The sequence below is a fragment of the Cynocephalus volans genome, chromosome 3 (genome assembly GCF_027409185.1).
Source record: "Cynocephalus volans isolate mCynVol1 chromosome 3, mCynVol1.pri, whole genome shotgun sequence".
Lineage (NCBI taxonomy): Eukaryota > Metazoa > Chordata > Mammalia > Dermoptera > Cynocephalidae > Cynocephalus > Cynocephalus volans.
In genome coordinates, this window is record NC_084462.1 from 67,611,120 (window position 1) to 67,672,343 (window position 61,224).

At 37.6% G+C, this 61,224-nt stretch overlaps 1 protein-coding gene across 2 annotated transcripts; it reads right to left on the minus strand.

The window, feature by feature from the left end:
* Window positions 1–6,628: 6,628 nt before the first annotated feature.
* On the minus strand, window positions 6,629–59,634 carry BBS4 (Bardet-Biedl syndrome 4). 2 transcript variants are annotated; one of them, XM_063089598.1, is made up of 15 exons: window positions 59,594–59,631; window positions 47,900–47,951; window positions 26,299–26,378; window positions 24,227–24,290; window positions 22,932–23,043; window positions 21,879–21,951; window positions 16,960–17,013; window positions 15,120–15,247; window positions 12,858–12,912; window positions 11,801–11,869; window positions 10,635–10,787; window positions 10,362–10,533; window positions 8,528–8,597; window positions 7,775–7,916; window positions 6,629–7,209 (listed from the first exon to the last, which is right to left on the minus strand). In XM_063089598.1, exons 1-15 carry the CDS (start codon window positions 59,615–59,617, stop codon window positions 6,982–6,984), a joined length of 1,476 nt encoding a protein of 491 aa, XP_062945668.1. In that variant the 5' UTR covers window positions 59,618–59,631; the 3' UTR covers window positions 6,629–6,981. The 2 variants fall into 2 exon arrangements, with proteins under 2 accessions (XP_062945668.1, XP_062945669.1); XM_063089599.1 differs by lacking the exons at window positions 26,299–26,378; window positions 47,900–47,951 and having other exon boundaries at window positions 59,594–59,634.
* Window positions 59,635–61,224: the final 1,590 nt, after the last annotated feature.

The following is a 61,224-nucleotide window of genomic DNA, read 5'->3' on the forward strand; positions in this document are numbered from 1 at the left end:
CTATTCTTTTATCAGATAAAATAGACTTTAAAGCAAATACCATAAAGGGGATAAAGAAGGCCACTATATAATGATAAAAGGATCTATCCATCAAGAAGACATAACAATCATAAATATAAACACACCCAATGTCAGAGCAGCCAGATTTGTAAAGCAAACACTATTATATATAAAGAATGAGAGAGACACTAACACCATAATAGTGGGGGACCTGAACATCCCACTCTCAACATTGAACAGATCATCTAGGCAAAAAGTCAATAGAGAAACACAAGATTTAAACACCACTTTAGACCAATTGGACTTGGCAGATATCTACAGAACATTCCATCCAACAACCTCAGAATATTCATTCTCATCAGCACATGGAACATTCTCCAGGATGGACCACATGTTAGGTCACAAAGCAAGTCTCATTCAAAAAAACTGGAATTATTCCATGTATTTTTTCCAATCACAATGGATTAAAATTAGAAATCAATAACAAATGAAACTCTGGAAACTATACAAACACATGGAAATTAAACAACATTCTACTTAATGACATATGGGTCCAAGAAGAAATTAAACAGGAAATCAAAAAATTTCTTGAAACTAATGAAAATAATGAGATATCATACCAAAACATACTGCAAAAGCAGTACTAAGGGGGAAATATATTGCATTGAATGCTTACTTCAGAAGAATGGGAAAATGGCAAATAACCTCACATTTCACCACAAAGATCTAGAAAAACAAGAACAATTCAAACCCAAAGTTAGTAGATGGAAAGAAATAAGAGCAGAACTAAATGAAATAGAAACCGAAACAATAATACAAAAGATCAATGAAACAAACAGTTGGTTTCTTGAAAAGATAAATAAAATTGACAAACCTTTAGCAAGGCTAACTAAGAAGAGAGAGGACCCAAATAACAAAAGCAATAAATGAAAAAGATATTACAACTGATACCTCAGAAATACAAGGAATCATTAGAGACTACTAATAAATAACTATATGCCAACAAATCTGAAAAAGTGGAGGAAATGGATAAATTTCTGAACACATACAAACTACCAAAACAGAGCCAAGAAGATACAGAAAATCTGAACAGACCAATAACAATAAAAGAGATTGAAGCTGTTATCAGAAGGCTCCCAACAAAGAAAAGCCCAGGACCAGATGGGTTCATTGCAGAGTTCTACCAAACCTTCAGAGAGGAACTGATACCAATTCTCTACAAACTATTCCAAAAGATTGAAACAGAGGCCATTCTCCCAAACTCATTCTATGAGGCAAACATCACCCTGATATCAAAACCAGACAAAGATACATCAACAATAGAAAACTACAGGCCAATATCCTTGATAAATATAGATGCAAAAATCCTAAATAAAATACTAGCTAACAGAATACAGCAAACACATACACAAAATTATACACCACGATCAAGTGGGATTCATCCCAGGGATGCAAGGTTGGTTCAACATATGCAAATCAATAAATGTGATGCACCACATATGGTTTTTGTCTCTGCTTTTATTGATCATCCCTACAGACACTGAAAAAGCATCTGACAAAATTCAACATTCATTCATGGTAAAGACTCTCTACAAGTTAGGTATAGATGGAAAGTATCTCAACACAATTAAAGCCATATATGATAAGCCCACTGCCCGTATCATCCTGAATGGGGAAAAGCTGAAATCTGTTCCCTTAAGAACAGGAACTAGACAGGATGGCCACTCTCACCACTCCTATTCAACATAGTGTTGGAAGTACTAGCCAGAGCAATCAGAGAAGAGAAGGAAATAAAGGGCATCCAGATTGGAAAAGATGAAGTCAAACTGTCCCTGTTTGCAGATGACATGATCCTATATATTGAACAGCCTAAAGCCTCTACAAAAAAACTCTTGGAATTGATAAATGATTTCAGCACAGGAGCAGGATACAAAATAAACACACAAAAATCAGCAGCATTTCTATTCTCCAATAGTGAACATGCAGAAAGAGAAATCAAGAAAGCCTGCCCATTTACAATAGCCACCAAAAAAACAAAATACTTAGGAATTGAGTTAACCAAGGAGGTGAAAAATCTCTATAATGAGAACTACAAACCACTGCTGAGAGAAATTAGAGAGGATACAAGAAGATGGAAAGATATCCCATGCTCTTGGATTGGAAGAATCAACATACTGAAAATGTCCATACTACCCAAAGTGATATACAAATTCAATGCAATCCCCATCAAAATTCCAATGACATCTTTCTCAGAAATGGAAAGAACTATCCAGACATTTATATGGAATAACAAAAGACCACGCATAGCCAAAGCAACGCTGAGCAAAAAAAATAAGCTGGAGGCATAACACTACCTGGCTTTAAACTATACTACAAAGCTATAATAACCAAAACAGTATGGTACTGGCATAAAAACAGACACACTGATCAATGGAATAGAATAGAGAATCCAGAAATCAAGCCACACACCTACAGCCATCTGATCTTTGACAAAGGCACCAAGCCCATACACTGGGGAAGAGACTGCCACTTCAGCAAATGGTGCTGGGAGAACCGGATATCAATATGCAGGAGAATGAAACTAGACCCATACCTTTCACCATACACTAAAGTCAACTCAAAATGGATTAAAGAATTAAATATACAGGGCCGAGCCCGTGGCGCACTCAGGAGAGTGCTGCACTGGGAGTGCGGTGACGCTCCCGCCGCGTGTTCGGATCCTATATAGGAATGGCCGGTGCATTCACTGGCTGAATGCCGGTCATGAAAAAAAGACCAAAAAAAAAAAAGAATTAAATATAAATCCTGAAACAATAAAACTTCTTAAAGAAAACATACGAGAAACACTTCAGGAAATAGGACTGGACACAGACTTCATGAATACGACCCCAAAAGCACGGGCAACCAAAGGAAAAATAAACAAATGGGATTATATCAAACTAAAGAGCTTCTGCACAGCAAAAGAAACAGTTAACAGAGTTAAAAGACAATCAATAGAGTGGGAGAAAATATTTGCAAAATATACATCTGACAAAGGATTAATATCCAGAATATACAAGGAACTCAAACAATTTTACAAGAAAAAAAACAAGCGACCCAATTAAGAAATGGGCAAAAGAGCTAAGTAGTAGGCATTTCTCTAAGGAAGATATACAAATGGCCAACAGACATATGAAAAAATGCTCAACATCACTCAGCATCCGGGAAATGCAAATCAAAACTACACTGAGATACCATCTCACCCCAGTTAGGATGGCTAAAATCCAAAAGATTCTGAACGATCAATGCTGGCGAGGTTGCGGAGAAAAAGGAACTCTCATACATTGTTGGTGGGACTGCAAAATGGTGCAGCCTCTATGGAAAATGGTATGGAGGTTCCTCAAACAATTGCAGATAGATCTACCATATGACCCAGCTATCCCACTGCTGGGAATATACCCAGAGGAATGGAAATCATCAAGTCAAAGTTACACCTGTTCAACGTTCATTGCAGCACTGTTTACAATAGCTAAGAGTTGGAACCAGCCCAAATGTCCATCATCAGATGAGTGGATATGGAAAATGTGGTATATCTACACAATCTGCTATAAAATAGAATGAAACATTGCCATTTGCAACAACATGGATGGACCTAGAGAGAATTATATTAAGTGAAACAAGTCAGGCACAGAAAGAGAAATATCACATGTTCTCACTTATTTGTGGGAGGTAAAAATAAATAAATAAATACACAAACTATGGCGGGGCGGGGAAGAAGACACAACAATTACAATTCTTTGAAGCTGATATGACAAGCGAACAGAAAGGTTGTTGGGAGGGAGGTTTTGGTAATGGGCCACAATAATCAACCACATCGTATATTGACAAAATAAAATTTTAAAAATAGAGAAAACCTTTTTTACCCTTCTCTCCCCAAATATTAATATTTTCTCAGATCAGAGTAATGAATTCAGTTTCGCCATCTGAAAGTCTCTCTTTACTTGGAAACTTTTTGAAATAAGAGTAGTCCAATCTCCACATCTTCAGTCTTCAAGCCCTTGGGTTTCTGTTGCTATTACTACCTTCACCAACGTTACATCACTGCTTGATGATTGATAATTAAGAGCAGGAGCTCTGCATCCAGACCTGGGTTCAAATTCTGATCCTGCAACTTACTTTAGAAAATTCATCTTGCCTCTTCCAACATTAGCTTCCTCCTTGTAAAATGGTGGTAACATTACCTCTCTGTTGGAAAGGTTCAATGAGGTTGACCATTCCCTTCCTGAACATTTTTCTTCCTTGGCCTTCTGTAATGTCACTCTCCTGGCTTTTCTCTTCTATCACTTGCTTCTCCTGACTTCTTTGTGGGCTCTTCTGCTTCTCCCTTTAAATATCTATTTTCTTTCTTTGGTTCCCTGTCTGGGTGTCTCCTTTCAAATCTATGGTTTCAGCTATCATCCAAATCCAAATTACTCATGAATCTTTTATCTTCTAACCAGATTTCACTCCTGAAGTTCTGTTATTCAGGTGTCTAATGGATAACATCATTTGGATGTCTCAAAGATAAACATGTCTAAAACTAGACACCACAATCAACCCTTGACCTTAGTCCAATATTCCTTTATCTGATTTGTATAACTCTCCCCAGTCATCTAATCCCAGAAATGGGTACCCATCCTACCATCTGTTCTTATCTGCCACATCCAATCAATCCCTAATATCTATTGACTTTAGCTCCTAAGTTTCTCTCACATCTCCTTCCTCCTACCCATTCATTTTAATTTATACCTTCATTATTTCTCACTGAAAAACAACCTATTCAGTTTCATTAACTAGACCGATTCAGTCTAGTACAGTAGAATCCACATTGATGTAAAAGTGAGTTTTCTCAATTGCTCAGGTTACAAATCCCAGTTCTGCCACATACCAGCTGTATAGGCAAGGAACTTATGATACCTTGCTTTTTATTTCTGAGATAGGAGAACTGAAGTGGCTTCTGCTCAGTTAGCTGCTGCTTCAATGTCAGTACAGACCCACTCATAAAGAACTCCAACCCAGTTTGGTATGGCAGTAGGTCAGGTTTCCACCTTCATATTAGGGTGATTAAAGGGCATCTCAAGTGCAAAATGGGGACTGGCCCTCCGTAAACAAACTGCTGGCCTACCAGCCATTAGGGCTGCTGCACAGGCTGTGCTGGTACCAAGTGGTAACTTGTCCTTGAGGTTTCTCCTCTAGTTTTAAACTAGGCTTGGAAACAGGTAAGGGAAGACTGCGATCAGATCGTAGGTTCTTTTAAAACATTTTTATGTTGATCTCTTATCTTTATACCTGAGTAACAACTTTCCCCAAAGGAATGATGATACGTAATCTTTATTCTAATAAGGACATTTAGATAATGTACTGATAGTATCTGATCAGTGGTTATCATTGATTGTCTTAAATAAAAACTCCTCAGCTAAGAAGCGCTTCCTTTTTTTCTTTTTTTAAAAAAAAATCTGTGGTGCTTATTATGAGCCCAGCCCTTGGCTTCTACTTATCATACTGACATGATCTGACTCTAGAGTCTGACCTCTCAAGAACAAAATACAGGGACTTGTTCTGGATCCCCTTTGGGATACTCACCAGACTGGGCCTCAACTTAGCTTTTTTTCATCATTTTTTTTCTTATACATTTTTTTTTTTTTTTTTTTTTTTTTTTTTTTTGTCTTTTTCGTGACTGGCACTCAGCCAGTGAGTGCACCGGCCATACTTATATAGGATCCAAACCCGCGGCGGGAGCGTCGCCGCGTTCCCAGCGCCGCACCCTCCCGAGTGCGCCACGGGCTCGGCCCACATTTTGACTATTAAAGTTGGATCATTAATCCGAGATTTTCATTTGCCTTGGAGACTGGTACACCCCACAGCCTGAGGATCACTGCAGCAGTTAAGCCAAGGCTTGGTCATCACAGAGCTACTGAGCAGAGAGAGGTCTGTATCCGTCTTTCCTTGTGCAAAGAAAGGGGTCAGTCAGCCAGGAGATAAAAGTCCTTTCAAAAGCAAACAGCATCATGTGCCTTGCTGATTGTTGGAGCTGCAAACATAGAACCTCAAGACTTGCTCCCAGTTCTAAAAAGGAACCATCTAGGCCACCTTTTCCCTATTTCCTGGCTGATGGGGCCAATGAAGGGCTGCATAGGCCTTAGACTCCTTTACAGGCTCCTTGTGATCCTCATAACACACCTGGCCTTCCGTGTTTTAATTCTGTGGTACCCACCCAGAGCACAGTACTGGCCTCCACTCTGCCTGAGTCACGTGACTTCTCCTACTCTGGGGCCATCCTGCTCCTGCTTTTCTCCTATTTGTTCTGATGCTTCAGTTGGACTTGCTTCCACAGCAGGCTCTGGTTCCAGAGGAAGAAATGGTGGCTTTTTGAGTTGGGATGTTCCTCCAGCACTTAGTAACAAAATAAATAGCCTGAATTCTCAGCTCGACAATTCCAGAAGAAATTGTCATTTTTGCTGTTAAATTTCAAGAGGATTCCAAAACACACACACAAAAACCCCAAAAACATTTCAAGAGGAAACATCATATTTTCTGAGATTAGGGGGACTGTGATGTATCCTTGCAGTTATGAAGGAAGACCATAACAAAAAATAAAGCAACAGTCAAGTTTGCCTTCAATGAATCAGTGAGAGAAATCTTTAATTACCTGCACCATGCCAACTTATGATAAAGCAGTGAAAATTAAAGCAAGACTACATGACAGCGTATATACTATAGTAACATATTTCTAAACATGAAAATTGTAAAGACCCAGTGTATTGACCATCAAACTAAACCTGACAGTAGCTGTTACCTGCTACAAAGCTTACCTTAAGGGAACAAGTGCCAGTTTGGCCACTCTGTGGCTTTTTTCCCCTTCTGGCCAACACTACATTGAACACTTTATAAGTTTGAAGAGTGCAAGCCTCACTCAAAGCTATAATCTCTTTGCTGGGACATGTGCTTGCACCTGCTAGGTCTTCATGGAGCTTTGGGTAGCCTCCTTTCTGAGGGGAGCTTTCTGTATGCAGCTGCTGAAGACATTGCCTGTCCTAGAGCTTGATTAGAGCCCAGAGGCTGCTGCAAACTGGCAGGTTTGGTGGTTGAAGTAGTCCAGTGCTTTGATTTGGGATCTATAACTGGTTTAGTCCAAATCAGTGCCTCCCCAACCTGGAGAGCAGCTCCCAACTTCTGAGCCATCTCCACCATCTTGTGCCCATGTAGGAAGAAAAAAAAAAAAAACCACAGTCATTATTGGCACAGACAAGCCAACCTACCTCCAAGGGGGTTTTGGCTTCCACCAAGGGGGTTTTAGCTAAAATAGTGCCTGCTGGTACTAGCATTTGAGGCAGGAGTATTTATCACAAGGAAATCGTTCTCAAACAGCAGAGAAAACAGATTGCCCTCAGTGAAAAGCAAGGGGGTTCATACATATCTCAAAACCCAACAATTCAAATTTGGTGCATTACTGGGCTAAACGCTGCCTTTTCTACATGAAGGGAAGTGTAAGGAAGGTACAAAGAGACACAGACCTCAACTCAGTTGAGTAGTATTGGCAATAACATATAACCCAGTAAGCCTGAATTTCCTTTTATTATTTTGTTCTAGGAGAGTTTTTCTCAGGCTGTCACTAATTGACGAGCACATCCTGGCAAGAACATGAAAGCCAAGAGAGCCATGAGCCTATAACACCTTGTATCTGGATTATTTGGGTTGGACCCAAAAGACTCCTGGCAACTTGCTTATGATTCCTGGGAGCTAACCGAAGATATACCTCAGAGTCAAATTCCAGAGAGCTATTGTCCTTGAGTAGGTTGACTTTCTTCTCCATCTCCTTATACTCAGCCAGGGCGCCCCTCTTCTCACCCTGGTTGTATAGCAGCACAGCGTAGTTCAGGTTTACTAAAGGGTTGCACCTATGGCAGACAGGGATTCTATGGAGCTGGAGCTTTGTAACAAATGGTCATTTAGAGATCCTTCTCATTACACAAAAACAAAAAACTGGTTAAGTAGAGATTTCTCCATTAGAACACATGTGCTATGTGGACCTGTGGAGGAGAATCAAAGAATTAATTGCCCAACCAGCAAAGCAGGTATTGGGACCAAGTCTGACATTCAGCCCTCCACAGATACCACCGAGCACAGAGTTAAAAAAGGGATCCCTACACTGCTGTCTAGCAGATGCCAGTGGAATAAATCCTGGAAGAGTCAAGTTTATCTTAAACTGAGCCCAGAGTCCCATTTATATTCGAGCTAGCCCACTGCCAGCTCTGATTTTCTCTAGCCTCCTGACTTAAACATTTTCTGGACTGGAAACATTTTCTCAGAAAGTGTCAATTCCTGTTGAGCCACTGTGTGCTTAGGAACCACATCCTTCCACACTTAGGTCTGCTGTGAACAAAGGACTTGGAGGAGTGGCTGGGCTCACAGGCAGCACTTATGCTATGGCACCACATCATGACTTTGGAGAGTCCAACCCGACATTCCCAGCACCATTCCCAACATCATTCCCGACAGAACAGCTTACTTATCCAGGCGGACTGCTTCTGTGTAGGCTCTCTTGGCATTCTCTATATCTTCCAGATTGGTCAGAGCCACTGCAACAAAGAAAGTGAGCACTGAAAGTGGCTGGTGCAGTCAGCTTAGAAAACAAAAGGAATATTTCAGGACCACTCCCAAGCTGAACTCCTGTTTCACCCTCTCAGCTAATGGCACCACTGTTTACCCAACATTCAGCTTAGGTACCTGGTGCCATCTTCAACAATCCCTTCTCCACAGGTAATCAGTTGCCAAATTCTGTGCACCCTATTTTTGCATTTTCTTTTCTGACATTGCCTCTGTTCAGGCCCAGGTCATTGCAGGCTTTCCATTTTTTTCCGAGTGGCAATGTCCCCACCTGCCATGATACAGCCAGGTATCTTGCTGACTTACAGACAAATCTGACCACGTCACTATTCACTGGTTCCTCAGCACCTATAACAGTGGTCTTTAAACTTTTATTTAGCAACAGAATACTCTCTCCTTCCCTTCCGGTCAGTATTTCCTGGAAACCTAATATTTAAAACAAATAAAAACAGATGCTCTGGAAGTTCTCTCACCCTACCTCCCCAACAGCCATGCACTTACTCCTACCAGGCATCTAAGAGGAGATCTAGGAAAGCACTTGGATAAACATGGCCTCTTGGATAAAGTCTGAAGTCCTCATACTATACTCATGGCCTTCCAAAATCTGACCCAGACTATTCTTTCCTTACTCATCTCCCATCACATTCTCTAACACTAGCTAAAAGGGACCCTGGTGAAGTTTCATGGCTGCATGCCTTGTTCATAGTGGCTTCTCAGCCATTCTGTGCTACTCAGTTCCAGCTTGTCCTTCAGGATTTAGTGTGAAGGCCACCTCTACTTTGTAAAATTAGAAATGTTGATTATGCCTTACATTATGACTGTTACATTTCTATGTCCCCAGTAGAACTGGGCTATCTTTGTATTCAGTCAACCCCCAAATAACCACCACTCGATTGCTTTTGCAACCTTTCTCTTATAAATAAGAACCACAAAGTGATGAAAAAAAAAAAAATCACCTGAAGATCACTGTTAACAGAGCACATGGAGACTGCTTTTGGGCTTACATCTAGTAGGTTTAGCATATGGAGAAAATATTCCCCAGAAAGATTATTCAGTCATCAATTTTAAATTATTTGACCTAACAGTTTTTAAAGTGTTTAACTTATTTTTGTGATCAATTTTAGTATTTGTATGGCATAAAATGAAGTTTCAGGAATGGGACCACATTCCATATAACATTATGCTCAGAGGAGATTAAGAGTTTCAACATAAGATAGCTTGAATTGGAACTACCACCCAGGAACCAATTATATTAAGGTAACAACAATATTAATAATAGAAGACCCATTCTATAACCACAACAAACCCAACAGTTAATATTCATTGAGTATTTAATCATGTAACCCTCACATCAATTCTAGGTACACATAGTAAGTAGTGGAGGCAGGAGCCCCCGTAAAGCCCAAGCTGTTAACATTCAATATCTGAAACTCACTATAAATAAAAATGAATTACCAAGCCAAGAGAAAAAAATTGGAAAAAGATAAACCAGGGATGATCTTGATTTAGCCTGTTGGTCTCTGAGTAAAATTCCTCCAGGCTAGAAGCAACCAGGCACTTTGTCATCTTTTTCTTTCATATTTCTTCTAGGACTGTAATCCAGATTCCAATAGGATCTCCAAGCGGAATGACTTCTATTTGACTTTTAGCCATAGAAGAATTAGAACCTTCTATGATTCTAATTCATCTTCCCTCATTATAGACTGCAGAGGGGGTTTTCTACATAAATGTCTTACCAGCCAAGAGCATGTAGAGCTCCCCCATCTTTGGCTGGAAGTTGATGGCTGCACTGAGAAAACGGAAAGCTGATGCATACTGCTGCATAGTCAAATGGACAAGACCCAAATTATATAGAATCTTCCAATCAAAGGGTGCCAAGTAGTTGGCTCTTTTCAGGCAGCTGATAGCCTGCAGGAGAGAAGGGGCACTCAATGAGAAAGAGGGGCAAGCTTAGCAGACCCAATAACTGCAGGTATGAATGCAAACAAGAAGCATGAAGGGATACTCACTGCCACATATTTCTTCTTGCCAAAGAAACACATTCCAATATTGTTCCAGAGTGGAGGGCTTTCTGGAACAGCACAAGCTACAACTCTGTATTTGTTGAGGGCAACATCAAAGTCCCCGTGGGTCTGCATAATACTGCCTACTGCCAGGATGGCCTGAAAGCGTGGCACATGGAACATTAGTAATTCAGTCATTCCCCAAAGGCTGAAGCCTTCCTGAGTGTAGATACTCAACAGGCCCATCAGCGTAGACAGGAGTGAAAAACTTCTTCCAAGGACATAATATATCCAAGCTATTGGAACAAATGCTACTGAGGAATGTCCCTGCAAACCATACTGTGGCTCTTTTTGGCATAGTACAAAAAAGAAAAGATAAAATGTCACTGGCTTTACTCAGATAATTTGTTTCCTGCTTCTAGCCAGGAAACCAGTATTTCATAATATAAGGGCCCTTTAAGTAAAAACTGCCTTTAATCTGTTCTCTGCAGCCCCTACTTGGTGCACCAAGTGCCTTAGACACTTCAAATATACCTGTCTTTGGCTACTAAAGGTACAGCTCTTTCTGCTACAGAACATAGGGTGAGTCAGCTTTAGGTTGCATCAGTCCAGCCCTTTGATTTCTCTAAGGAAAGGTGTCAAGGTTGGGGAGCTGACAGTCAGGCTAATGTGACTTCCTAATTCAGGACTGAGTTTGTGTCCTTTAATAAATAGACTATCTTGCCACATCTCCCTCAATTATATTCATCCACTTGATGATCTTCCTTCTCAAACCCAAGGTCACATCTGGACAAAAGTTGTAACCTCAAATTCATTAGGAATCTGGAAGTCATCTCACCAGAATTATTTTTGAAAAATATAATAATTCTGTGTTGGCTTTGCTAATTTCCTAAGTAACAAAGTTTAACAAGGACTACCATTTTGCTTTCTGCAGAGGCTACAGGCTTGTTATAACAGATGTGCTCTTTTAAAGCCCTAAGAAGCAGAGGACCAACAGTTTACAATGTTTTCAAATAAGAAGAGCTACCTTTTATTTGTTTTTTCTAAGAAAAAAGGTAATTTCTCAGGTATTCAAAATGAGGAACCTATCCCCTTGCTTTCCAGGGTAAGATCACCTCTAGAAGCAGTGGAAACATCTATGTAAAGGCTCTGGGGTTCACACCCTGCAATACCTTGTAGTTGGTAGGGTCATAAGTCAGTGCATTTCCAAGATGTTCAAATGCCTTCTGGTAAATGCCAAGCTTGGGAAAAAAAGCAAACCAGAGAGATTACATCAGCAGGGAGATGGCAGTTAAGATGTCTGGTCAACTACACCCTGAACAGGAGCACACTGACTTTTGTAAATTCCCTTGACAAAAAAAAAGAGCTACAGATACCAGATAAAGAAAACTAAAAATCCCGATATTTGTGGTTTTTTCCTATTTTGTTGATTTGTCTCCTGATAAGGTCAAAGTATCTCTTTGCCAGGAACCATCTCTGCCACAGTAGAGCTGTTCCACATTCATGCCTGTTGGCAGGAAATGGGCTACTTAGCCTCATCTCCCTTGGAACCAACTTCTCCAGCCAAAGCCCAGGGGTAAGCTCCTGGTTCCTTTTAAAGAAAAATGAAATAGACATTAAGACCACCACAGAGGGAGAGCTGGGGGCAGAATCAACTGAGCAAGGAACTTGGGAAATTGGAAGGGGGAATGGGTAGGGCCCTCAGGGATTCCTGAGTCCTGGGTCCTCAGGCTGATATAGAGAAGTGATGGAATTAAAACAACCCCATTTGCACTCTGGAATGTACAGGGGCGAAGAGACATTTTATCCTAGATAAAGTATGTGTTATCTTCTCTCTTTCCTATTTGGACCTTGGTTAGGAAAAGTGAGCAAGAGAAATGCCCTTTGCCCTAAAGCTCTAAGAAAGGCTAACTTGTATCACAGTTTCTCCCCCCACAACAAAATAACTGCTCCCAAGACCAGATAGTTATTTCTCATATATGCTCCTTCCTTGGTTGGATAAGAATTATAATTGCACTAGGCTAAAATAGAATTGCTTCCCATTTGAATGCAGAAAATTAAGTTATTCCTTTAGCAAAGAATATCAAATACAGAAAGTAAGTTTCATACGTGCTTCATATGACCTTTAGTAAAATGTGTTAAATATCAAAATACAGGAAAACGACCACCCACATAAACCCAAAAGCATTTCTAACATCAATGCATGAATGCATAAAGAGTTTTCATTACCTGTAAGTAGAGTAATCCTAAAGTTGTAAGAAGTTCTGTATTTTCTGGTGAGAACCTGCAACGTAAACATGTTCAGAGGGAAATAAGATGGGGATGAGAGAGCCTGAGACCAATGCATGGTAATCTGCCCTCATGCAACACTTGAGAGACTCCATTGAGCCTCTTTCTCACCACAGAAATTCCTGAAGGCAGTTTGGGAATTTCCTTCAAAAGCAGATCATCTCATTCCTGGCTATAGAGAGGACTGTTCAGCAAGAAAGAAATGGGACCTAGAATCCAGATGCCTTTTAGGGTCTTTTCTTAGGGCCAAAGTCTTAACCTATGGAATATTTTGTGTGACTGACTTGATTATACTGATAAAATTAAAGAACAATGCTTTATAAACCAAGTCAGTCTAGAATACACATACTCATAATTTAGCCAGTCCCCTCTTGTGGGATTTCTTTTTTTTCTGTTCTCACTATGCTCACGATGGCAGGGAACATACTTTTGGGGGGTAATTTAGGATCCCAAGGCCCCTAGTGCTGTGCTCTCCAAATTAAACAAAAAGCCATAATAAATAAACAAAAAAAGGAAGACATATACCAGCCCTAGGAAAGAATCAGCCAGTGGTCTTCAGGAGTAAACACTGGCTTAAGTAAAATATTATCTGCCATCCCACTGATATTGTCTTTGTCACAAAACCAAAGCAACAGAGTTGACATGATTTGACTACAGGATTATCAGGCAATTTCAACAGTTCAAATGCCAAAGGACAAGGAACAATGTCTTCTGCTTCTCAGGAATAAGGTGGGTACAGGTAACCTGTAGGGAGACGAGAACCAGAAGAGCCAAAGCCCCAGACAGGGGAGGCCTGGACTAGCCCAACACAACTTTCAATTGAACTGAGAATTTGCCTTTCACTTTGATTCTAGCAGCACTTACTCCCACACCACAATGTGACTATTCTTTTCAAAGCTGTGGGTCATGAACAATGGTCTCTACCTTCTCAGTGAGGTTCCAAATGCTCAGCTGTCTCCTTTTTCCTCCTGGGAAATTTAGTGACTTAAGACATTGACCAGTCACTGGAAGAATGTTCCCCTTAGGATTTATGTGTGCTAATCTCAAAGAGCCAACCTGTACAAGGCAGAGGTCAAGGCTCAGGGCTACCATCCAGCACCACAGAGGCACTTAATATACATTCATTGCTCCATCCTACTCACCCATGACTAAAGTCTCTTTTGCAGCTTAACAAACCAAGAGATTTTTCTGTCTTTTTAGACACAATACGTGGTTGAAGAAAATTCAAAAAGCAGTACTGAACCTAACTATAACCAGAAAATTTACTACCATGGTAAAAGACAGAGGTAATTAATTAATTAATTAAAATCTTAGTTCAGAATCTAATCATCAAGAATAATAGGCTTTGAGCCATAGACCAGACATTTTATTAAGTGACCAAACAAATGAGACATTTATTAAATCACTTTGCTACAGCTATCTCACTTAAAAGAAATAAGACAAAACCCCACACAGAAAAGACAAGATAGCATGTGTCCTTAGAGAGGCAATGTGGAACACCATCATGGGAAAGCCAGTCAGTTCCATTATCAAAAGGGGTTTGGATTACCCTAGTGATGTTTTAAAAAAGCAAGATATTGGTCTCATGCTAATAAGGCTAAATGCTTATTACTGAACCTGTCCCTACCTAATATCTCTAGAAGAGGACCTGTTATAAGGTATAAAACCAAAATGGAGACTCCAGCTGACCCTAAAATCTCTCTCCTTCCTCTTGAGCACATATCTGCCTACTTCCCTGGCTGCTAAGTATGGTCACATAACTAATTTCAAACCATGGAATGGGAGCAGGAAATGTGTGTACCACTTCTAGGTCATTTCAAACTTATTACTATGTGCTTATTCTGTACTTAGCCTCCTGTACCATCTCCTCCCACAACAGCCTAGAATGTGGATGTCACTTTACAGTAATTCGCTTCAATCATGCAGGTGAAGAAAACAACCTAAGGAGTGGTGAGTTAATAAGGAAGAGCCTGGATCCCTGCTTGACCTTGTAGAGCACAGTCACCCTGATAGGTGAGAAAGAAACAGTCTACCGTATTAAAGCAATTGGGAGTGCTTAACCTAAACTTTAGCCTAAACTTTACTCTAACTCATACAACTAGGAATCAGTCACACACACTCTCTCTTAGGCTTGGGATTTCATATATCCACTCAATTTTTTTTTTAGTTTTTCATTGCTTTAAAGGAAACAGACACACTTACTCCACTGCTTTCTTATAGATTTCGATGGCCTTGTCCAAGTCTCCCTCCAGCAAGTGGATCTTCCCCAGCATTATGTAAGTCAGATCATGCCTGTTAAGATGTAGGGCATTGTGCAACTGGTCTTGTGCCTAACGAGTTTGATGGAGTAAAGAAAACCAAATCATTATCACTGAAAGCACAATGGCTTTACATGGCTAACGCAAAAACAGAGCTCTTGCTATTCTAATGTATGAACATCACATTTCAGCAAACAGCCCCCACTCTCCAAAGAACAAAACATACCAAAACTGTCCTTCCTGACAGGAGTCACTGTTCTCTGCCTCTGGAGTCACTTGGGAGAGTTTATACAAGATGATTAACCTTTCTGAATGTTTTCTGCTCCTTGACATTAACATCTTTGACTCACACTTCATAAGTCAAAAGGGATATCATAGTACAGTGTAGAGTACTGTACCAAACTCAATTCCAGTTACACCACTGACCAGCTGCACAACCTTCCCCAGGCTGGCCTCGTTTTCCTCATCAATATGATGATACATGAATGAATGGATTGTCTTAATTTATTTACTCAAGTATTCATTGAGTGCCTATTTTTCTACGTGCTAAGTATACTAGGATTAACAAAAACTCCTTGCTCTGGAGGAATTTATATCCTGTAGATGAACAAAATGGCTGTTTAGTCATCCATTGATTCAACAAATGCTTATATAAATGCCAGGTATTGTATTTTCTTAGCCTGTTAGCTTTACAGTAAAATCTGAATATAATTCTCCTCCTCAGTACAGGTCCTACCAAAGAGCTGGCTCAGAATAATCCTGTGAATAGAAATGCACTGTTCAAAATATTCTTTGAAGAGGAAAAAATCTACCAACCACATATATATAGATCCATCCAGAAAACCCAAGGGGCCCACTAAATATATATATTTTATTTATTATCTATCTCACACGAGAAAAGTTGCTCGTACACCTCAATTGTTGATGTGCAGATTTTTTTTCACACCCATGGGGGACAGATTTGAGTCACATCAGTTTGCAAATTGACACAAACTAAAAATTGTCAAATGAGTATTAACTAATTCAGATTCTCAGTCCTGGTGGCATTGAAGAAAGGAAAATAAAAATTGATAACCACCAAGCGGGAGCTTTATGAAGGAAACTCTACCCAACCACACCATCATTAACTTTCAGAGCTCTCAATAATTCTATCTATTCCTCAATTAAGACATAATTGTTTTTTTCTTTATCTGTATACCAAGGTAAGCTCAAATTGTTTTCTCTGATATAAGACCCTTAGAGCCTATAGCTTAATTACAATGAAATATAAATTCTCATCATGGAAAATTACTGAAAATTTAAAACTGAAAACTGCAAATTATCAGAAATCAGATCCACTTAAAATTTTAAATTCATTTTCAATGACCTTAAAAATTAATATCAGCTGCTGTCAGAGCATAAGATAGCTCACATGGTCATGATTATACCTTTAAGACTTAAGGGTCCACTTTTTTATATTTATATTTTATTGAACATTTGTTTCTATACTGGACAATTAAACTGGGGGTAGAGAAAAAGAAGAGAGGAGAAAAGCAGTTAGATTGCCATTCCCTCATAATATTTCTAGACTTTTCCACTTTCTTGTTTAAAGCAGGAAAAAAAAAAAAAGATGAATAATGGCAAATAAGAATTAAAATGGGGATAAGTGTATAAGGCACTTTAAATTTTCACTTCCAAAAAACTTCTGCAAGCACTACGGATAATACAAAATGGCACCTGTGTAACAAAAAGTGCATCATCAGTGAAATCCTCGGTCGACCACCATCATCACTTCTGTAACTTACCTTGTTGAACTGCTTCAGATAAATGTAGCAAACTCCTAGGTTATGGCAGATCTCCTATACACAAAAGAAAAGACAACAGCTTAGGTGTGATTCCACAGTAAGTATTAGAGTGAAACAACAGTCATCTAGAGATTATTATTGCTCAGTAAAGTTTAAATTTTAACACATGCACTACAGTCAGTCTTTTTAGTAGAGTTCAAACTCAAATATATTTAATTGTACAAAATTAGTTCCTTAATATAAAAAATGACAGATTATAAGAGATAGGGGCTGGCCAATTAGCTACCTTGGGAGAGCTCACATGGTGCTGATAACACCACGGTCAAGGGTTCAGATCCCTGTACTGACCAGCTGCCAAAAAAAAAAGAGAGAGAGAGAGAGAGAGATAAAAGCAGAATAAACAGGTAATCTTCTTGGATCTATGTGGTACATTGGGGTACATAACCAGCCCATCTCCATATGCTTTGTGCCTTCTGAGAAGAGACTACCCACAGCTCCTGCTGAGAGGGCTGATAGCCACATAGTTCCACCTATAAGGCAATATAGATAGAGATGATAGATAGATAGACAGACAGATATGGATATCTTTATCTCTATATCTGGATACCTGAGTCAGTTAAGCGTCCTTTCCCTAGGTATCTGGAAGTAGAATGGAGTTAGCTAGTTGCAAGCACTAAATTCACTAGGTGACATGGACTTGGAGACTGACAGCGCCATCTGGAGGCCACAATGATGAAATATACATATTTGGAACCAGTCTGCAGAAGTCTAGAGCAGAGGTCAGAAAACTACATCGGCCCATGTACCAAATTCATTCCCTACTCTTTTTTGTAAATTAAGTTTTATTGGGACACAGTCATGACCACTTGTTTTCATATGGCTCTCTCACACTAGAAGTGCAGAGTTACATAGCTGCAACACAGTCTATATGAAGCTGCAAAGCTTAAAATATTTACTATCTGGCCCTTAGTAAAAAAAGTTTGCCAATCTCTGATCTAGAGAAAGAAAAGATGAAGCAGAAACGCAGAGTAGCTACCTTGGATGCTGACAGCTTTCCAGTTCTACTCCACTGCAAGATCAACCTGTATCTACTGACCTTAATTTTTATGGAATCTCTTGAATTTCTTTATAATAAATCTCCCTTTATTTAAGGTAGCTTTGGAGAAGGAGAAAGGGTAAGGAAACTGCTCTTGGGAAACAGAAAAAGGACCACCCTGTTAGTAGTGGGGATGTGTTCTTGTCGGAGGAAACATGGACCCCAGGGCTGAAAGACAACTGCTTTAATGTTTCCCAAGTCTTTTAAAATAATAACAAAACAGAAATCACTGATTGAGCATCTGCTATACATTAGGCTCTATGCCAGATGTTTTCATATATATTACTTTAATTTTCCAGCAAATCTGCAACATACATACAATTTCTCCAGTTTTACAGATAAGGAAGTTGAAGCTCAGAGAGGTTAAGTAGTTTGCCTAACTTAACACAGTTAGAAAGCATGAGTGCTGGGATCTTTTTTTTTTTACTTTTTTAGTTCTATATCCTAAGGAAAATTTCAACCATATATAAACATAAAATTACCATGTACTCATCATCCTATCCCAATAACCATCCAATCCATACCCCATCTGCTCCCACTACTTTTGTAAGCAAATACCAGATAGCATAACACTACATCCACAAAAATTTCAGTATATATTTCTAAAAGGTAGGTCTTTTTTTAACCTACCCACAGTACTATTATCACACCAGAAAAAATATATAGTAATTGTTTTATGTCAGATATTTAATTATGTTCAGATTTCCAACTGTCTCATAGATGTCTCACATTAAAATTTTTTTTCTTTGGGCCGAGCCCGTGGCGCACTTGGTAGAGTGCTGTGCTGGGAGCGCGGCGACTCTCCCGCCGCGGGTTCGGATCCCATATAGGAACGGCCAGTTCGCTCACTGGCTGAGTGCTGGTCACGAAAAAGACAAAAAAATAAAAATAAAAAAATAAAATAAAATAAAATAAAATTTTTTTTCTTAAATCACGATTCAAATTATGTCCACATTACAAAGCACTGGGACTTGAACTGAGGCCTGCCTCCAAAACTTGTGTACTCTCCACTTCATCATGCTTTACGAATGTACACATGGAGACAGATAAGGAAGAAATAGAGCCTTTCTTGTCCTCTAACTTTCCTGAAGGCTAACCAACCCTTACCTTTTAAAACCATTTACCATAGATTATTTGACAAGGCAGCAGTATGCCTTAAACAAACTGACTGACAGAAAAAAATTGGAAAGGAAAATAGAACAAATCAGAGTCAAATCCTGTCTTTCATGAAGTGAGGGAATCCAGCAGACATCCTCCAAAGGCCGCTGGTACAGTGGAAAGATCCCAGATCTGAAGTGAAGAACCTCCTAGATTCTAGGCCTGAATTTTAGCTCTGGTTTGCCACTACCTCGCTGTGTGCCCTGTCGCAAGTCATTCCAACTCCCAAAGACTCTCCTTCCTCACCTGTCAATAGAAGAAATTCTCCCTACTTAACAGACCTGTTCCAAAAGTCAAATAAGATAATGGCAGGAGGAATTATTATCCCCCTGTTGCAGCCAGACTGTGGAATACACTGAGTCCAAGAAAGTCCAAGTCCAAAACTACACGTTTTCTACAGGCACTTATGAAGTATGCAGGCTAGAGTGTCTGGCTGTTTGGGGAATGACCACCTCTACTGGTGCCAGTGGTTATCTCAAGTGAGTCAGTAATACCAAATAAGCTCCTTCAACCAACTGGATGGATTAACCAACATGCTCCATCTCCCGTTGTGACCCTGACCTCTCCTGTTTTACCTCCTCCCTACCTCCTTCTGTGGGTTCCTTTCTTCCACTAAGTCCTTCAAAACCGATTTTTTCCAGTGTTCCATCCTCACCTCTCTGCAGAGTGATCTCATCCAATCTCATGATCTCAGTTACCACCTTTTATGTTATTTTTGGCAGCTGTCCGGTACAGAGATTGAACTCTGGACCTTGGTATTATCAGCACCACACTCTAAACAACTGAGCTAACAGGCCAGCCCACCTTTACATTATTGATTCCAAAATACATCTCTAGCCGAGAACACTTTTCAGATTTCTATATCCAACCATGTATTGGACACATCTCAATTTAGATATCTGACCAGAACCTAAAACTTATCACATCCCAAATCCTCTTAATAACAGGATTTAACCCTGCTTTGTTATCATCACTTTCTCCACAAACTTGTTCCCCAACTTTCTTCCTGTATTTCCTATTCTAGTTGATTGTCCTATAATCCACCAGTCCGTCTTTGCATAATCTAGGGCAAAGCCCAGTGCCTGGCACATAGCAGACATTCATTTGCTGAAAGAATGACTGAATGAAAATTAAATAAATTTTTCTTTTATCTGTAGCTTCACTTTGGCCATTTGCTATAAAATACTCTGTGGCATAAAGGCTCAAAACAACTCAGTCTTCAGACCTGTAGAAGAAAAGTGACTGACAAACTGAACACACTTCAAAAATAATAGGGCCGTAAGAACTGAAGAAACCCATGCTAGTATAGAGATACTAATCAATGTAGTCCTTCACTCATAGATATGAATGTCTCTCCAAGAAAAATCAAACACTTGTAAAAACCCAACAGAATGAAAAAGAAGAACCAAAATGAAGAGAGGAAGAAAAAGATAGTTCTGGGAAGCAGAACAGCACATCAAGAATCAGAGACATTGGAGAGGCTACTCCAAAAGAGAAATTACAAAGTTCTTGGAAATTAAAAACACAATAAAAAATGAAATTAAGTAAAAAATATTGAACTATTTATATTGAACAAAATATAAATAGTTAAAGAAAAATGATGATCTAGAAGATAAGATTGAGGAAATGTCCCTGAATGTGCAAAAAAAAAAAAAGACAAAGAGGTAGAAAATGAAAGAGGCAAGTTAAGAGACACGGAAAATAGATAAAGAACATGTCTAATAGACAGTGGAAACAGTGCAGCAGAGCTGCTAGTTGTCTACCTAACGTCCACTCTCCTCTTTTTCCTTACTAACAGAACCCTAATTTTGTTTAGAGTGGCAATGCGTCCAGATAAAACACTACATTTTTCAGCCTTTGTTACAGAAGGAGCAGCTGATATGACACATATGACACAACTGTTGGGGACTTCTGGGGAAGCTGTGCTTTCCTAATATAGACTCTGTCCTTTTGTCCTTGTTGCTTCCTCTTTCTCCCTGCCTAGAATGCAGATGTGATATTATAGCTACAGCAGTCATCTTGTAACGATGAGGAAAAACTCTCAGCCTTGACATCCTAGCACCACCAAATAAATGCCAGCAACTGCTTACCTGGACTTCTTGTTTCATGAGAAAAAAAATAAACCCCTAATTTGTAAAGCCAATGTTTTGTCAAATCTTCTGTTCCAATTATGCATTATCCTCAAGGATACAAAGAGACAATGGATGAGAAAAATAATCAAATAACTTCTCAAAGAAAATTTCCCCAACCTAAGGAAAAGAAAGGTGAGGGTCTTCAGAATGAAAGAACCAATTGAGTGTAAAACAGATGATGGTGGGGGAAAGCAATGAAACACAACTAGACACCTATGGCTGGTATTTTGGAACTCCAATGATAAAGAGTCCCCAAAATTTCTAGAGAGGAAAGTGGGGATCAACAAGAATAGGACTGGTAACAGACTGCTCATCAGCAACACTGACTGCTAGAAAACCATGCAGCAATGTCTACAAAGTTATAAGGAAACATGATTTTTGGTCCTATACTTAACCATCAATCAAGTGTGAGGACAAAATAAAGACATTTTTGCCATATAAAAAGTCAGTAATAATAACATAAGACAGCTATGTGATAAATGAAACCATGAGCATGTTTACCAATCAGAAAGAACTGAAAGTTCTCCTCTTACCCAATCTTTCTGGTTAAGTTTAGCTGCTTCATTATATACTTCAGTAGCAGCTTTATGTTTTCCCAGAAGAAATCTGTGGAAGATATATTTTCCATAATTATTATCTCAAAATTCTTACAAGACTAACCCCCCTAGTCCCACATTTTACTCATATTCCATCCTGCAGAGAATTTGGGGAGCCTTTTCTGTATGAACTGGTTGTGCTGGTGTGGCCAGTGAGGCTGCTGTACACCAACACCAGAAGCTCTTTTGATAGGGATTGCACTGGCAACTGTTACAGGGCATTGGTCTCATTCTATACCAATTTTGGCAAAATTCTTCTGTAATTTTTTCTACAGTGTACTATAAATGTAGATTAAAAAAAAAAAAGCCAAATGATATACCATGTTATACAATAGCCAGCGTCATTTCTCATCATCATGCATTAGGGATATATCCTTTCTGTTCAAGCCCAGGTTTCTTTCCTTGATATTGAATCATGAGTTTGGAGAGAAACAGGGGAAAACCAGGCTCTATACAAAAACAATGCAGGTATGAATGACAATGTAGTTGAGAAAGTAGACATGGGAACTCCATGGAATAATTTACTACTGTGGAAAGGGGGTATACCTAATAGCATATAAAGACTTGGGAGGTTGCTTCCATCTAGGAATCTTCAGGGCATTCACTCAGTGAATGCTTACTAAAAACCCACAGAGTGTCAAGTATTATGTGAAGTGTCAGAACAGTAGATGACAAAAATTCCATGGGTTTCTAGTATGATTAGAGGACTTAGGACACAAGATGTCACTATTTACATGATAAACAGTATCAGTGTTCTCCCATCAAATTAGAATGTACAGCGTTTGAAACACTTAGTTCCTTAATACTAGTTATCTCATTTTCTCAAATTTCAAATTTAATCCATGCTTTTCAAAGTGAATCCCATTATAACTATTAACCAATTTCCCCCTAGGTTACAGGCTGAGCAAGCTGTGCAGCAGGCTCTGCCTGAGAATGCATTTTACATTGTTCTCTGTGAGTGCCCTAGGACCGCCATCCTTCCATACTCACAAAGATCTGGCCACCTGCTTGAGGTTATCAGCACACTGAGGGCTGAGAATAGCACACGTCTGAAAGAGTTCTAAGGATTCTTGGATATTTCCTTCCAGGCGAAATATCAAGGCTGCCAAGAAACAGAAAATACAGAAAATAAAATCACATTCTGGAAAGAATAGAGCCTGGCATCAGAAAAATTGGAGAAGGAGATGGGAAACCACATCAAAGAAAACCTTTGGATAAATGTATCTTTAATACAATCAGATATGCCTTCAGATGGGTTGAAACCACAAGCAAAGCCGCTGACAAGCCAAAACCTTTTTTAATAAGGAAGCTCAAACCTACCTACTCTTTACTCCCAGCATCCACCACACAAGTAATCAGTTCCTTTGAAAATAACCACACAAATTCTTAAGAACATTTTTGGGTTTGCCCTATCAGATGCTTTATTTATAATGATAATTCAGGTTTCTACCTGATAGTTTTGAGAGAGAAAACCTAAATGGGGCAAATGAAATCAGTACCCCAAGTCCAACAAGGAGATTCTGGCAAACAATAGAGTAATATCTCAGACTTTGGTTTTCAGTACAGCAACCAATCAGAACCAATAATTTTTCCTAGGCCTAAGTTTTCAGAAGACTTTATGGAACTTGTGATATTGGGAATAAAAGAGCAATTGTTTTTTGGCCATGATGTCCTAAATATGTCAGTATCTTACCAATTATATCAGAAAATTATATATTGATCTGAAGACTACACATTCATTTACACTGAAGAGTCAAAAAGAAAGTTCCTGGAAAAACTAAGGATGCTACTTTTGGCATTAAGAAGTAAAATTTAAATCAATGGTTCCTATATTTGGTTTCTGATGAGTTTACTATATTCCCTACTTTATCCTGTATACCTCTAGGCTTCTTCCCTTCATTCTGACTCACCTTACAAAAATCCTCAAGCCTTGCCTCATCTCTTTTGGCTTGACTACAAGGAACCCTTCCAAAAGCATCTTCTGACCCTAAAATCACTGCATGAGGCAGGGATTCTGAAAAACATCCATTCTGAAAAGAATACACTCTGAAAAACACTAGCCAAAAAGTAAAAAAGGGGTAAATGTTGGTAGCATTTTTTTTTTAACAATACTAGTCATTTCTGAAGTCCAATCTAGCACAAGAACTATATTCAGATTTCAAAAAAAGATAATAAGATCTTAGTGGAACATTTACTTGTTTAAGTATTTCATGAGTTGTTTGCTCTTTTTCAAGAACCTAGGCAGGGTATATTTCTCTAGCAAGGAGAGAAGAAATATGTCTTACCTTGCACATAGATAGCATATTCACACAACCCCTGAGTCTCCTGAAGCTGTTCTTTAATAACAGCCTGAAAGAGAAAGAAAAATACTTCTGAGTAGGAGTTAAGTATCTTTAAGAAGAGTTAGACATGGATGAGGGGCATTTATTTGTAAGACACCTAGGATACTAATAATGACTGATAAAGTAGTTCATTCAGAATTTTTTTACATCCCAAGTCTCTTGTTATGATTACCTATTCTAGGAAGAACAGGGGTTGGCAAACTATGGGCTCACAGGCCATTTCTGTACAACTTTCAAACTAAGAATGGTTTTTATGCTTTTTTAAGGATTATAAAAAAATAAGATGATGAATATGAGATAGAGATTATCTGTGGCCTGCAAAGTCTAAAATATTTACTATCTGGTCCATTACAGAAAAAGTTTGCCAAACCCTGTCTAAAATCTAACCAGGCAAAATAAGAAAAATATAAAAATATTTCCAAGCACCATTACAGATGCTAGGGGTTCTCTGACAAGCAAAACATAGGCTCTATCTTTCTACTATGAAAGGCTAGGTCCAGGGAGCTATAGGAGCTCAAAGGGTAAAGCACCTGATTCTAACTTGGAGAACCAGGGAAGGCGTTCCAGAGTAAACAGTTTCAACCCCAATGTTGGCAGGGGAGGGAAGAGAACCTGAGGTGGCCAGGAGAGTTTGAGAGAGCAGGACTTCAAATGCCATACCAAAAAATTTGTGAGCAATGAGAAAAACCTTGACAAGTTTTAGGCAGGAAGTAACCTGATGCTATTTGCTGTATCAAAAAATCACTCTTGGAGCACTGTTGAAAATAGATTGAAAGGAGATATGGTTAGAGGCAAGGTTGGTGGAAGAACTCTTGCAGTAATTTAAATTAAAATAATGAGAATTAAGGCATGAAGACAGGTGAAAGTAGACAATTTCAAGAAATGGTAAGAAGAGAAGGATCTCTAAAAGTTGATGATTATCTATATTAAGAAATGGATCAGGAGATTCTGACACAGACAGCTGGGTGAATGATGGTACCCATTCCTGAGAATGGAAACAGGAAAATAAATAGGTCTGGAAGACAGCAGATAATTCAGCTACAGAGAAGTTGAACTTGAAATACTTGTGGGATATTCAGTAGGTATAAGACTGGTTTGGAGATCAGGAGGAAGTGTGTAGAATGAACAGAGAAAGGAGTCAATGATAGGACCTACGAACAGCCCCAACTCTTAAGAAATAAGAGAAGAAAAGCCAAATAAGGAAACTGAGAAGTGATCAAAAAAGGAAAAGGGAAATAAAGAAAGGGTACTATCACAGAAGGAAAAGAAAGAGAACGTTTCAAAATTTCATACTGGTACCAAATGTCATTCATTCTGTGCATTGCCAAAGGTATAAACGCCACAGGCATAAATTAAAAACCACCATCTTAGAAGCATTACAAAGCTCTGAATACCAAAAAAAAAAAAAACCCACCACCAAGGATATGTTTTGCATGTTACTACTACTACTACTGTCTGCCACAAGTTTGTAACACTTATGGTATGCTATGAAAGATATAAATAGATAAAGGGAAACACAAATGGTTTTTAAATATACAAATGATGATCAATCTCACCACAATAAGAGAATTATAAAATAAAACTCAATGAAATACTGTTTTTCACCTATCCAGACATCAAAAAGTCATATAATATGCTGAGCTGAACATCTGCCTCCACCACAAGACCAAAAAGTCCCAAGCGGCTGCACGGTCAGTTTGGTCTTGATACAAGAAGCCACATGAGACATACCTGAACCTGACCCACAGCCTGCAGTTTAACCCAGCCAACCCACAGCCAATATGGAGGCCTGTGAGCAATTAATAAATGTCTGTTTTTTGGGAGTCACTAAAACTTTGAGGTTATTTGTTATGCACCACTATCATAGCAAAAGCTAAACAATACAAAAAATATGGGGATGCAGGAATCCATGTATTATTAGTGGGATCTAAGCTACCACATTCTATACAGCGGACACTGTTAGTTGCCTACCCAACAGCCCGCCTCTCATTTTCTCTATCATTGTAATCTCTCACCTTGCATGCTTCATAATCCTTCCGGATATAGTAGAGATGTATCAACCAGTTTTGCTTCTCCAAAATAGGAAACTCTGGAGCTGGGTACCATATTTTGGCAAAAACACAGCACAGTCATTGTTAGCTTTTCTTCTTTAGCATTGTCTTCTTGTCTAAACTAACTACAAACATTTTGCAATATCACATTAAATTCTATGAATCCACAATTTGAATTTCTTTTAGGGGGGAGCTGGCCAGTAAGGTAACAGCTCAATGAATTTTACTCCTAGGTATTTATGTGTACCAAAAACAAAAAACAAACAAAAAAAATGTACAAGACTCTTTGTGGTGGCATTACTCATAACATCTCAAAATGAAAGTATCCCAAATGTTCAGCAAGAGTAAAATGAATAAACTGAGGTAAAGCCCTACAAGGGAATACCACATAACAATGAAAAAAAAAAAAAAATTACTACACACAACATAGATGAATCTTATCAACATAATTTTCAGCAAAGAAGCCAGACATTAAAAAGTATATACTGCATGATAGCATTTATATTAAGCTCAAAAGTAGGCAAAAAACAGATCTACAAGATAGAAGTGAGATACAAGTAACTTACTTTGGGAGGGGTGGTTTATGACAGGTAGGGGGCATGAAGGAGGTTGTGGAATGCTGGTGATATTCTATATCTTAATTTAGATGATGATTACATGATTATGTTCACTTTGTAAAAATTCACTGAGCTGTATGATTATGATTCATGCACTTTTCTGGATGTATGCTATATTTCAATAAAAAGATATCAAAAATTACTGATAAGGGCAGGCCAGTTAGCTTAGTTGGTTACACCTTGGTGCTGATGATAGCACCAACATCCAGGGTTCAGGGTTCAATCCCTATACTGGCCAGCTGCCAGAAAAAAAAAAATTACTGATAGAGTCAAATTAAACACCCTGTCAACCAAAACAACTAATTTCTGTAATACTAATGCAGAAGGGGGAGCAGATACACAACTCAGTCTGGGGTAAGGGTCAAGATTTCCTAAATAAGACACAAAGGCATTAATCATAAAAGAAAAATAATAAGTTAGACTTTATCAAAATTAAAAGTTCTGATCATCAAAAGATGCATTAATAAAGTGAAATGGTAAGACACAAGCTAAGGAAAAAATATTTACAATACATATAATAGACAAAGAAGTTATATTCAGAATACACAAAGAATTCATACAAATTAATAAGAAAGCAAATAACCCAATTTTAAAATGAGGCAAAAAACTTGAGCAAGCACTTCAAAAAAGAAATGACCAATAAGTATATGAGAAGGTGTTCAGGTTCCAGTCAAGATGGCACAATAGACGGTTCCCAACGTCACTCTCTCCCACAAATCAACCAATTTACAACTATAAAAATGTAACATCAGCCAAGCTGGGGCCGCTGGAGCTCAGGGGAAGAGGAGGAGAGACCTACAGAGTTCATGAAGGCGGGAGAAACCACAATGAGAGAAAGAAAAAGCTGCTCTTAGCGTTTCGGGCCGCCAGCTGCTTTAAGACTTGAGCTGCTGAGCGCATGGAGCAGGAGCCGGCAGAAGCCGCAGCTGTGCCCTTCAGAGGGAGTTACTTGGAGGTGACAGGAGAGAAGAGGGCCTTGGTGGCCCCCAGGACAGCAAGACCACTAATAGGGTTCACGTGGACCCACACAGAAGAGAGGAGCCAGAAAAGCTGAAAAAAGGGAGCCATTCAGAGACCAATGAGTCACTGCAAGGGACCAGCGCAGGGCCGTCCCATGGGAAGTGTTTGGAGCACGGGCGGTGAGCGAGATGGGAACACCAGGAGAACACAGGGACACAGCAAGGACAGACGACCTGTCCCCCAATCAGCACAGGACCACTCAGAGGAGAATGGTCAGGAATGCAGAATTGCATGGGGTGCAGTTTGATGAAACAACTCAGGCCCAGATCAGAGATTCTACACAACACGGATCCAGTGGGTCTCTGGAGAGCTGGAGTAACCTATAAGGTCAACCATTAAACCCTGAGCTGCACAAAAAGCCTTCCCTAGGGAAACGGCAGCAAAGCAGCAATTTAGCTCAACCACATAGCTCAAGTACTGGTTCCCACAGGAAGTTCCCCCGTGTTAGAAGCAAAGGAGAAAAATTTAGTTCCAGCCCAGGCACACCACCAGCACCTTGGGGCCTGCCTGGGAACCAGAGGCTTGGATCTGGGAACCGGACCCCACTCCCACTTCCAGGCAAACTGTGCCAGCGCCTCGGGGCCAGCCCGGGGACCTGAAGCATGGAGAAGGGGACCGAACCTCTCTCCCACAACCAGGCACAGTGTGCCAGCCCCTCGGGGCCTGCCCAGTGACCCAGGGTATGGAGAAGGGGACCAGACCTCTCTCCCACAACCAGGCACGATGTGCCAGCACCTCAGGGCCCGCCCAGGGACCCAGGGCATGGAGAAGGGGACCAGACCTCTCTCCAACAACCAGGCACACTGCGCCAGTGCCTCAGGGCCCACCCAGGGACCCGAGGCATGGAGGACACCAGACCCTCCTCCCACAACCAGGCACGCCACGCCAGCACCTTGGGGGCCTGCCCAGAGACCCAGGACATGGAGGAGACCAGACCGCCTTCCCTCAACCAGGCACACTGCGCCAGCACCTCAGGACCCGCCCAGGGACCTGGGGCATGGAGAAGGGGATTGGACCCCCCTCCCCCAGCCAGGCACACAGAGCCAGTGCCTTGGGGCCTGCCCAGGGACCAGAGGCATGGAGAAGGGGACCAGATACACCCCAGAATCAGGCATACTGCCAGTGCCAAGGAGCATACCAAAAACAGAACCTCCATGTGGATGGCCCACCACAGTCTCCACAATAACCATGGATGCCGTGAAACTGACTAGACACCACAACTACCATGCAAATGGTCTGCCAACCACTGGAGTGCTTTCACACAAGGAGAGTCACCAGCAGAGACAAAGAAAAGAAGAGGATGTCTCTTTCCACAAAGCCCATTTCAGAGTGACAGAAGAAGCATCTGCTCTATGATAATACTGGGGGACCCAATCACATCTCTCAGCATTGGACAGATCATCTAGGCAACAAATTAACAGAGTAACCATTATTCTTTCAGGAGAGAAGAAATCTAGGGTAATTAGAGGGGGGAGGGGGAGGAAATGGGGAAAGGGGAGAGATTGGACAAGGGGCATAAATAATAATTATGATCTGTAACAATATAAATGCTAGTAATATTGATTTTATCAACATATCTCAATGTTCAAAATATGTATAATTGGGGCCGAGCCCGTGGCACACTCGGGCCGGTGCACTCACTGGCTGAGTGCCGGTCACGAAAAAAAAAAAAGGCAAAAAATAAATAAATTAATTAATTAATTAAATAAAATTCCCTTTAAAAAAAAAATATGTATAATTGATTTTGACTCTATAAATAAAATAAATTTTAAAAAAAGATAAGAAAAGGTGTTCCACATCACTAGTCACTAGGGTAATGCAAATTAAAATCACAATAAGGTAGTACAACACACCCATTAGCATATCTAATATGAAAAAAGACATCAGTTTGGATGTATTGTCCTCCCAGAACTCATATGGAAATCTGATCCCCAGTGTGACAGTGTGAGTCACAGGGGCGGATCCCTCATGAATAGATTAGTACTCTCCCTACGTAGGGGGAGTAATGAGTGAGTTCTTGCTCCATTAGTTCCCACAAGAGCTTGTTGTTTAAAAGACCCCTAAATATACATCCTGAAACAATAAAACTTCTTAAAGAAAACATAGGAGAAACACTTCAGGAAATAGGACTGGGCACAGACTTCATGAATACGACCCCAAAAGCACGGGCAACCAAAGGAAAAATAAACAAATGGGATTATATCAAACTAAAAAGCTTCTGCACAGCAAAAGAAACAATTAACAGAGTTAAAAGACAACCAACAGAATGGGAGAAAATATTTGCAAAATATATATCTGACAAAGGATTAATATCCAGAATATATAAGGAACTCAAACAACTGTACAAGAAGAAAACAAGCAACCCAATTAAAAAATGGGCAAAAGAGCTAAGTAGGCATTTCTCTAAGGAAGATATCCAAATGGCCGACAGACATATGAAAAAATGCTCAACATCACTCTGCATCCAGGAAATGCAAATCAAAACCACATTGAGATACCATCTAACCCCAGTTAGGATGGCTAAAATCCAAAAGACTGTGAACGATCAATGCTAGCGAGGCTGCGGAGAAAAAGGAACTCTCATACATTGTTGGTGGGACTGCAAAATGGTGCAGCCTCTATGGAAAATGGTATGGAGGTTCCTCAAACAATTGCAGATAGATCTACCATACGACCCAGCTATCCCACTGTTGGGAATATACCCAGAGGAATGGAAATCATCAAGTCGAAGGTATACCTGTTTCCCAATGTTTATCGCAGCACTCTTTACAATAGCCAAGAGTTGGAACCAGCCCAAATGCCCATCATCAGATGAGTGGATATGGAAAATGTGGTACATCTACACAATGGAATACTACTCAGCTATAAAAACGAATGAAATACTGCCATTTGCAACAACATGGATGGACCTCGAGAGAATTATATTAAGTGAAACAAGTCAGGCACAGAAAGAGAAATACCACATGTTCTCACTTATTGGTGGGAGCTAAAAATTAATATATAAATTCACACACACACACACACACACACACACACACACAAACCGGGGGGGGGAAGAAGATATAACAACCACAATTATTTGAAGTTGATACAACAAGCAAACAGAAAGGACATTGTTGGGGGGGAGGGGGGGGAGGGAGAAGGGAGGGAGGTTTTGGTGATGGGGAGCAATAATCAGCCACAATGTATATCGACAAAATAAAATTTAAAACATAAATAAATAAATAAATTAAAAATAAATTAAAAATAAATTAAAAAATAAAAAAATAAAAAATAAAAGACACCAGCACCTCTTCTCTCTCTTGCTTCTTCTCACCATGTGATCTGCTTGTACCTGCTAGCTGCCTGCCGCTTTCCACCATGAGTAGAAGCAGCCTGAGGCCCACACCAGATGCAGCTGTCCCAGAATAGTAAACCAAATAAACCTCTGTTCTTTATAAATTACCCAGTCTCAGGTATTTTGTTATAGCAACACAAAATGGACTAAGGCAAAGACTGACAGCACCGAATACTGGCAAGAATGTACAGCAACCAGAACTCTCATACATTGCTGGTAAGAGGGTAGAACTGTACAACCACTTTGGAAAATAGTTTGGCAGTTTCCTATAAAGTTAAAACATACATGAGTACTTCAAAAAGTTCATGGAAAAAATAGAATTAAAAGATAATACAAATCTTTCCATGAACTTTTTGAAGTACCCTCACACACTTTACATATGACCTAGCAATTCCACTCCCCAGGCACTTACCCAAATGAAAACACACAGTCCCTACATATGCACACACAAAAGACACAATAAATATTCATAGAAACTGTTTCATAACAGTCAAAAATTGGAAACAATTCAAATCTTTATTGACAGGAGAATGGAGAAACAAACTGTGGTGTATTCATACAATGGAATACTAGACAGTGTTTTTTTAAAAATGAAAGAACTACTGACACATATTCAATATGAATGAATTTCAAAAACATTACATTGCGCAAAAGTTGCCAAAAAGCTAAATAATAGACAGGGTTGGTTCCCTTTGTGTAAATTTCAAGCACAATTTACAGAGAAGTTCAAAATCAGTTTATAGGGATGGAAATCAGAATGGTTTTTGCATCTGGGGAAGTGAAGGGAGGACTGACTGGAAAGGGGCATGAGGAAAATTTCTGGGTGATGAAAATGATCTGGGGGTGATTATATCAATATAAATATGTACATGATTGTACATATTTGTCAAAATTTAAGAGCTCTATGTACTTCAGATTAGTAGATCTTACTAGCATTGGAACTGGAAAAACAGGAAAAAATAAGATGCATACTACCTTCCATTTAAAGTTAACTTGGCTCCTCAAAAAACTAAACAGAATTATCATGTGATCCAGCAATTCCACTTCGAGGTGTATACCCAAAAGAATTGAAAGCAGGGAGTCAAACAGATGTCTGTACATCAATGTTCATAGCAGCATTACTGACAATAGCCAAAAAGTGGGAGCAATCCAAATGTCTTCCAATGGATGAATGAATAAACAAAACATGATATTCACATACAATGGAGTATTACTCAACTTTAAAATGGAATGAAGTTCTGATACATGCTACAACACAGATGAACCTTGAAAACATTACACTAAGTGATGAGCGAGACACAAAAGGACAAATACTGTATGATTCCACCTATATGAAATATCTAGAATAGACTAATTCATAGAGACAAAAAGTAAAATCATTATTTCCAGGGGCTGGGGGTAGTGGGGAATGCGGAGCTATTGTTTAATGGGTACAAAGTTTCAGTTGGGGGAGATAAAAAAGTTCTGGAGAGTGATGGTGGTGATGGTTGCAGAACAATGTGAATGTATTTAATGCCACAGAATTGTACACTTAAATATGGTAAATTCTGTTATGTATATTTTACCACAATAAAAAATACCAATATAGTGGCCTCATCAATTTAATCAGTGGTATGGTGCGGCAAAAGCCAGATTACAATAGACTAGGAAGAGAATAAGAGTTGATAATCATGGAGACAAGTAAGCTATTCTTTCAAAAAGCAAATCAATGAAAGTAATTTCCTACCACAGTAGAAACAGTGAAATTAAATAACTGTTTATCAAAGATACTATGGAAGCCATTTCATGTGGACTGTAGGTAGAATTAGGTAATTATCTTCTAATCTACAATTCTGTATACACAAGAACCACAAGGAAAAGGAAAAGATTAATGAAGCCTAAAGCATGTAACTATAAAATCACTATTGAGAACCAAATATATACATAGTAATTACTCTGTAGAAGAATTTGTTATATACAGTATAGTAAGTGACATATTTCCTGATTATCTATAACATTCCCAATTTCTACAACTTTTAAATTTTTTATAAATTACTAACATGTAAAAACACGCTACAGAAAACAACTCAAATGTCCATCAACAAATAAATTTATAAATAAAACGTGGTATATACATACAATAGAAAATTATTCAGCTTAAAAAGAAATGAAATTCTGACACATGCTACAAGATGGATGAACTTTGAAAACACTATGCTGGGTGAAATAAACCAGACACAAAAGGGCAATTATTGTATGAGTCCACTTACACGAAATATCTAGAATAAGCAAATTCATAGATAAAGAAAAGTAGAATGGAGTTTACCAGAGCCTAGGGAGAAAGGGGAAAATGGGGAGTTATTGTTTAATGGGTACAGAGTTTATGTTTGGAATGATGAAAACTTCCAGAAATGGATAGCGGTGACAGTTGCACAACAATGTAAATGTACTTAATGCCACTGACTTGCACACTTAAAAGTGGTTAAAATGGTAAATTTCATGTTGATGGAGTTTGGATGTGTTGTCCCCTCCAAAATTCATGTGGAAATTTGATCTCCAATGTGGCAGTGTTGGAAACTGATTGAGTCATGGGGGTGGATCCCTCATGAATGGGTTAATGCTCTCCCTGGGGGAGGGGAGAGTAATGAGTGAGTTCTCACTCTATTAGTTCCCCCGAGAGCTGATTATTTAAAGGACCTTGGCACCTCCTCTCTCTCTCTCTCTCTCCCCCCCTCTCTCTCTCTCTCTCTCTCTCTCTCTCTCTCACTTCCTCTCTCTTGCTTCCTCTCACCATGTGATCTGCTTGTACCTGCCGGCTGCCTGCCACTTTCTGCCATGAGTAGAAGTAGCCTGAGGCCCATGCCAGATGCAGCTGTCCCAGAATCGTAAGCAAATAAACCTCTGTTCTTTATAAATTACCCAGTCTCGGGTAATTCTGTTATAGCAACACAAAATGCACTAAAATACATGTTATGTATATTTTACCACAATAAAAAATTTTTCTATTAAAAAAATACTCTAAAGCTGGCTGATTAGCTCATTTGGTTAGAGCATGGTGCTGATAACACCATGGTCCAGGATTTGAACCCTGTACTGGCCAGCCGCCAAAAACAAATAGTTAAAAACAAACAAAAACACTCTAAAATCAGACATCAAAATGAGATTAATTTTCTCACATAGTAAATATATTGTCTCAGGTGTAGACAAAACTCATCCTTGGCTATATAGCCACCCCCAAGTGGGTAAGATCTTCAATGGAGACTTTTTTAAGGAAGGAAATAATACCCATGAAGTAAATCAATTCACTCACCTCAGTGATGGGTAAAGTCCTCAACTGAAAGCCAGGAGAAAGTCACCTGAGGTCACATCATGGGGAGAAAGGAAGAGGACTTAAGTAGTCCCATGTAGGATATTATTTTCTCAGAACCACAGAGTAGTTGTGATAAACAATTCCAAATAAGAAGTTGCTTTCTTTAAAAAGTCCTGATATATTTGGGAAAATAATCCAAAATAGAAAGCTATTTATCCCTTCCACAGTTGGTATCCACCACCCTCAAGTCTAAAGCGTCGAGCTAGCATATGAGCCTCCCAAGCTGAGGAGGGAAGGGTATGGAATAGGGGACAACACCCATTCTTAGTCAAAATGCCTTCAACTGCGGCTTGTTAAAATAAAGTCTCTCTGCTTGCTAATCCAACTTGTTCGTGAATTCTTCATGTTAAACTTATCAACTTCCTACTTCTGCTTTCAGGTATTATACTATTTAACCAGAGCAGTGGTTCTCAACTGGGAACAATTTTGTCCCCCAAGGGACATTTGGCAATATCTAAAGACATTTTTGGTTGTTACAACCAGGTGCTACCAGCATCATCTACTACATAGAGCCAGGATGCTGTTAACCATCCTATAATACACAGGACAACTCCCACAACAAAGGATTATGTTGCCCAAGATGTCATTAGTGCCAAAGCTGAAAAAGCTTGAATCAGAAGCTAGAAAGAAATCTAAGAATATCAGAGTGAAATGTGACAGCTTTTTGTTCAAAATACTTTGATTTTTATCAATTAAAACCATAAATTTATATTTTTAAAATAAAACTATTTTAATCCTTTCCCTTTTTTGTAACAGTCTATTTGCCTTTTCTTCAGGCTGATTGTATTTTTTTTACTCACACTTTATCCTTTATTGCTCTGTATCTGCAACAGGAGCCTACTGTACCATCTTAACTTGAAGCCCAGTGTGACATTAGAATTCAAGAGAAGTTACTGAGTAATATTAAAACAAAGTTTTAGACAAAATAAACTATTTAATGATATCCTGTTCTTCAGAGTCAACAAATTCATTTATTTGTACAGTATAAAACTGTGTTTGAGATATTTATATAATTTTTTTATTCTTATAAAAAGAGCACACCACAGGATGCCACACCATATCCCTGCCATTGAAAAACTGGAGGCTGAATGCCACTGGGCAGCTATAACTCAGGAAAAGGCAGGCACTGGGCAGCAGAGGAGAAAGTCAGAAAGAACTAAGGCCTCGATGACATCATTGAGTTGCTGGACCAACCCTGGAGCCCATTCCAATTCTGGACTTCCTCTTACACAAGCCAATAAATTTCCTTATTGATTCTGCTTTTTACTGCTAAAAGAAACTTACTAAAACATAGTCTGAAAAACATTAACACATCCTTCATACAACCCTGTATTCTACATTGCTTACTTTTATTACATTGTGAACATAATAAAAAATAATATAGAGAGATATGCTGTAGGTACTCCCTATTAACAGTGAGAATATAAATAGCCATTTTGGAGAATACTTGGCAGAATTATTAAAATTTAAAATGTGCATATCTTTATTCCCAGCAATTCATAAGGACTCATGTATAAGAATAACCACTGAAGCAAACAGTAGTGAAAAACCAGAAACAACTTAAATGCTATCCGAAAGGAGAAGAAACTGTAATAGCCACACTATGGAATATTGTACTTAAAAATAATGAGGTGATCTTTATCTACTGACATGGAAAGACCTCCAAAATATACCAACCTAGCAAAATATATATGATAGTTACCGTTTACATAAAACACCCACACAAAAGTAAACTATATGAGGAACTTCCAGAAGTTTATGGAAAACAGAATTAAAAGACAATACGAATCTTTCCATGAACTTTTTGAAGTACCCTTGTATATTTCTATTGATACACACACACACACACACACACACACACACACACACACACACACACATACACACAGTATAAAAGTCTAAATGAAGCACATTAACTAGTAATGGTGGACTGGCTGGTGATTTAAGGAGTATTTTAGCTTTCTTGAAGTTGTTCAAACTTTTTACAAACAAGAGTAGATGCATATATGCCTAACGTATTAAAATATTTAAGCAGTTTAAAAATAAAATAAAATCTAAATACATAAACTTAGAAAAAAGGACATACTCACTATAGGAATTTTAAAAATACAGAAAGTAACAAAGAAAAAGTTAAAATCTCCCATGTTCACATCACTTACAGATAACCATCATTACCATTTTACCATATTTCTTTCTAATATTTTTCTATGCCCATTTTAAGTGAAATAATTATCTATGGACTATCCTAAATCCCATTTTTAAAAAATAAATATTATTTTAAACAGCTGCATAGTATTGATTTGCATGAATGAATCATCACTTAGTCTTTGTTTTATTGCTGAACATGTAGGTTGTTTCCAATAAATCACTACTATAAATAATGCTATAATGAACATGTTTTTAAAAAAATCTTATATATGTTTAGGATACTTTATTAGACTAGATTCCTAGAACAGGAAGTACCAAGTTAAACCATATGAACTTTTAAAGTTCCTGACACAAGGCTGGCTGGTTAGCTCAGTTGGTTAGAGCACAGCCTTCATAACACAAAGGTCAAGGGTTCAGATCCCCATACTGACTAGCCGCCAAAAAAATAAAATAAAGTTCCTGATACCTACTGACAAAACTTCTACCCAGAAGTATTGTGTAAATTCATACCTGCACAATTCTATAAGGGTGCTCAACATGATTTTTAAATAATTTCTACACCATTATTATAACTCATTCATCACTCTAGTTCCAGATGCTAAAAAGTGAAGGAAAAAGAGATAATGCTTAGCTAAAATTTTAATTCCAAGACTATGTCAAGACCACACTCCTTAACAGTTCCTTTAATTCTGCCTTCCTCTTCAGATTAAGGAGAAAGAAAAGAATGTTGAAAAAGTCTTGGCTTTTCTTTTTTTTTTTTTTAACCAAATGTTACTGAACAAAGTTCTCAGAATCAAATTTTTAAAGAAAATCCTGAAATAATTGAAGTACACATCCCTTAAAGAGAAAAAAAAAAAGGACTTTTTTTTACTTATGAGCCAATCACTACTAAAAGAGGGCTATCCTCAACAACAAAAAGAAAACCCAATTAAAAACAGTAAAAAAAGACTTGAATAGACTTGAATAGACATTTCTCCAAAGAAGATACACAAATTATAAACAAGCACATGAAAAGATGTTCAAGACCCTTAATCATTAGGCAAATGTAATCAAAACCACAATGAGATACCACTTGACATCTATTAGCAGGCCTATTTAAGGGGAAAAAAGGGGGTGGTGCTGAAAATAAGTTTCGGTGGGGATGTGGAGATATTAGAGCCCTCAAACATTGCTAGTGGGAATGTAAAATGGTACAGCTACTGTAGGAAACAGTTTGGCGGTTGCTCAAAAAGCTAAATATAAAATTATATGACCCAGCAATTCCATTACATACCCAAAATAACTGAAAGTGAGGACTCAAACAGATATATGTACATGAGTGTTCACCGCAGCATTATTCACAACAGCTAGAAACTAGAAACAACCCAAGTACCCATCAACAAATGAATAGATAAACAAAATGTGGTATATTCATATACATACAATGGAATATAATTCAGCCTTAAAATGGAATGAAGTTCTGACACATGCTACAACATGGATGAATCTTGAAAACATTAAACGAAATGTAATGAGCCTGACACAGAAAGACAAATATAGTACAATTCCACCTACATGAAATCTAGAACAGGCAAATTCACAGAGACCGAAAGTAGAATAGAAGTTACCAGGGGCTGGGAAAGGGGGGAATGGATAGTTATTGCTTAATAGTTAAAGTTTCTATTCTGAGTGATAAAAAAGTTTTGGAAATAGTGGTAATGGTTGTACAATCTTGTGAATATAATTAATGCCATTGAATTATACACTTAAAAATGGTTAAAATGGAAGTTTATGTTACATATATTTTACCATCATTAAAAATAATAATAATTGAATAAATCAAAAAATATTTAAGTGGGTGAATTGTACGTTAAAAAGGAAAAAAAAGGCCTATCTATATGTAAATAAAAATAATGTTGCTAAATGCTTGTAGATATGATTAGAAAGGCTGTCTCTCATGGGGACTCCTTTAAAAAATTGTTATTTTAAATAATTTCAGTAGAAACAAGCTGAAAAAAATAGTGCAAAGGATTCCCATAAAACCTTCGCTCACATTTCCCAAATATTAAGATCTTACCATTTTCTTTATCATTCTATCTCTTTATAGGTATAGATAAATAAACTTTTTCTGAAAGATTTTTCAGAAAGTAAATTATAGACATGATTCCCTTCACTCCAAAAAATTGTATTTTTCCTAAAAACAAGAATATTCTCTTACATAACCCAGTAAAATTATCAAACTTAGCACTGACGTAATTCTATCATCTATCTTACTATCCTTATCCAAATTTTGGCAAATGTCCTAAAATTTCCTTTGTAGCAAAAGAAAAGCCTTTAATTAAAAAAACGTTTTTGAAGATATTTTTCTGCTCTAGGATCAAATCTATAACATGTGTTATATTTAGCTGTAATATCTCTTTAGTCTTCTTTAATCTCTTGTCTTTCATAACCTTGAATTTTTTTTTGAAAATGCAAACCAGTTATTTTGTAGACTGTCCCTCAATTTGGCTTTGTCTAATATTTTCTATAATTATATTGAGTTATGTATTTCTGGCAAGAATAACATAGAAGTAATTTATTTAGGAGGCACGGGATATTGATTTGTCCTATTACTGCGATGTTTAACTTTTATCACTTGGTTAAGGTATAAGTTTGTTTCTCCACTATAACATTACTACTTTCTCCATTATAATTTAAAAAGTATCTTATGGAAAGATACTTACAGATTTATGTAAATATCCTGTTTCTCATCAAATATTTACCCATTACTCTTAGCATCCACTGACGGAGTATTGCATGAATAAATTATTACTATGATAGTTTCCAAATGGTAACTATCTAATTCTGTCATTCCTTCTACATTTATTAGTAGATTTCTATTATTAGTTGCTATTCTATTATAAGGAAGAACTTTTTCTTCTCTTTCATTTATCTATTATTCATATATTTATATCAGTATGGACTGGTGTATTCTTATTTTATCCAATGTGTTATATAACCCATTACTATGATTATTTGAGGCTTAAATCACTCCAGAATTGGTCAGGGGCCAGCTGGTTCCTGTGTCTGTTTGACAAATCCCCATCAATCTGTAAGCCATTCCTTCCTTTCTGGCACAACATGTCCCAGGTTCATCTTGTACTTTTCTAGCCCTAGCCATGAATTAGCCATTTCTTCCAGAAGCCCTGGTTCCTTTTATTAGAGAACAGTATCTAGAAACTAAGCTTGTGGAGACTAGCTGTGCTCACTGCTAACAGACTGTCATTGCTGCTAACCCTTCTCAGTGGACTATATTAGGGAAAAAAATATATTCTATATCTGCATATCTATGTTAAAAACCATGTGTTCCATACTGATACCTGTAATTCCAATACCTCAGAGTTCATTCTAGCCTCTCCCTTTTCCATATTGTGTAACTCCCTTCTCCAACAGTAAGAAAACTTGACTCCAACAAACCACACTATATTTGCTTCTGTTTGTATTCTATTTTTAAGTTTTTTGTTTTCCCAATCTTTGCTGATAATAAATACTCATACATGACTCCAAAAGTCAGAACTACACAGAAAGACATACCATACTTAGAGAAGTATCACATACTCCATCCTTTCCACCATATTTCTATGCAAGTCCATATAGATCGCCAATCTCATTTGTTTCTGATATATCCCCTGGTGTTCTTTTCGTGAAAGTAGACACATATTTTTTTACTTCCCCTTCTTTCTTATAAAAACATAGCATATGGTGAATACTCTTTTGTACTATGCTTGTATTTTTACATAATAATATATCTTGGAAATCACTCTACATCAAATCATGGAGATCCTCCTTATTCTTTTTTTGTGTGTGTATTTTTTATTATTATTTTTACATTCTAAGATGTTGTTGCAGAGTAGTTGGGAGGGAGGTAGAGAGGGGAAAGGGGAAGGAAATGGGATGGAAGAAGGAGGGGCGGGATTAAGGCCTATGGGAACACCCTCATTCCCACAGGGGAGACCAGGGGACTTCCAGTGCTGGCTTGGTCATTGCCAGGCTGGGTGCAGATGTCTGGGGGGTGTGGCAAAAGCCCTCACCCCGCCAATGACCCCAACTCAGGAACCTGGGCCCCTTCTTGCTGTGGTTCAGTGGTCAACGATGGGCTGGTTGTGAGTGTTGGGGGAGCACGGCCAAGGCCCTTGGCCCCCTGCCACCAGCCCGGCTTGGGAGAGCCTGGGGCACTTCTTGTGGCAGCTTGGTGGTGCAAAGAAATCTAAGAAATTCAAAGAATCTAAGAAAAAGCTACTAGAATAAGTAAGCTTAGCAAGGTTGCAGGAAACAAAGTCTGTACACAATCAATACTATATACAAATAATAAACAGATGGGAACTACAATAAATAAAAATTATCATTTATAATAGCACCAATAATTATATATAAATCTAACAAAAATATGTGGAAGATCACTATGCTGAAAACTACAAAATGCTAATAAAATAAACCAAAGAAAACCTAAATCAATAGAGAAATATACCATGTTCATAAATTTAAAAGCTCAATATTATTAAGATGTCAATTCTCCCCAAATTGTCCTATAGCTACAATGCAATTGTTATAAATTTTTCAGAGGACCTATTGTAGAAATCAACAAGCTGATTCTAAAATTTAGATGAAAGGCAAAGAAACTAGAACAACCAAAACAATTTTTTTTTTGGTATGATACCACTTTTATAAGGTACCTAAAGTAGTCAAATTCATAGAGAGAGAAAGTCGAACAGTGGTAATCAGGTCTGGCGGGAGGGAGAAACGGGCTATTAATGCTTAATGGGTACAGCGTTTCAGTACAGGATAATAAAAAACTTCCACAAGTGGATAGTGTGACAGTTGCAAAACAATGTGAATGTACTTCATGCCACAGAATTGTACACTTAAAAATGATTAAAATGATAAATTTTATGTTATGTATATTTTACCACAATTTTTAAAAAAGTAAGCCTCAATTAATTTCAGAGAATAAACAACATAAAGAACATGTTCTCTAATTAAGTACTATAAAATTTAAAACTGATAACAAAAGTATAGCTAACAAAACAATCTGTGTTTCTTGAAATCAAACAATCTCTTACTAAGTAACACTTTATGAAAAAAAAGCAAAATCGAAACTAAAAACACTTAGCTGAATGACAATTAAAGCACTAGATGTCAAACTTTTCAGAATGCAACTAAAGTAGTTATTAGTTATTGGAAAAGTAGCAAACTATAGTAACAACAAAACAGTGAAAGCAAATGATCTAAGCTTTCTACAGAAAGAACTAGAAAAAGAGAAAAAGATAAGAAGAAAAGAAATATTAAAGTTAAGGGCATAAATCAAGAGATGAAAAACCCACTAAAGATGATTAACAAATTATGAAGCTGATTCTTTAGAAAGATCAATGAGATAGAACATTTTTGGCAAGACTTAAAGGAAAGAAGTTGATAAAAATAAATATTTACAGTATTAAAAAGTAGAAATATCAACACATATAAAACTATTATGAATAACAATATAACAATTCATTTGAAAATCTTGTTAATATAGATAAACTTCTAGAAGAAATGGAAAAATATATATATTTATATTTAAAGAAAATATGATTGGACCAATAAACATTTATGGAATTTAAATAGAAATAACATTTATTTACAACAAGACTTAATGGTAACTTTACCACTGAATTCTATATAATTTTTTTTCCAAAACAATTTTTAAAAAGAACAAAGTGATTTAAAAAAAAAAAAAAAAAAAGAACAAAGTGGAGGGGCTAACAATATCTGATTTCAAGACTTACTTAAAGGTATAGTAATCAGAGGGCTATTAGCAAATGTTGAAACATATATATAAACAGAAGATAATAGAGAGTCCAAAAATAAATCCAACAAGGGTGCAAAGTCAAATCAATGAAGAAAGGATAGTCTTGTCAATAAACAGTACTGAAAGAGTTGAATATCCACATACAAAAAAGCAAACCTCCATCTATACTCTGTACCATATACAAAAATTAACTCAAAATAGATCACAAACCCAAATATAAAACATAAAACTATAAAACCTTTAGGAGAAAAATCTTTGTAACCTTGATTCAGGCAAACATTTCTTACAAATTATACTGAAAGCAAGATTCATAAAAGTAAAGAAATTAAAATGGACTTCACCAAAATTGAAAACAACTGCTTTTCAAAAAAACACACTGAGAGAAAGGAGCAAGCCATAGACTGAGAGAAAATATGTGCAAATCACATATCTGATAAAGATAAACATATTTAATATTAAGAAAACAACCCTTTTTTTTTAATGGGCAAATCATTTGGACACTTTACCAAAGGTGACATAAGTATTGAAGTTAAGCAGATAAAAAGATATTCAACATCAATAGCAATTAGAAAAATGCAAATTAAAACAATGAGATACTACTATATATCCACTAGAATGGCTTTTTTAAAAAACTGACAATACCAAGTGCTGACAAAGATGCTGAGTAGCCAGAAGTCTCATTCATTGCAGGTGGAAACACAAAATGGTATAACTACTTAGGAAAACAGTTTGGCAATCTCTAATAAATATATACTCATAAAACTATTCAGCAATACCACTCCAATGAAAACTTAGGTTCTCACAAAATCCTCTAGGCAAATGTTTATAGGGGCTTTATCTGCAATAACAAAAAACTGAAGACAACCCAAATGTCCTTCAGCTGGTGAGTGGAATAAAAAGCTGTCAGATATGCATACAATCGAATACTACTCATCAATTAAAAAAAAAAAATTCAGACACACAATAACATGGATAAACCTGAAAAACATTATACTAGGTTTAAAAAGCCACTCAAAAGGTTATATAAAATATTATTCCATTTATACAACATTCTGGAAAAGGCAAAACTATAGGGAGAAAAATACAGATCAATGTTTGCCAGCAATTGGCAGTGGAGGGAGTAGTTTACTGCAAAATCAAGGAGAATTTTGGTGGGTCATTAAACTTTTATATCTTGATTGCAGTGGTGGTGATTTCTTGTCTATTTTCATTTGTCAAAACTCCCAGAACATGTACTAAAAAAAGGTAAATTTTACTGTATGTGAACTATACATCAATTACCATGTAAACATCAGTCAAAACAAAACTGGAATAGCTTTATTACTATCAGACAAAGTAGACTTCACACAAGGAATATCACCAGGGATTGAAGAGGGATATTACATCATGATAAAAGAGCCAATTCAGCCGAGCCCGTGGCGCACTCAGGAGAGTGCGGCGCTGGGAGCACGGCGAAGCTCCCGCCGCGGGTTCGGATCCTATATAGGAATGGCCGGTGCACTCACTGGCTGAGTGCCGGTCACGAAAAAGACAAAAAAAAAAAAAAAAAGAGCCAATTCACCAAGAAGTTGAACAATCCTAAATGTATATGCATCTAACAACATATCTCCAAAATAAATAAGTCAAAAATTGATAGAACTGAAAGCAGAAACAGACAAGTCCACAATTACACTTGCAAACTTCAACACTCTTTTCTCATTAAGGATTTCAGTATATATATCAGGAAGAATATCAGTATTTATATCTCTAAGTATATAGTGCAACACTACCAACCAACTTGACCTAATTGACATTTATAGAATACTCAACCGAAAGAGTGCAGAACATCCATTCTTTTCAAGTGCACATATAACATAGACCTCATTGTAGGACATAAAACAAACTACATAAAATATGTTATCTATCCACAGTAGAATTAAACTAGACACCAATAACAGAAAGATATTTGGAAAATCCCCCCAATATATGGAAATTAAACAATACCTTTCTTAGTAGAGCATGGGTCAAAGGGGAAGCCACAAAGGAAATTTGAAAATATTTTTATTTCTATAAAAGTTAAAAAATAACATATGAAATGTATATAAACCAGTTAATCAGTGCTTAAGGGAAATGCAGAGCGCTAAATGCTTGTAACAGAAAAGAAGGTAAATCAATGACCTAAGTTTCTACCATAAGAAACGGCAAAAAAAAAGGCCGGTTAGCTCAGTTAGTTAGAGCACAGCCTTATAACACCAAGGTCACAGGTTCAGATTCTCATACTGGCCAGCTGCCAAAAAGTAATAATAAATATAAAGGAAAGAAGAAACTGCAAAAAGAAGAGCAAATTAAACACACAAAAAAATTAAAGACAACAGAAATCAAGAAAATTAAAACAGAAAAAGCAGTATTGGGGAAAAAAAACAATAAAATCAAAAGCTGATTCTTTGAAAAGATCAATAAAATGTACAAACCTCTAGTCAGATTAATGGAGGAAGAAAGAGAGAATATATAAATTACCAAAATCATGAACTAAAGGAACATCACTATAGATCTTACAGACATGAAAAGGAATATAGGAATATTATAAACTTTCTGCCAATAAATTTGATAACTGAAATAAAATGGACAAATTTCTTTGACAGAAAAATAACACCAAAGTTCTCTATGAAGACATAGATAATCCAAATAGTCCTACATCTATTAAAGAAATTGAATTTGTACTTAAAAACCTCACACACACACACAAAATCCAGTCCAGACTGCTTCACTAACATTCTAGAAAACATTTAAGGAAGAAATAACACCAAGTCTATATGAAATCTTCCAGGAAATAAAGAAGGAATAGTTCCCAATTCTTTGTATGAAGCCTGCATAACTCTGATACTAAAAACAGACGGTCATGAGAGAGAGAGAGAGAGAGAGAGAGAGAGAGAGAGAGAGAGAGAGAGAGAGAGAGAGAAGAAAACTACAGACCAACATCTTTCGTGAACACAGATGCAAAAATCCTTAACAAAATATTAGCAAGCTGAACCCAGCAATATTTTAAAAAGGGCAATACATCATGACCATATGGGATTTATCCCAGGAATACAAAGTTGGTATGACATTCCAAAATTCAATCAAAGTAATTTACCATATCAATCAATTAAATTATGGATTATGAAAGACAGAAATTAAGGACAGGTCATTCCCTGGATGTTTTAGGTGCTTGTGTCATCACTTTACACAACTCCAAAGGCACAAATTAAATTGTAGTCGTCATATTCTACATGAATGATACCTCTGGCACTATGCAATATAGCGGAATGCAAATTTGTAAAATGGTTGCCCAAAAGGCAATGCAACCTCGAGCTTAACTAACAGAAACAAAAGATCCAGATGAAAAGATATTATCTTCCAGATATTCCACTTGTCTCTGTTCACATCATACCTGAAATATTCTGTTTAGTCTTGAACTCTGTACTTCCAAGAAAGAAACCAAATTTTACCAGAGGACCAAGGCAATTATGGCAAAGGAGCTCTAAACATCTCACATAAAAAAGAGTTAAAGAAACTGGAAATATTTAACCTTCGGAAGAAAGAACCTGAAGAGCACACATTGAACTTTAATTATCTGCTTATCATATTCTATATGCCCTAAAGACTGTCAATTCCATAAGGGAAGAATCCATGCCCTATTTATCTTTGTTTTCCCAAAACCAATCACTTAGTCCTGGAACATGGTAAGTACTCATATGTATGATGGATTATACATAGAACAGGAAAAGCTAAACTTTAACAATAGAGATCAGAAAGTGGTTGCCCGGGATGGAGAAGGAGAAAGAATTGATTAGAAGGGGCACTATAGCAATGTTGAAGTTTATAGTATAACATATTAAATGGGTCCTTTTCTCCCAAAGCTATAAACTTTGTATCTTATTAATCTGAATTGGGCACAGACTAATTCTTGCTTGGTACAGTCCTCTCCTGGACCTGAAGTCAATTGGCCCACAGGGTTTGACTCTAGAAAAAGGGTGGAATGAATACTGGAGAGACAATCACAATACATGCTAGCTCCATCTAACTAGCCAAATCAACCTGGTGATTAAATGAAATGACAGATATCACAGCAAGGTGATCCTCATGTCCGGAAATGGTGTAAAGAATATTAGCAATTATGTTAGACACTAGCAGAATTACATTTGAATTTCAAAATAATCTGAATTATAGACATACAGCTCTTTAAGTGAACAATGTATTCCTGAAAAACTCTTTGTAAAATAAACTTCTGAAAGGCAATCATATTTTCCAACTTGCAAACTTTCAATGAGTGACAGAAATGCCCCTAGTAAACTAAATAATTTACTGACAACTTTAAGACTCTTAGCAGATACCAGGAGAACACAGGCTGCAAAAGGATGCATGAGTATAGCCTGGCAACTATAACTCAGGTATGCAGACAAGAACTACACATGAGACCCTGGGCAAGTCATGCCCCCTTCTACCCAGCCTTGGTTTCCTCATTTAAAAATAATCAGTTAATTCATTAATTAAAAAGAGATATATAGACAGATGAATGAATAAATGTCTCTGCTAAAGACAAAGTTGAGGTATTTTTCTTTCTTTTTTTCTTTTTTTTTTTTTTTGTCTTTTTCGTGACCGGCACTCAGCCAGTGAGCGCACCGGCCATTCCTATATAGGATCCGAACCCGCGGTGGGAGCGTCGCTGCGCTCCCAGGGCCGCACTCTTTCCGAGTGCGCCACAGGCTCGGCCCTGAGGTATTTTTCTAATGCCTGACAAGTAGCAAGGACATCCAATCCATCAGACACGGACAGAACATCTCATATACTCACCTAAACCTGTTGCAAACGCTCCCAAGACTATATAGGTTAGCAAGTGACCTGTTCCTCTAAATAAAGTATATCCTTTCTCTATCAGATTATAAAATGCAGCTCTTTACTATATAGGATTTCACCTTGTTTGCCTCGCCAGACTCAATTTTTATAAAATCCCACACTTACTTAACATATGCATAAGATTATTTGAGGCCTGATTTGTACTATACAGAGAGGTTTTTCCTCAAGTATAAAATCAGTACACACTTATATAAAAAGCAAACCCTATTTAAATATATTTACAGGTCAAACAAACCCCTAATATTTAACAACTTCATAAAATAAATGCTAGATGTGGCAGAATGTTTAGACTATTACTGCTTTTCCCAACACTCACATTTTAAAAAGCTCTAATGCTTACAGAATATAAAAAAAAAAATCTACAAGACAGAGAAATCTGTGCAAATATAACACGTACAATGAAAATGCATACAGACCTTTTTTCAGCCGCAGTTTTTGAGATTCAGCAGATACAGGAAATTGAGTTCTCTGAAATGAAAGAGGCCATCTATGTTAAAGCACCACCCTATACCTTGCTTACTTAAGCATTCAAATAACAAGAATAAACAGTTCACCAATCATGCAATTAATCCACTAACTACATACAGGTACAAAGAATTATTTTGAATATGATTTAAGAAACAAACGTCAAGTCATACTTTTGCTATCCAAACTACTAATGATGTATAATGCATATCTGTAATACATAAATATTTATAATGTACATATAAATATAATGTATAATAAAATGTACAAGAATAAATGTACTAAGTTCTCAGACACTTCATATTGGTATTATACTTAATGTTACACTTTTCAGCAGCCAAACTAAAAGTGATTGCTATTTGATAAAAGGAAGATTATGAGGTTATCTACACAGAAATTGTCTAGCACTAAATTCTAAGAGGGAGATAGCATATAATCTTACACTATAACTTTATAGAAAATATTCTAATGGATTTTTCTTATATCAGCCTCATACGTTGTATATAACATGCAATGATACAAGCAAAATTAATGGCTGAAAATTTTCCAGAAGTAATGAGAGACACTAATCCTTAGATTCTAGATATGCAACAAATCATGACCAGGTTAAATGAAAATAAATCCACACATCATAGGGAACTGCACCAGAGACAATAAGAAGTTCTTCAAAGCAGCCAAAGAAAAAAACATATAACCAGATTACAACAAAGAAAGGACAACTAGACAGACAGCTGACTTCTTAACAATTAAATACAGAAGACAATTAACACCCCATTAAGAATAATTACTCTAAGTATCAGATACTAAGTAAAATGAACGTTAACCTGGACCAGAAGTCAGCAAAGATCAAATCCAGCCTGTATTTTATACGGCCCACAAGCTAAGAATGGTTTTTACATTTTTAAATGGTTAGAAAAAAAAATGTTTAAATAATATTTTTAGTACATGGAAATTATATAAAAGTCAAATTTCAGTGTCTACAGACAAAATTTTATCAGAACACAGCCACGCTTATATGTCTATATATTGTCTACGGCTGCTTTTGCACTACAACAGCATAGGTGAGTATCTGTAACAGAGACTCTATCGCCCAAAGCCCAAAATATTTACTTACTGGCCCTTTTCAAAGAAAGTTTGCCAATCACTGACCAAGATTCTTACACCCATCAAAACTAACTTTTGAGAAATTAGGCAAATTTCAAAGACTTTCAAATTTTGAGAGTTTTTACACTCTCACTAAATACCAGAACGAAGGAGTGGTATGAGCAAAGCAATTGGTGAAATATGTAAGTATTCTAAGTATCTACTGACTAAACAAAACAAACAAAAAGTATAATTTGTGGTGCAGAACTGAAAAACACAGAGAACTACAAAACTAAACAACAATGGCATAGATTGGTAGATGGCAATGGGTAGTAGAGCATCTGATTGTCCCCATATTATTCATATTTAAGTCTGGACATCAAGTTAATTGTGTGTTTTAAAATCTCTTTGGTACTCACTAAAGGAAGACAAAGTATATATCTTCCAAGAAATGACATGAGAGGAGCAGAAAGGGAAAAATAATTCAGCACAAAAAATAAATAAGAGCAAGAAAAGAGGGAGAAAAATAAAATTCTCCAGTTAAAACAGATCAGGATGGATTTTTTTTTTATTTATTTATTTTTAAAAAGATGATTGGTAAGGGAATCTTAACCCTTGACTTGGTGTTGTCAGCACCACGCTCTCCCAAGTGAGTTAACCGGCCATCCCTATATAGGGATCCAAACCCATGGCCTTGGTGTCACCAACACCACACTCTCCCAAGTGAGCCATGGGCCGGCCCTTCAAGATGGATTTTTTAAAATTCTATGTGTTATTTGTGTAAAGACACATCTAAAACTTAAGGGCAAAGAAAAATAAAAGGATAGGAAAATAGAAACAAAAAGAAAACCGGAGTAGCAATATTAAGCAGAGTAGCAATATTAACATTAGACAAAATAGACTTCAAGGGAAAAAGGGAGAGGAAACAATTAAAATAAATTAAAGACTAAAATGGAAAAGGCAAAATTTTAAACATTTAGAAAAAAATATAGGGTAGGGAAGAATTACTTAAACAATATTTAATAACACAAACCAATAAAGAAAAGGCCTCCATATTCAACTACATTAAAAATTAATAACTTCTGTTCCACAAAAGTGAAGACAAAAAATTAAGAGAAGATATTTACAATATAAAACAAAACCAAAAATTGACAATATTAGCACCCAGAAACTATAAATAACTACAATAAGAAAAACAGGGCTGGCCAATTAGCTCAGCTGGTTAGAGCACAGCCTTATAACACCAAAGTCATGGGTTCAGATCCCCTTAACGGCCAGCTGCCAAAAAAGAAAAGAAAAACAGAGAAATAGAAAAATAAGCAAAACATATGAACCAGGCATTATACAGAGAAGGAAAAGGAACAACCAATGGTGCTCTACCTCATTAATAATCAGAGGAATATAAATTAATATTCACATTAAGACATAATTCATATCCACCATACTGACAAGATTTAATGATATAACAATATCAAGGATGTAAGCAACAGGAACTAGTCGTAAAAGCATAAATTGTTACAACGACCTTAGAGTTTCCCATGAAGTTGATGATGTACATACTCCATGACCCAGCAATCCACTAGTAGGTATACCCTAGAGAAATTCCTAGATATTACATCAGGAGATATATATAAGAATGTTCATAACCAGGGATAGGACTAAAATAAGGCAGGTGGGGTGCTTAGGGTACAAACTTTAAGGAGGCACTTATTCTTACTCCTTAAAGCTTCTACCCTAAGCACCCCACCTGCCTTACCCTAGTCCTGGCCCTGTGTATAGCAGCATTGTTTTTAATAACTGAAAATCAGAAATAACCCAATTTTACATCTAGTAGAGTAGATAAGTTACTTGCAGTATTTTACTTTAATGGGACACTACAGAGCACTGAAAAAATGAATAGAATGAAGGTTAATATCAAATAAAACATACATATAGTAAAACTATAATGAAAAGCAACAGAATAATTAACATAAAAGCAAGGAAAGAGATTGCTTCCAATGTGGAGGAAGGAAAATGCAATAGTGGAGAGGTATTCAGGAGTTTTCAAAGTTATTGTTAATGACCCATTTCTTAACCTGTGTGGCAGAAACATACGTTTTCATTATATTATCCTCTAAAGCACACATATATATTCATTCTTTCAGAGGTAGGATATATTTCATAAGAACAAAAAAATTGATCCTCAAAATAAAAAAGAATATAAATTTTCTTTTTTAGTTATTTTATGACCCTGATTTAACAAATACAGAAAATTGACTAAGGAAACAAACAACCCACTTAAAAATGGGCAAAAGATTTACAGATACTTTACCAAAGAGAATGGATAGAAAAAAAGCACATAAAAAGATCCTCGATATCATTATTCACTTGGGAAAAACAAATTAAAACCACAACATACCACCACTATACTTCCACCAGAATGGCTAAAATCAAAAAGACTGACAATATCAAGTGTTGACAAGGATGTGGAAAAATCTAAACCCTCAAACATTGCTCGTGGGAATGTAAAATGGTGTGCAGACACTTTAGAAAACATTTTGGCAGGTTTTTGGGGTTTTTTTTTAAGCACTTACCATACAACCCAGCAATCCCACTTCTAGAACAATAAAAACATATCCACACAAAGATCTGTATGCCAATACTTGCAGTAACATTATTCATAATGGCCAATATACACCATGGAAATCCCAAGTCAACAAAAACAGTTCTAATTTTCTTTTAAATAGTTACATAATATTCGACAATATCGAAATATCAGAAGTCATCCATTACTCTATTAATGGGTATTCACTGTTTCTAGCTTTTTGCCACTACAAACCACTTCAATGAATACCCTTGTATATGCTTATGTTTCACTTTTATTTCTATGGGACACAAGTCTAGAAGGGGGATAGTTGGGTCCTTTGAATTTTATTAGAAGATACAAGATCAGGGCCGAGCCTGTGGCGCACTCGGGAGAGTGCGGCGCTGGGAGCGCGGCGACGCTCCCGCCGTGGGTTCGGATCCTATATAGGAATGGCCGGTGCACTCACTGGCTGAGTGCCGGTCACGAAAATGACAAAAAAAAAAAAAAAAGAAGATACAAGATCACTTCCAAAATGAACATTCAATTTTCCATGCAGTGATAACTTGAAGAGATGAAATTACTATAAAAATAACTCTGCTAGCAATAAGCTTAACAACAATGAAAATAATTAGCTAACTTGAGGCTTAAGTGCTGAAGTCATATCAAAACAAAAACTATTCTCTTTAAAACACTACTAGAGATTCAGATGTACAGGACAATTCTGCTATCACAAAAACCAAGTTCATATTCTGTTAAACACCTATATATACGTGCAGTGAGCACTAGAAGATAAACTACTTTTGTAGCAATATCATATTACCCATTATGTTTTACACTTAAGATTGTGTAGGTGAAGTATTTTCTTTTGGATGTTTCCAATATCTAAAACCTAGTAACATTAATCATGCTGTTTACAGTAATTTCTTTTAATTCCTAGCTTAAAAATATTTGCTTCTGGCTTCCTTCTCTGTATCAGAGTTTTATGATTAGACCAAAATAATGTGATTACTCTGCAAATGAAATAGGAAACAAACAAAAGCCCCCCCCCATGCCAGCCAGCAGAACCGCGTAGCTCCATGTAGCCCCCCCACCCCGCTGCCTTGGACCCAGGCAGTGGGGGAGCTCCAAGACCAGCCCCGGTACCCCAAACCGGCACCACACATGTTAAACCGCCAGGACCAGCCAGCCAGTGGAACCACGTGGCTCCACACAGCCCCTCATCCCTCCTCAAACCCAGTGGGGAGCACCAGCCTAGGATCGGACCCACCAACTTTGGCCCAGCAAAACTCCACAGGTTAGGTGCTCATTCTACGACCACAGAGTCTAGAATGGGAATCAAGTTGGTTTAACATAACCACCACTACACCTACTGTCAAGTAAGACAGTTCACCCCCCACAGTAGCAACCAAGGCCACTCCACAGCCAAGCTCAGTGTAATAGAAGCAGCAAAACCCCTAATAAATGACGAGCATCAGCGAAAAAACACTAGAAGTACAAACAATAAAGAAATGACACCACCAAAAGGTTACAGTAATGCCCCAAAGTCAGACTCCATGGAACAGGGAATGCTTGAAATGTCTGAAAAAGAATTTTGAGTAATGATCTTAAGAAAAGTTGAAGAAATAAAGGAAGACTCAATTACAGAACACAATGAAACAAGAAAAAACATCCAGAATATGAAGGAGGAAATCTACAAAGAGAATACCATAAAAAAGAGTGTAGCAGAAGTTCTAGAAATGACTCACTCAATGAAATAAAAAACATGACTGAGAGCTTGAATAGCATGGTAGAGCAAGCAGAAGAAAGAATTTCAGAGCCTGAAGATGGTCTTTTTGAAATGTCAGGCAGACAAAAAAAAAAAAGGAAAAAAGAATTTAAAATAATGAGGAAAATGTAAGAGAGACAGCAGACAATCTCAAGCACTCTAACATCTGAATTGTGGGTATTCCTGAAGAGCAGAAGAACGGAAAAGGTATCAAAAACCTACTCAAGGAAATAGTAACAGAAAACTTCCCAGGTGTAGGGTGAGATACATACCCTTTCAGATTCAGGAAGCTCCTAGGTCCCCAAACAGATTCAACCCAAAAAGATCCTCCCCAAGACATATTATAGTTAAATTCTCAAAGCTCAAAGACAAAGAGAGAATTCTACAAGGAGCAAGAGAAAAGCATCCAGTCACTTATAGGGGAACCCCCATCAAACTAACAGCAGATTTCTCAACTGAAACCATACAGGCCAGAAGAAAGTGGAATGATATATTCAAAATACTAAAAGAAACAAACTGGCAGCCAAGAATTCTTTACCCAGCAAGGCTCTCTTTCAGAAATGAGGGAGAAACAGTGTACTTCCCAGACAAACAAAAGTTGTGGGAGTTCACCACCATATGACCAGCCCTGCAAGATATTCTCAAGGGAGTCATTCATCTGGATTCTGAATAATGATGACCATTCTCAAGAATACACAAGAAAGAGCAAAACCCACAGCTAAAACATAAATGCCAGCAAGAAAGAGAAAGAAGCTAAACCATTCTGCCTTAAATCCCCAACCCACATTGAAGAAGAGAAATAAAAGGGGAAATTATGATCAAAAGATATTTAAACCACCTAAATAGCAATTAAATGACAGGAATTAAACAACACTTCTCAATAACTACTCTAAATGTGAATGGACTAAACTCCCCATTCAAAAGACACAGACTGACTGAATTAAAAAGATAGACCCAAGTATATGCTGTCTTCAAGTGACCCACCTCACCTGTAAAGACACTCATAGACTAAAAGTGAAGGGATGGAAAAAGATATACCATGCAAATGGAAACCAAAAATGAGCAGGAGTAGCTATTCTTATATCGGACAAAATAGACTTTAAACCAAAAAATATCAAAAAGACAAAGAAGGCCATTATATAATGGTAAAGGGAACTATCCAGCTAGAAGACATAACAATCATAAACATGTATGCACCCAATACCAGAGCACCCAGATATATCAAGCAAACACTTTTAGACCAAAGAAGGAGATAGGACCTAATACATTAACAGTGGGTGATCTGAACACCCCTCTCTCAGTATGGGACAGGACATCCAAGCAACAAGTCAACAAAGAGACACAGGATTTAATCTATACCCTAGACCAAATGGACTTGGCAGATATATACAGAACATTTCACCCAACAGCTAAAGAATACACTTTCTTCTCATCAGCTCATGGCACATTCTCCAGGATAGACCACATATTAGGTCACAAATCTAGTCTCAGCAAATTTTTAAAAACTGAAATCATTCCAACAATCTTTTCAGACCACAATGGACTAAAACTGGAGATAAACAATAAGCAAATCACTAGACGATATACAAATACATGGAAAATAAATAATAGGCTCCTGAATGACCTATGGGTCCAAGAAGAAATTAAACAGGATATCAAAAATTTTCTAGAAACTAATGAAAATAAAGATACATCATACCAAAACTTGTGGGACACTGCAAAAGCAGTACTAAGAGGGAAATTTATTGCAGTAAATGCTTATATCAAAAAACTGGAAAGACTCTCAATAAATGACCTAACACTATGCCTCAAAGAACTTGAAAAACAACAACAATCCAAACCTAAAGACAGCAGATGGAAGGAAATAATTAAGATCAGAGCAGAACTAAACGAAACAGAAACCCAAAAAACAATAGAAAAGATTAACAGAACTAAAATTTGGTTTTTTGAGAAGATAAACAAAATAGACACACCATTAGCTAGATTAACAAAAAAAAAGAAGAAGAGAGAAGACCCAAATGACAAAAATCAGAAATGAAAACAGAGACAACTGACACCACAGAAATACAAAGAATCATTAGAGACTATTATAAACAACTGTAGACAACAAATTTGAAAATCTGGAAGATATGGATAAGTTTCTAGACACATATAAATTACCAAGACTGAACCAAGAAGAGATAGAAAACCTGAACAGTCCAATAACAAGCAAGGAGATTGAAGCGGTAATTAGCAATCTTCCAACAAAAAAAAGCCCGGGTCTGCATGGCTTTACAGCTGAATTCAATCAAACTTTTAAAGAAGAGTTAATACCAATTCTCATGAAACTGTTCCAAACAATTGAAGCATACACCAAACTAATTCTATGAGGCCAACATAACTCTGATACCAAAACCAAATAAAGACACAACAAAAAAAGAAAATTACAGGCCAATATCCTTGATGAACCTAGATGCTAAAATCCTCAACAAAATATTAGCAATTAGAATACAGCAACATATTAAAAAAATTATACACTATGATCAAATGGGATTCATCCCAGGGATGCAAGGATGGTTCAACATACGAAAGTCAATAAATGTGACACATTACATGAACAAGCTCAAGGACAAAGACCATATGATCATCTCAATAGATGCTGAAAAAGCATTTGACAAAATTCAACATTGCTTCATGATAAAGACTCTCAACAAATTAGGTATAAAAGGAAAATATCTTAACACAATAAAAGCCATTTGTGACAAGCCCACTGCCAGTATTACTCTGAATGGGGAAAAATTGAAGGCCTTCCCCTTAAGGACAGGAACAAGACAAGGATGTCCACTCTCACCACTTCTATTCAACATAGTGCTGGAGGTACTAGCTAGAGCAATCGGGCAAGAGAAAGAAATAAAGGGAATCCAGATTGGAGAAGATGAAGTCAAACTTTCCCTATTTGCAGATGACATGATACTATATATAGAAAAACCTAATGACTCTATCAAAAAACTCCTAGAGCTGGTTAATAACTTCAGTATCATTGCAGGATACAAAATAAATGCCCAGAAATCAATAGCATTTATATACTCAAATAATGAATTAAAAGAAAGAGAAATAAAGAAAGTAAGCCCATTTACAATTGTCACCCAAAAAAAAATGATACCTAGGGATCAATTTAATCAAGGAGGTTAAAGACCTCTACAATGAGAATTACAAACCACTTTTGAAAGAAATTAAAGACACAAAAAGATGGAAAGATATTCCATGCTCTTGGATTGGAAGAATTAACATTGTGAAAATGTCTATACTACCCAAAGCGATCTACAGATTCAATGCAATTCCCATCAAAATACCAATGACTTTCTTCACAGAAATGGAAAAAACAATCTTACCTTTCATAGGGAAAAACGAAAGACCCCGAATAGCCAAAGCAATCCTGAGCAAAATAAAAACAAAGCTGGAGGCATAACTCTGCCTGACTTCAAATTATACTACAAAGCTGTTGTAACCAAAACAGCATGGTACTGGTATAAAAATAGACATTCAGACCAGTGGAGTAGAATAGAGAACCCAGAAATCACTCCTCAGGATTATAGCCATCTGATATTAGACAAAGGCAACAAAAATCTACATTCGGGAAAAGAATGCCTCTTCAACAAGTGGTGCTGGGAAAACTGGATATCCATATGCAGAAGAACGAAACTAGATATGCATCTCTCACCATACACGAAAATCAACTCAAAATGGATTAAAGACCTAGGTGTAAGACCTGAAACTATAAAATTACTACAGGAAAATATAGATGAAACACTTCAACAGTTAGGTCAGGGCACAGGCTTTATGAACATGAGCCCAAAAGCACAAGCAGCAAAAGAAAAAATAAACAAATGGGACTATATCAAACTAAAAAGTTTCTGCACAGCAAAAGAAACAATCAACAGAGTGAAAAGACAACCTACAGAGTGGGAGAAAATTTTTGCCAACTATGCATCAGACAAGGGACTAATATCCAGAATATACATAGAACTCAAGCACTTATAAAGTAAAAAAAAAAAAAAAAAAAAAAGACCCAATTAAAAAATGGGCAAAGGAGCTGAATAGACATTTTTCAAAGGAAGACATACAAATGGCCAACAGATAAATGAAAAAATGCTCAACATCACTAGTCATCAGGGAAATGCAAATTAAAACCACAGTAAGATACCACCTCACCCAGTTAGACTGGCTATAATCAAAAAGATGGTGAATAACAAATGCTGGCAAGGGTGTGGATAGAAGGGAACACTACTGCACTGTTGGTGGGAATGTAAATTAGTACAAACACCTTGGAAAACAATTTGGAGGTTTCTCAAACAACTACAGATAGATCTTCCATATGATCCAGCAATCCCTCTTCTGGGTATATATCCAAAGGAATGGAAACCATCATGTTGAAGAGATACCTGCACTCCCATGTTTATTGCAGCTCTGTTTACGATAGCCAAGATATGGAACCAACCTAAATGTCCATTAATAGATGACTGGATAAGGAAACTGTGGTATGTATACACTATGGAATACTACTCTGCCATAAAAAATAATGAAATACTCCCATTTGCAACAACATGGATGAACCTGGAGAAACTTATGTTGAGTAAAACAAGCAAAGCAAAGAGGGATAAATACCTCATGTGCTCACTCATATGTGGGAGCTGAGAGAGAAAGGAAGGCAGGAAAGAAAGACCAGTAGTCCCATGATCCAACAGAGGGAGGAAACATTCCTAGGGCTACAAATTGAAGTTGAGGGGAGAGGGGGGAGGGGAAGGGAGGTTGGGGGATAATTGGAAGGGGACAAAGGGTACAAAAGCAATTTCTGGTAATGGGTATATCCTCAATATGAATCTGGCCCCCACATCATGGGCAAGAGGGGGGACATCAGCTTTGTATCTCATGAATATCTGAAATAAATAAATAAATAAACAAAAGGCCCCCTAGCAGATAACATTGGCCTTGCTCCTTAACAGCCAAAACTAAATTGTAAAATAGTCAGCCAAACGCTGCTAATTTATATTCTATGTTTCCCAGGGCGTTTTTCAAAAGACAATAAATTCAGAATAACTAAAATCATTCTAACAAATGGGCAGAATGTGCTTTGAACCCCAATACTAAAGCAAGGTAGACAAGGTTTCACATGATAACCAAAAAATCTGCTCTGAACAGGTCAGCTAAATTATAGTGCCTTGGGAGATCTGGGATAAGTCAGTAGTCAGATCCACCTGTTCTGGAAAACGTTATCATAAGATCATTTTTTCTTAGAAGCAGACAGGATGGCCCCAGAAAACCATAAAATAACCTAGAATATCTCCTGTAACTCTTACCCCAGATCCCCGCATGTAGGATGCAACCTAGTAATAATCCCAAATCTATACCTAATGTACAACCAATAGAAAACCTGATAAAGTGATCAGGCAGGGCTGTCATCCTCTCTCTTTTGATCTTTCCCCCTTCTAATGATTATAAAATGCTAAACTTTGCTGAGCACACAATGCGTCTGAACTATGCTTCTCCCCAATTGCAGTCGTCATATTGGCTCAATAAACCCTTGCTAAATGTATTTGGCCTCAGTTTCCTTTTAGGTCAACACACACTTGGGACTTTATAGAAATTAGATCCAATTATAGACACAGGCCTCAAAAAATACTGCCGGGTCATCCTGAATTCATCCAGGCTACTCTGTAGTAGCAGTTCTGTGGAGTTAACGCCTAACTCGTACTCCAGTTGAATTCCAAAACAGTACATTCCTAAAATTAATCACGAACAGAGAAAACATGGTCCTGCCCCACCGGCAGAAGGCAGTGACGCTGAAAGCTCCAAGGCTTTGTCATATTAAATTCTTAATCCAGCGGATTAACAGAAACTGTCTCTACACAAGTGGTAGTGCTTCCTTTCCAAATCCCGTGAGAAAGAAGAAATGGGACTGGGAAAAGGGCCATTTCTGGTGAAAATCTCCTTATCCCGTCCAGCACACCACAAGACGGACCACCGTCCTTCAGCAGGCCCCGTGAGCAAAGAATTCAGGCTTGCCCTAGACGACCAGTTCCCGGGCGAGCAGGAGCTGGGCCGTGTCGCCTCGCCCACCCCGAGCCCTCCAGACCCGGCTCCGCCTCTCCCCAGGAGCGCTGCGTGGGACAGACGCGGCCTGCCAGCCTGCCTTGCCGCCCTATTTTGCCCTTGCTAGGCGACCGGAACACTAAAAAGAATCTTGGCGCTCACCGTTGTAAGTCCCTCCTCAGCCATCTTGGCTCCGCCCACCGCTGTGCGGCCGGAAGTCAGCAGTTTCCAGGCGACGAGGCAAACGGAAGTCGTAGGACTGGGGAAGGAGAGGAGGAGCCTGAGCAGGGAAGAAAGTAGATCGCCGAGTGCAAGGCTGTGGGCTGGGGGGCGGAAGGACTTTACAAAGTAGGGAGAGGATTGGGGTTTGCCCCGCATCGGTTTGGCCCTAAAGCAGCGGGTGAGGGGGTGCGCAGCCAGTCGTTCCCTTTACCCCAAGACCCTAACGCGCCTCAGTGTGGTCCGTAGGCTGCTGGAGAAACCTGAGGCCGCGCTGGCTGGATTGGCCAGCACAACTTGGGATGGCAGCGTAGTCTTCCGGCAACCTTGCCCTTCCCGGCTCTGACTCCAGTCTGTGTTTCAGTTCTCCTTCCGGGAGTCTCGACTCACGTGGCCAAACCCCTGGGCAGAGAGTCTCGTTCTTGCCTTACTTACAAACTTCTTCGTTTCTTGGCTGTCACTAACCAACTAAGGTACTCACCTCATCAGCCTCCCACTCTTGTTTACGCCAGAGTTTGCAAACCCGCTGCTGAGGGGCTGCTTTTGAGCCGCAGTCTTATTTTGATTTGAAATATTTAAATATCAGATTTCACAAGATATCTGACTTCGGAATAAAGAGCCAACAATGGGCCTACATGGCAGTAAAATCGATCTGAATAGCGGCTGCGACTATAGATAAACATTTCTTCGCCTTTTTGCCAAGGTCCTCGTTTCCCAACATTCTTCAGGCGTTGTACATTACCTATCTGGCCCCGGTGCGGAGAATTGAATGCTTAGTCTTTATATTGGAAAAACGTTTGGGCTTGGGAGTCAAATATGAGTTCTGGACTTGATTACTACATGACCTGAGCCAGTCATTTCTCTGAGCCTCATTCATTCAAGTGCCTGGAACTATGCGATGAACAAAACTTACAGGATCACCACACCCCGAGGACCGACCTCAGAGAATAGCTAGTTAGTCAGACATGAAATAATAAGTAAGCAAAGTTTATGAAGAAAGAGTTCACTACATAAGAAATAGAGATGTCTCTCAAACATATAATTTTGCAAGGAAGAAAAAATGCAAATTAAATTTTCTAAGAGATACTTTTCATCTCTTACATTAGCAAAGAACAAAAATTTTCACTGACACAATTTTAAGGAAATGTGCATTCTTCATTGTTAATATGAGCGTGAATTGGTAAAACCTCCATTGAGAGCAATTTGGCAATAACTACCAAAATTTAAAATGTACATAACCTTTAACTCAATTAATTCAATTTTATGAATTTATTCTATAGGTATAGATGAGGGAAATGACTGTACATACAAAAGTATTCAATGCAGCATTGTTTATAATAATCAAAGCCTGAAAACAACCTAAATGCCCAACAATAGAGGTTAAATAAATTATGGTAAGTCTATACATATGACACATGAAAAAGAAAGAGGCAACTATTTACATATTGATATAGAAGAATTACCAAGATACATTATTAAAAGATAAAAACAAAGTGCAGAAAAATGCATATAGTATCTGTATTAATAAAAAAGGCAAAAAAAAAAAGGAATATTGTACATAATTGCTTTTATAC

Excerpts from the sequence above, each read along its gene's own strand:
- BBS4 (XM_063089598.1), bottom strand. The coding sequence starts at position 59,617 with ATGGCTGAGGAGGGACTTACAACG. Across the intron at positions 17,014-21,878 it reads AACTTAACCAGAAAGATTGG|GAGATCTGCCATAACCTAGG; the intron begins GTAAGAGGAGAA and ends TTTTGTGTATAG. Across the intron at positions 7,917-8,527 it reads GAAGCAGTCCGCCTGGATAA|GTGCAACCCTTTAGTAAACC; the intron begins GTAAGCTGTTCT and ends TGTCTGCCATAG.